Source organism: Lactuca sativa, chromosome 4 (genome assembly GCF_002870075.4).
Source record: "Lactuca sativa cultivar Salinas chromosome 4, Lsat_Salinas_v11, whole genome shotgun sequence".
Lineage (NCBI taxonomy): Eukaryota > Viridiplantae > Streptophyta > Magnoliopsida > Asterales > Asteraceae > Lactuca > Lactuca sativa.
In genome coordinates this window covers 192,198,270-192,270,358 of record NC_056626.2, presented here as the reverse complement: position 1 = coordinate 192,270,358, position 72,089 = coordinate 192,198,270, and the positions used below count along the sequence as shown (strand labels likewise).

The 72,089-nt window shown below is 37.4% G+C and overlaps 1 protein-coding gene and 1 pseudogene across 1 annotated transcript; both read left to right on the top strand.

Annotated features, from left to right (window-relative positions):
• The first annotated feature begins 31,810 nt into the window (after window positions 1-31,810).
• On the top strand, window positions 31,811-34,574 carry LOC111882153 (uncharacterized). The gene is made up of 3 exons (XM_042901253.2): window positions 31,811-32,072; window positions 32,154-33,216; window positions 33,384-34,574. Exons 2-3 carry the CDS (start codon window positions 32,743-32,745, stop codon window positions 34,476-34,478), a joined length of 1,569 nt encoding a protein of 522 aa, XP_042757187.1. The 5' UTR covers window positions 31,811-32,072; window positions 32,154-32,742; the 3' UTR covers window positions 34,479-34,574.
• Window positions 34,575-37,399: 2,825 nt separating this feature from the next.
• LOC111882154 (uncharacterized) lies at window positions 37,400-60,650 on the top strand (annotated as a pseudogene).
• Window positions 60,651-72,089: the final 11,439 nt, after the last annotated feature.

Sequence of the window (72,089 nt, the reverse complement as noted above, 5' to 3'; positions counted from 1 at the left end):
TTGCTTCTCTTGTGTATCATTATCAAACTTTAAAACTAGTAATCCTCTTACCAGATCTTGAACAACTAGTTTGTTTAAATTTCGAAAATTTAGATGTGAAAGCCTTCGATGCCAAAGCCAACTGATGTCTGATGAAGCTTTTGAAAGTAAACACACAGATGGTTTGCCAGCAATAGGATTGATATCTAGATTAAACATGTCTCCTTTCCTCTTGGATTGAAGCAAGACTCCGTTGGTATGTATATTCGAAATTATGTTTCCTTCTTCATTAAAAACTACTTGATTACCAGTTCCCACAACAAGTTGCAAAACACTTATCAAGTTATGTTGAAGACCTTCGACATACTCCACTTTTTGTACAGTAAACTTGCAATTTGTTATTTTGCCATAACCTTTTACCTGACACCTGTGGTTGCACCAAACTTAACAAATCTTGCATCCTTTAAACTTCGATAGTCACGTAAATTCTCCTTCTTCCCAGTCATGTGACGAGAGCAACCACTATCAATATACCATTTATCATCATATTGCTTGTCACACAAAACCTACAATTAATGAAAGAATTTAGGTACCCAAGGCTATTTGGGTCCTTGGAAATTAGTTTGAAACATAGAACGAAATGAAGAACCTATAACCCAATCACGAACTTTTGGTTTGAAACTATCATTTAAGTCAACATCATTATTTAAAGGAACCGAAACATAAGTTTTCGATGGTTTAAGATTGTCACTAACACATGACTTCTTCTTCTTAGTTTGTGTTTGAATTTTCTTTTCTCTTGAAACTGGTTTCCAAGCTTTTACCGAAACATTCAATTCTTTTGATGATGAACTTTCATTTGACAAAGTATTCACATACTTATCATAAGCTTCTCGAATTTTTTGTTGAGAAAATTTTCATGATTGATACATTTTCCTTTTTCCTTCAAGCCAATGGTCTATGTTTTTCTCACAAGATAAGCCCTTGGTATATGAAACTTTCAAATTTTGTTTCCCAGAAGGATTTGGAAAATTCAGTTTTTTGAGAAATGCAACCAACATTTGATTTAGGATGAAATTGCTCAACGTGTTGACTTTTAACCTTGGTTTCGACATTTGTGTTTTGAGGAATTCGTTTGTGAAAACTATTTGAATGATTTGAGAAAGAAGTGGGTTTGTGGTTTTGATTTTGAGAAAATCTTTGTTTTGAACTGAAAGAAAATCAATTTGTGGAATTTTGATTTTGAAATTTCTTTTTTGAATTTTTGACATTTGTAGAAAATGATTCACTTTTAGTTTTTGAAAAATTTGTTTGTGGATGTGATTCATACATTGATCTATTTCTTTGAGCAGATTTTTCTTATTGTATGAATATGATGAGGACATTGTTTTAACAAATTTGTACTTCATGTTGTCAAATTTTTGTGTTTCTTACAAGACTCAACAGTTTGCCAGAAAAATTTCTTTCGAGCTTGTCTTTTTGAAATTCCATTTTCTTTTGAAAATTTGTCAATTTGATCTTTGAATTCTTGTGAATTTAATTTGACAACTCGTTTATTTTCCACAACAACTGGTTTTGAAACTTCTTTCACAACTTTTTGTTTTTCAACCCATTTTTGTTGATATTTTTGTCTTTGAAATGTGTATGTATTCTTTGTGAGATTGTTTTCGACAGTGCTTTGATTTTAGAAAAATCCTTCATCAGTTGTTCGTTTGTTATCTTCTTCAACTAGTTTGTTAATCTCTGATTTGATGTTTTCAACATTTCATGTTCTTACAAACACTTGATTTGGAAAAACAACATCATTAGTGCATTTGAAATTAGGATACACCACTGAATTGGTTTCGAGATACTGAGCACCCTTTTCAGTCATCACTTTGTCGAATTTTTCTGTATCACCATACACCTGATCAACAACAATTCGTGGAACTTTTGGTTTAGTTGATGAAATGGATTTCTGTAAAACTTCATCATCATTTTCATCATCACTGCTATCAGTCTGACTATCTCTGATATCCACATGATCAAAATTACAAACTTTTGAAGTTGAGGGTTTGTCAGTGTCAATCTTAACCAACGAATCCTCACATTTTTCTTTTCCTTTAGACTTTGATACATCATTAACAATAGACAACTGAGAACAATCAACATCCTCAAGATCAGTAATTTCGCTAATATTATCAGAATTATCTTCGATATCAGCAAAATTAGATTGTGAATCAGATGTCGAATTCTCAGTCTTTTTCAAAATTTTGATTTGTTCATTTTTGGTTAAGGTATCATTTACAATATCAACTAATTCATTTGTATCCAAATATTCATCAATTTTCACAACTCCATAAGCATATCTATCATCAAGAATTTTATCAAACTATGCAATTGTTTTCTCACAATCATACGAAATATTATTATCCTTCTCTCTTTCAAATGCTAGAAAAGGTAATAACTTCCTTTGTTGTTACTTACTAATATCATATGAATGATGCAAAGCACTAAGTTTAGCATACAGTCGTTTAGCAGAATTACAATAAATGTTGCGTTGGGCTAATAACATTTTTACTTCACTACTCAAAGTATGTCTATCACACATTATGTTTGTAATCTGTAACTCTAAACACTCAATTTTTATTTTCTTGGAATCTAACTGCTTTTGAACTTCTATCAACGGAGAAGTTGATTTCTTATCCTCGTTGCTACCAGAGACAACCAGAGTATCGAAATAAGCAATAGTATCATCGAAAGCAATTAATTCAGAATCATATGCACTTAAAGAAATATTAAAAGATTGAAGAATAGAACGTACCTTGATGGTCAGTGGTGATTTATCAGTACTTTTGGTCATGAAACAATGACCTGTCATCGCTTCGTCAGAATCATCCTCATGCTTCGCAAACATGGCTCCATACGTAGGATTAGGCATTTCTTCGTCATCTGATCCTGAAGACCATATCTGATAAGTTCCTTCATTCTCATCATCAATCTCTCCCTTTGCCATCAACTACATTCATTTTGCCTTTTCCCTTACTTCTTCCAGCCTCTCTACATAGTAGGCTTCGTCCTTCACCTTGTTTTTCTTTTCCTCCTTTTTTTGAAGCTGACAGTCACTTGCCATATGATTAGCTCCATGGCAATAGTGACAATCAATTCATGAATCTCCTTTTATCTTCTTCTCAAATTTCGTATCTTCTTTCTCCACTTCCTTTTTTTCACTTTTCTTCTTCTCATCTCCTCCAGCCTTCAACACAAATCTTTCTTTCACATCAACATTTTTCGATTTTGAATTGAATGGTTTCTTGAAAAACTTCTTCACTTTATTATTCGAATAAAAATCAACAGCCTCATCGTCAGAATTAACAATAACCCCTTCTTCATCAGAATCCTCTTCTTCAACCTACTCCTTTTCAGAAACTTTCGAAACTAAAGCTAATGGTCCACCCAAGCTTAATTTCAATTCCTCAACCATCTCATTCACTTCTCCTTCGTGAGTCTTCAGTAGATTATACAGATCACTTAATGTTGATGTGTCTAAACTTTGTTGAGTTTTCACCATCAGAGTAGCATTCCTTCATCCTTACATAGACCCATGATGAATGTCAAATTGAATTCCATAGTTGTCCTTGTAATGCCATGACGATGACACTTGTAGATCAATTCATTCAGCCTATCATAGTAACATTCAATGGATTCACCATCCTTTTGCTTAAAATCTTTCAAATCAATCAAACAGTGCTTAACTAAATTGATTTTCGTCTTCTCACTTCCTTGAAACTTTTCTTTGAGATTATTCCAGAATTTTTTTGTTGTAGTACAACTTCTGACATAGTTTATACACAACTGGTGGCAATGCACCACGTAACTCTCTCATACATCTTTTCTCAATTTTCTTCAGTCTATTAGTTTGATCACCAACACTCGAAGTTCCAGATGAAGATCCAATTGGTTGAACATTTGTCGGAGGAGTAACATTCCCAGAGATACATGACTAAAGCTCCTCATTGAGTCCATTCAAGTAGTCTTGCATACAATCGACCGATTGATCATAGTATTCTGGAATGAGCATATGAATCTTAGTTGAAGATCCTAGCAGATGAGAGTATAAAGTCATTGAGTTTAAGTTGAAGTTTGCCATTGATGTACGGATGAAATTTTCTTAGAAAATAAAGAGAATCTGAAAGCAAATTGCTGAAAATGAACAAAGATTTCAAGTAGAATACTCAATTCAACAAATCAGTTGCAGAATCGAATCACAACTGAAGATCAAGGACAATTTTCACTTCAAAAGGTGTGGAAACTTTTTGAACCAAAATTTGATTCAAAAACCTTTTGATTCAGAATGAAAATCAGATCACAGAAAATGATTCCTGCTCTGATACCAATTGATGATGTATTGAACTGAGGATTATAGAATATATCAGAGTAATTGAGTAAACAAACAACGAGAGTAAATAGAATCTGGTTTCAGCTCATATTATGCTTTCAATGTTTACAGAGAAAGTAGACAAGTCGTATTTGGATCCTAATCTAACTCTAAGTAAAGTCCTTATTCATAGGAGACATGAAAGCATACGAATAATTACAAGGACTAAAACGCTAAGTTTCGACATAAAGTTCCTTGTAAAATAACATTACAGACTTCGACATATTACAACCAAAACTTTGACCCTTACAACTACGATACTACTATGATCAAGAATCAAATCTTATCGTCACGAACAAATACTGTACTTACTATTTTCTTGATCAAATTTCCCTTGCATGGTTTATATATTTCAACGACTTCTTCATGTTCATGATGGCTCACACTCAAACTTTCTTCAACACCTCAAATGTAATATGATTTTCTTGTTTGATCGTACATTTGAAAAGGGAAGAATTTTACTCAAGTAAATTGTTTCTTCAAATTTGTAAGGGATTTCTTGGTCTAAGCGAGTGATAATGATCCAAATTTGTAAGGGATTTCTTGCTTATGTCTTGGATTCAGGAAAACCCATCGAACACTACCAACAAACAACCATTTGAATGGTTTTCCGTTGATCACTCATTCACTCTAGCTGTTGTTGCATACAAGGCCGGCTTTATGCATAGTAAATCAAAGTTAGGGCTTAGGGCCCCCACATCAAGAGGGCCCCACAAACCAATGAGTCCATGTAATATATCCCTAATCCGGCTAAGGCTCTAAACGGCTAAAAAACAATGTTTCTTCTTCCACAGTTCCACTACATACGATTGTTGTGTTTGTGCCCTCATCGCCTGCTCTGCTCGATCTTCTTCTTTTTCTAACTTCTCACTTCTGATTCACAACACAGGTTGTGTCGTACAATTGCATACAGTTTCTTCCTTCTCCACTGCATACGGTTTCTTCCAAACTTCCTTCTCCATTGAAGCCTGCCTTCTCCAAACTCCATAAATGGTAATATACGACTTCTTCCAAGTTTCATGATCCATTTGTTCTTCTTCTAATCTTGTTAACTTGTTTTCATGTCATATGACTGTATTGTAGACTATAGAGTGTAGACTTGTAGTCTTGTAGTCAAATGCCATGAAATTGTTTTCAAAATTCACTGAATTTGCATATTGGATCAAGTCACTTTAGAATTTATATTAGATTGATAAAAATTGTGTACACTAAATTACCAAAATTTAGACAAAAGTTGCAAGACTTTAAACTAGTAAGCAAAGTTTATGCGGAACACCCAAGATCAATAACAATGGCGGAATGGCCACAAAAATGATTCAATGAACCTTGAATTTTAGTTTGTATTATAAGTTATTTTTCATTTTTTTAATTATGAGAAGAGTTAAATAAACATGTTGATAACAATTCATTAGCTAATGGATCATGTTGATGACTAAAGCTAATACTTGAGCCCTTATATATATATATATATATATATATATATATATATATATATATATTTATATATATATATACATACTTTAAAGCTGGTTAGGGTTAATAGCTATTACTTATTAGTTAATACTTTTCAGATTTCAGTTTCTTATTTGTTCGGTTATCTAATTTTTAATTTAATTGTTCATTGATTACAACAGATTACAAAATATACAATCAGTGAATCAAGTTGGAATGAGTTTGAGTTTTCAGTTTTCCAGATTAGAGATTTTCATTATCTCAGGGGCGGTATACTTCTAATCCATATCTTCTATACTTATAGCAGTTGTCTTGGTGATTATTCATTGTTATTATTAATAAAATACTTAATAATAATGTCAAAGAGAAAATACGAATCCGGAGCTTTAAAAAGGAAAAGGAAAATGCAACAAGAAGCTTTTATTGAATCACAAAAAGGATCATTTTTAAAATCAAACAAAAGTGTTAATAATGAACAAGAACAAACTAATGTTGAGAATGAACAAGAACAAACTAATGTTGATAATAATGATCATGAACAAACTAATATCGAGAATGATAATGAACAAATTTATATTGATATTGATAACGACCAAACTAATAGTGAAAATGATAAAGAACAAACTAATATTGATATTGATAACGAACAAACTAATAGTGAAAATGATAATGAAGAAACTAATATTGAAAATGATAACGAACAAACTGGTATTAAAAAGGATAACATGACTTTAAACATATATGATCCAAGTAGATGGAATAATATTAGTACAAATTTAAGTGATTTAATCGTAGAAAAATGTCCTATTAAGATTTATGATTTTAAATTTCCAAAAGATCAACATTTAAGAAGCTTTAGTACATCTCTTTATATGAAGAAATACCAAATGGAGAAAAATACGAACATACATTGTTGGTTTTTTCCATAGATGTAGATAGAGTTTTTTGTTTTTGTTGTAAATTATTTAATGTGAATACATCTACATGTTCATTAACACATAAAGGTAATAATGATTGGAACAGTATTTCTAGTATACTAAAAAGACACGAATCAAGTAACGGACACATTCTTTATGAGAGGTCATAGATTGACATAGAAACTAGATTAACAAATAATAAAACAATTGACAAATAAATCCAAGAACAAATAAATAAAGAAAAAGTACATTGGAAAAATGTTTTAATAAGAATCATTGTTGTAGTAAAAACTTTAGGAAAAAATAATTTAGCATTTCGTGGAACTAATGAAAAGATTTATGAAGAAAATAATGGTAATTTTTTAACTATAATTGAAATGATTACAGAATTTGATGATATTATGCAAGAACATATTAGGAGAATTAATAACAAAGAAATTCATAATTATAATATTGGACACAATATGCAAAATGAACTTATTAGTTTATTAGGAGAAGAAGTTAAAAATAAAATTATTAAAAAAGTAAAAGAGGCTAAATACTTTTCAATAATAGTTGATTGTACTCCCGATACAAGTCATAAAGAACAAATGTCAATTATCTTACGATGTTTAGATCTTTCAACAACTCCAATTGAAGTTAAGGAGTACTTTCTAGGATTTTTAATTATAGATAATACAACCGGTAAAGGCTTATATGATGCTATAGTTGATGAAATTAAAAATATAGGACTAGATATAAATGATGTTAGGGGTCAAGGTTATGACAATGGATCAAATATGAAAGGAAAACATCAAGGTGTACAAAAATGATTGTTAGATATTAACCCTAGAGCATTCTACACTCCTTCTAGTTGTCATAGATTAAATTTAGTAATTTCTGATGTGGCTAATTCATGTGATAAAGCTAGTGAATTTTTTGGAGTTATACAACGTATATATTCGATATTTGCTTCATCAACTCAAAGGTGAAATATATTACAAGATAATATATCAAACCTAACACTTAAATCATTATCGCAAACTCATTGGGAAAGTAGGGGAGAAAGTGTAAAATCAATTAGATTCCAAGCACCACAATTAAGAAACACACTTTTACAATTATCCAAAAATTGTGGAGATCCAAAAATTAAAAGTGAGGCTAAATGTTTAGCAACATATGAACTTGAAAACTACGAATTTTTATTAGTAATGATTATTTGGAATGATGTTTTGTTTGCTATTAACATTTTTAGTAAAAGTTTGCAATCAAATGATATGTGTATCGATGATGCTATAGATAAACTAAATGGACTTGTTTCTTTGAAGAATATAGAGAAAACAGATTTGAAAATGCTTTAGATTATGCAAAAGAATTGGCTTTAGAAATGAACATAAAACCTAAATTTCGTGAAAAACGTATCATTCAAAGAAATAGATGATATGATGAAAATGTTGCTAATGAAACTTGTAACGCCCGCAGATTCGGGCTAGTCAATTTAGAGACAATAAGCATCAAAAATGAGTTATTGATGGAATATTATTTAGAAGGAGTAATCTTAACCAAATGGTAGTCTGTGTTACAAGGGTTCCGTACATATAAAGAACACCGAAATCTGAGTTATAACAAAGACGTTATGGCTCGTCGAAGTTTTACGGCAAAACCGGCACGGCACCGGGAGACGTAAATAGTAAATTTACGATAGAAGAATTTTTTGCCTTAGTTATATAAAAAAAGTTGTAGTAGACGTTACACCAAGAGCATGCATAAAAAGAATGCCCAAATCTGACTTCGTATGAGGAAGTTATGAATTTTCTAAGATTTGGCATAGCAATGCACGACCCGAAACTCGAATTTTAGATCAATCGGTTTTTGGCCAACGCGACCTAAATGAGAGTTGAAGATCTCATTGATAGGAACTCAATGATAAAAAGACAGATGAAAACGGAGTCCGTATTGTCACACCTCGAAAACCGAAGGCAGAAATATTTCCGGGGTTGACTCCACGTTGAGTATCAAATCCAATGTACATAGTAAGTAAAGTAGAAAAACCATTACATTACATATAAGAGTTTTATAATTGTTTTCAAAAGTAAAATTGTACAGTTGTGATACATAGTATATAAAAACAAAATAAAACAGGATCTTCTGAGCACTCCAACTCCGAGCAAAAGGATCTTCGGTACCTGTTCTAACGTTGACCTGAGAACACAAGCGGTTTTGAAAATCAGCATAACGCTGGTGAGTTCATAAGTAGTTTTGTTTTGGTGAAAATGTTCATACTTCCTTTCTGTTTCTGAAAAATGTAACACACGCCAAGAAAATCCCACATTTTCTTAATAGTTGATTGTTGTTTCACAATTACAAAGTATAGTAGGTTTGTACACTAAAAACACATTACTCATGTGAAAAACGTATAGTTTGATTATCCGGTTTGTTAAACTATTATGTTTGAGTTCCAATGTATCCCCAGGAAAATCCCATGCATTCCTGATTGTGAGTTATCATTTGTAAAAGATGTAATGTTAACTGTTTTGTTACACTTTTCTAGTTAAGTATATGATCCCCAGGAAGGCCCCATGCTTTCCTAAATGTTGGTTTTCAATGTAAAAGATGTATAAGTTATTTATTATTACTATGAGTAAATTTCTGTTATCCAAATTGCGAGTTCCATAACCATACTAAAGACTGAACCTGTGGCAATAAGTAGTCCACAAACTTATGACTTTCGTCACCCTTGAACCATTTCGGTTCGGCTGTAGCTAGCAGCCAGGTGTGGGGTAGTCAGCCCCGTATAGATCTATACACTCAAGTCACGCTCTCTAAATCCCAGAGATTCTGGTTACGGGTGTAATCCTCCACTCGCATATCTATGTGGAGTGTTCGCCGAGGACGTGTCTCCAATCATACAGGAATAACAAATTTACTAATAATAATATGATAATCCTCCATTCGCATATCTATGTGGAATGTTACCGAGGACAATACAATGTACAAATTATATTGTTCATGTGTTCTAATGTCATGCTTTTAACTGATAAAATGTGGAAAACTATTTGTGAAATATATAAAACATAACAGTTTATAAAACCTATTTCACAAATAAATGTTACGTGATCTACATGTTCTACTGGTTATCAGTTGTGTATATCAGTATTAAAAGCATATGAAAAGTGGCACACACACACACGAAAATAAGTTTTGAGTACAAGAAAAACCCTTGTACTTTGCTTGTGTTCCCCCCTGGAAATAGTGAAAAACAGTGAAAAAGGGTAGGGGTATGAACTCACCGGACTCGGAAATGCGTCGGTTTTGGATACTAGACGTTGGTTCGGGGATTGTTTACTCACGATGTCCCTATGTAAAATGTAATAATGTCCATATAATACTAATTAGATTTACAATCACTAATCATATGGAATATTACACTCCAACGAGGTTAAACACCTCAAAACGAACGTTTGGAGTGACCCGGGTGACATCTTCGGACGTAATATGGCACTAGGGACTTAGGACTTGTGTTTACTCCCCAAGAGTAAACATATTAGGAAGTTTACAGCCACAAAACACACACACATGAGTTTACGGCCGTAAACTCATGTTGGTGTGATTTTGAGGGTTTAATGGCTTGAATGGACATGGGGATTGTTGGAATGGACTTCTAGAATGCCTTGGTTTAATTTGTTGGGACATATACCATTTAAAAGGGAGTTCACGACTGTAAACTTAGAGTTTACGGCCGTAAACTCTCTTATGGTCATAAGAAATTGATTTAAGGCACTTAGGACAATCACATGTGATTCTAATAAATTTTCCAAGCCTTGTTATGATTTAATGGCATCATTTAACACATGTTTGGGATTTTACGGCCTAAAGGCATGTTCTATGGCCATAAACTCTCATATGTTACATTTTGATGTGTTTAAGACTTCCAAACTATTTTTAGATGGTTCTAGGATTTACCACAAGACTATTGGTTAAGTTTAAAGGCATTTGGACATGTAAAAATGAGTTTACTCTCCATTTTTGAGGGGTTTACGGCCCAAGCATGAACCTTGGCCATAAACTCCTATTTACTTCCCAAAAATTATGTTTATGATGTTCTAGGACAATTACCATTATTCTATAATCCATATCTAAGCCTTGTTTGAGTCTAGGAAGGGTTTAAGGGCTTAAAACCCATTTAATTTAGTGTTTACGGCCTAGGCACCTTCCAGGGCCGTAAACTCTTAAACAAGACTCTAATCCATGGTTCAAGGCATTCTAAGCTCATTCCATAAAGTCATCTAGTCATATCTAAGGTCTAATTGTGGTTTGGAAGGATTTTGTTGCTCCAAAAACCTCATTTATATGAGTTTACGGACTAGGATAGTTCTAGGGCCTTAAACGCATAATAATGGTCCTAATCCATAGATTATACTCGAATTTGAAGGCTAATGAGGTTGTATAGCATGCTAGGGAAGTTACCTCAAAGATTTGAAGCCTTAAACTTGAGATTTGGACCTTTAATTCTAGTTTGAGGAAAGAGGTTGGAAATGATTGTGGAAGAAATGGCCAAAAGCTTCAAATGAAAGCTTTGAATCACTTATATAGTGCTTGGGAATTGGACACGACGGAATACTACCCGATACCGGCGTTAAGTGGGGCTTTTGGTCATACCCGACCAAATTGTCATGACCCGATATGGTCGATTCTAGAATTTTTCTGATAGCTATAATGGGGTGGTAGAATGATTCCTAATGGCATTAAGAACCCATTAAGTCATTTTAGATCGATATAAGTTAATGACTTAAATAAATGGCGAAATCGGAAACGAATTTGGAAATGACGTTTGGTTGATCGAATTGGATTACAATTTGAGTTACAAGAAGTGACATGAAATTTCGGGTTGTTACATTATCCCCCCGTTAGAGGGAATTTCGTCCCAAAATTCAAGACAAGATACAAGATAAAATACAAATCATGGATCTAGAAAAAGTTGTGGATACTTCTGTTTCATCGAGTCTTCCCGCTCCCAAGTGAACTCCGGTCCCCGCTTGGCATTCCAGCGAACCTTCACTAACGGGATGCGACTTTGTTTCGTACATTTGACTTCTCGATCCATGATTTCGATCGGTTCCTCCACGAAGTTGAGGTTTTCATCGATCTCGATCTCGTCTAACGGAATCACTAGGGTTTGATCAGATAGGCACTTCTTGAGATTTGAAACATGGAAGACAGGATGGATGTTACTGAGCTCGTGAGGTAAACGAAGTTTATAGGGTACCGGACCAATCCTGGTGAGGATCTCAAAAGGTCCAATGTACCTCGGATTAAGTTTCCCACGCTTACCAAATCATACAGTACCTTTCCAGGGCGAGACCTTCAACAGGACATGGTCTCCAACCTGGAATTCCAGTGGTTTCCGACGGTTATCAGCGTAACTCTTCTGGCGATCACGTGAAGCTTTCAGTCGTTCTCGTATTTGGATGATCTTCTCGGTGGTTTCACGGATGATCTCAGGACCAGTGAGAGCACTGTCGGGGACTCGACTCTTGGCTAGCTGTGTATCTCCCACCTCAGCCCAGCACAAAGGGGATCTGCACTTACGAGCGTATAGGGCTTCGAACGGGGCAGCCCTAATGCTGGTGTGATAACTGTTGTTGTACGAGAATTCGATCAAAGGTAGATGTGCGTCCCACGACTTTCCAAAGTCAATGACACATGCCCTAAGCATGTCTTCCAGAGTTTGGATCGTTCTCTCACTCTGTCCATCGGTCTGAGGATGATACGCCGTGCTCATATCTAGTTTGGTTCCAAGAGCTTTCTGGAGAGACTGCCAAAATCGGGAGGTAAACCTGCTATCTCGATCAGAAATAATGTACGCAGGTACTCCGTACAGTCGGACTACCTCCTGGATATAAATTCGCGCGAATCTTTCCATCTTGTATGATTCTTTGATTGGAACGAAGTGAGCTGACTTTGTCAAACGATCGACAATCACCCAAATGGTATCGTACCCACTCGAGCACTTGGGTAGTTTGGTGATGAAATCCATGGTGATCATCTCCCATTTCCATTCAGGTATCTCGGGTTGCTGAAGTAGACCCGAGGGTTTCTGGTGCTCAACTTTTACTTTGGCGCAAGTCAGACACTTGCCCACGAACGTAGCTATCTCAGCCTTCATGCTTGGCCACCAGTATTGTTTCTTGAGATCTAAGTACATCTTGTCAGAGCCCAGGTGAATAGAGTATTTGGTTCTGTGTGCTTCCTCCATGACTAACTCTCTGAATCCTCCGGACTTGGGAATCCAGATTCGATCCATGAAGCAATGGACTCCGCCACCTCGGATCTCAAGTTTCTTTTCCATTCCTCTTAAGGTTTCGGTCAACACATTCTCGGGTTTGAGGGCTTCTAATTGAGCTTCTCGGATTTGTATAGGTAGGTTGGAATGGATAGTCATCGTCGGGTTCTTCACCTTGCGGCCTGCATTCTCCTTTCTGCTAAGGGCATCTGCTACCACATTGGCCTTGCCGGGATGGTAACGGATTCACTGAGTAGTTCTACCCATCGCCTTTGTCTCATGTTCAAGTCTTTCTGATCAAAGATGTGTTGCAGGCTCTTGTGATCAGTGAAGATCGTGCACTTGGTTCCGTAGAGATAATGTCTCCAAATCTTCAACGCAAAAACCACGGCTCCTAGCTCCAAGTCGTGTGTGGTATAGTTGACCTCGTGCGTTTTCAACTATCTAGAAGCATAGGCAATTACTTTTCCCCTTTGCATAAGCACATAGCCTAAGCCTTGATTAGACGCATCGCAGTAGACAACGAAATCTTCTGTCCCTTCGGGTAGGGATAGAACAGGCGCGCTGGACAAGGCTCTTTTCAGCGTCTGGAATGCGGTTTCTTGCTTATCATTCCAACAAAAGGGTACACCTTTCTGTGTTAGAGTGGTTAGAGGTTTGGCGATTCTGGAAAAGTTCTGGATGAAACTTCGATAATAGCCAGCGAGACCCAAAAATTGTCGGATTTCTGTGGGTGTCTTCGGTGCTGACCAATTCTCTATCGCCTTTATCTTGGAAGGATCTACATGAATACCCTCCTCGCTTACCACATGACCGAGGAAAGTTACCTTCCGAATCCAGAACTCGCATTTGGAAAATTTTGTGTACAACTTCTCGGATCGTAGGGTCTCCAACACTAGTCTCAAGTGTTGTTTGTGGTCTTCTTCGCTTCGGGAATAGACGAGTATGTCATCAATGAACACAATGAAAAACTTATCCAGATAAGGACGACACACCCGGTTCATCAGGTCCATGAACACCGCCGGTGCGTTGGTTAGACCAAAGGGCATCACTACGAACTCGTAGTGTCCATATCGAGTCCTGAAAGCTGTTTTGGACACATCACTTTCATGAACTCGTAGTTGATGGTACCCTGATCGAAGGTCTATCTTGGAGAAGTAACTGGCTCCCTGAAGTTGATCGAAGAGGTCATCTATTCGCGGAAGAGGATATCGATTTTTGACAGTCAACTTGTTCAGCTCACGATAATCGATACACATCCGAAAGGATCCATCTTTCTTCTTGACAAACAGAATCGGAGCTCCCCAGGGCAAGGAACTCGGTCTAATGAATCCTTTACTGAGCAATTCATTGAGTTGACTGGATAATTCCTGCATCTCTGCTGGAGCTAAGCGATACGGAGACTTCGCTACGGGAGTAGCTCCAGGAATTAGGTCTATACGGAAATCGACCTGACGCTCGGGAGGGATTCCTGGAAGCTCTTCGGGAAACACATCAGGAAAGTTACAGACTTCGGGGATGCTCGCAAGGTCTTTAACTTCCTATTTCTCGTTGATTACATGGGCCAAGAATACAATACACTCCTTTCGCAGGAGTTTCTGAGCTTTGATGCAGGAAATGATACGAAGGTTGGAACCGAGTTTATCGCCATAGATTACTAGAGTTTGACCCGAAGGAAGGTTGAGACGGATGGCTTTTTCAAAACAAAGGATATCTGCATGATTGGGACTCAACCAATCCATGCCAATGATGACATCAAAGCTCTTTATGGATACTGGCATAAGATCGATAGGAAATGAATGGTCGTTCAGGGTAAGGGTACAACCTACGAACACCTCACTAGCACTTTCCTTCTCTCCGTTCGCCATCTCGATGGTAAATATTTTGGTTAAAGGTTGGGAATTATGTTTTAGGTTATGTTTGAATGCATGACTAATAAAGCTCCTCTCAGCACCCGAATCGAAAAGAATATTAGCATATGAGTTGTCGAGAAGGAACGTACCCGAGACAACAGTGGGATCGGCGACCGCTTCCTCCCGTCCCATGGCGAGGACTCTTCCGATGTTATCAGCAGTAGACTTTTTGGGCCAGTTTCTTTTGAAGTGCCCAGCCTCACCACAGTTGTAGCAGGCTTGACCAACGCCTACTCCCGAAGATTGATTGGCCGAATGGGCCGGAGCTTTGCAGAATCGGACTGTGTGCCCCTTCTTACCACAATTGGTACAGGAAAGTTCTCGACAGGGGCCAGGATTGTGGTGATACTTGCACTTTTCACAGAGAGGGAGATTACCAGCATACCGGCTGGTAGGAGTTGGAGCTGTGGATCCCACAACAGAAGCAGCAGCAACGGGGGTAGTAGCAGCATGGACTGCTACTGTTTGCTGTCTTTTGGAGGATCCTTGAGAAGATTGACCCTTCTTCTTCTTCCAGAATTTTCTTTTCTCACCACTGCTTTTAGCCGACTCAGGGGCAGTGGTGGCTTCCTCGACATCATCACTGTGATCAATTATGGCTTGGGCTAAAGTCTTAGCACTATCATCTGTGTCCGGGCGAGCAGCTAAGACATGACCTTTTGTTGGATTGGTTAGCCCCCAAATAAACCTCTCGATCTTTTTACTTTCAGGAGTGACCAAACCAGGGCAGAGAAGGGCAAGATCATCAAATCGGGAAGTGTATGCAGCAATGTCGGAACCTTTCATCTTCAGGTTCCAGAGCTCGTGCTCTAGCTTCTGCATTTCACCACGGGGACAGTATTCGGCAAGGAGGAGTTCTTTCATGGCGTTCCAGCCCATGGCATTGGCTACGGGTAGGGTTAAGGATTTGACTCGGCTATTCCACCAAGTCAAGGCTTTATTACTGAAGGTACAGGCTGCAAATTTGACCTTATCGGACTCAGCACAGGCACAGATTTCGAAAATGGATTCGATTTTCTCGAACCATCGGGATAGGGAAATGACACCTCCAGTGCCATCAAAGGATGTTGGTTTTGCATTGATGAAGTCCTTATAGGAACTTCGATGTCCCTGATTGCCTTCATGATCTTGAGTACCACCTCCTGAACCACCGGAACTACCGGTGTTCAATTGGGACATGGCAGCTGCCACCGCGGCGGTAACAGCTATCTGGAATAACACGGGATCAATTTCAGGAGGAGGTGGTGGTGGAGGGTTGTTGGTCTTTGAGTTGGGTCTCTTTCTGGGAGGCATCTTGATCTAATAATATCAAGAAAAAGAGGATGATAAGTCCTCTGAATTGAATCGAGAGATATGACAGATATTTATTCCAAATAAGCGATAAAGCAGGAAAGAGTTATTGAAGCAGGTAAACTATCGCTAATGGAATGATCGAGGATCTATACATGAACGAGGATTTCTATAAAGGATTGATTCGAGAAATACTCCCATAGTATTTCATGATTCGTTACGACACTGGCTCGATGTTTGTGGTATTAGGGTAAGTTTTAGGCATGCCGCATACCACAGTCACTCCCAACCACATGTTGGCCGTGTCTCGAATGAATATAGTTAGCCAGGCTATATTGATCCTAGACACGACTACATAACTGTCCAGGTTTAACCGCAGTACATAACACGCATTTACTTATGTTTTGTTCTACTTATAGTTACGGATCTCGACGGCTCGGTATACTTATATACTTTTGAAAATACTTATAGTTTGAAGATACTTTTATTTCAGAGCACTTAGGCCCTTTAGTGTTTATAGTTTTATACCATGTAAGGTTTGGTATACTTTATTCACTATAAACAAAGGCTCTGATACCAATCTGTCACACCCCGAAAACCGAAGGCGGAAACATTTTCGGGGTTGACTCCACGTTGAGTATCAAATCCAATGTACATAGTAAATAAAGTAGAACAACCATTACATTACATATAAGAGTTTTACAATTGTTTTCAAAAGTAAAGTTGTACAGTTGTCATACATAGTATATATAAACAAAATAAAACAGGATCTTTTGAGCACTCCAACTCCAAGCAAAAGGATCTTCGGTACCTGTTCTAATGTTGACCTGAGAACACAAGTGGTTTTGAAAATCAGCATAACGCTGGTGAGTTCATAAGTAGTTTTGCTTTGGTGAAAATGTTCATACTTCCTTTCTGTTTCTGAAAAATGTAACACACGCCAAGAAAATCCCACATTTTCTTAATAGTTGACTGTTGTGTCACAATTACAAAGTATAGTAGGTTTGTACACTGAAAACACATTACTCATGTAAAAAACGTATAGTTTGATTATCCGGTTTGTTAAACTATTATGTTTGAGTTCCAATGTATCCCCAGGAAAATCCCATGCTTTCCTGATTGTGAGTTATCATTTGTAAAAGATGTAATGTTATCTGTTTTGTTACACTTTTCTAGTTAAGTATATGATCCCCAGGAAGGCCCCATGCTTTCCTAAATGTTGGTTTTCAATGTAAAAGATGTATAAGTTATTTATTATTACTATGAGTAAATTTATGTTATCCTAATTGCGAGTTCCATAACCATACTAAAGACTGAACCTGTGGCAATAAGTAGTCCACAACCTTATGACTTTCGTCACCCTTGAACCATTTCGGTTCGGCTGTAGCTAGCAGCCAGGTGTGGGGTAGTCAGCCCCGTATAGATCTATACACTCAAGTCACGCTCTCTAAATCCCAGAGATTCTGGTTACGGGTGTAGTCCTCCACTCGTGTATCTCTGTGGAGTGTTCGCCGAGGACGTGTCTCCAATCATACAGGAATAACAAATTTACTATTAATAATATGATAATCCTCCATTCGCGTATCTATGTGGAATGTTACCGAGGACAATACAATGTACAAATTATATTGTTCATGTGTTCTAATGTCATGCTTTTAACTGATAAACTGTGGAAAACTATTTGTGAAATATATAAAACATAACAGTTTATAAAACCTATTTCACAAATAAATGTTACGTGATCTGCATGCTCTACTGGTTATCAGTTGTGTATATCAGTATTAAAAGCATATAAAATGTGGCACACACACATGAAAATAAGTTTTGAGTACAAGAAAAACCCTTGTACTTTGCTTGTGTTCCCCCCCCCCCTGGAAACAGTGAAAAACAATGAAAAAGGGTATGGGTATGAACTCACCGGACTCGGAAATGCGTCGGTTTTGGATACTAGACGTTGGTTCGGGGATTGTTTACTCGCGATGTCCCTATGTAAAATGTAATAATGTCCATATAATACTAATTAGATTTACAATCACTAATCATATGGAATATTAAACTCCAACGAGGTTAAACACCTCAAAACGAGCGTTTGGAGTGACCCGGGTGACATCTTCGGACGTAATATGGCACTAGGGACTTAGGACTTGTGTTTACTCCCCAAGAGTAAATATATTAGGAAGTTTACAGCCACAATACACACACACACATGATTTTACGGCCGTAAACTCATGTTGGTGTGATTTTGAGGGTTTAATGGCTTGAATGGACATGGGGATTGTTGGAATGGACTTCTAGAATGCCTTGGTTTAATTTGTTGGGACATATACCATTTAAAAGGGAGTTCACGACTGTAAACTTAGAGTTTACGGCCGTAAACTCTCTTATGGTCATAAGAAATTGATTTAAGGCACTTAGGACAATCACATGTGATTCTAATAAATTTTCCAAGCCTTGTTATGATTTAATGGCATCATTTAACACATGTTTGGGAGTTTACGGCCTAAAGGCATGTTCTATGGCCGTAAACTCTCATATGTTACATTTTGATGTGGTTAAGACTTCCAAACTATTTTTAGATTGTTCTAGGATTTACCACAAGGCTATTGGTTAAGTTTAAAGGCATTTGGACATGTAAAAATGAGTTTACTCTCCATTTTTGAGGGGTTTACGGCCCAAGCATGAACCTTGACCGTAAACTCCTATTTACTTCCCAAAAATTATGTTTATGATGTTCTAGGACAATTACCATTATTCTATAATCCATATCTAAGCCTTGTTTGAGTCTAGGAAGGGTTTAAGGGCTTAAAACCCATTTAATTTAGTGTTTACGGCCTAGGCACCTTCCAGGGCCGTAAACTCTTAAACAAGACTCTAATCCATGGTTCAAGGCATTCTAAGCTCATTCCATAAAGTCATCTAGTCATATCTAAGGTCTAATTGTGGTTTGGAAGGATTTTGTTGCTCCAAAAACCTCATTTATATGAGTTTACGGCCTAGGATAGTTCTAGGGCCGTAAACACATAATAATGGTCCTAATCCATAGATTATACTCGAATTTGAAGGCTAAAGAGATTGTATAGCATGCTAGGGAAGTTACCTCAAAGATTTAAAGCCTTAAACTTGAGATTTGGACCTTTAATTCTAGTTTGAGGAGAGAGGTTGGAAATGATTGTGGAAGAAATGTCCAAAAGCTTCAAATGAAAGCTTTGAATCACTTATATAGTGCTCGGGAATTGGATACGACGGAATTCTACCCGATACCGGCGTTAAGTGGGGCTTTTGGTCATACCCGACCAAATTGTCGTGACCCGATATGGTCGATTCTAGAATTTTTCCGATAGCTATAATGGGGTGTTAGAATGATTCCTAATGGCATTAAGACACCCATTAAGTCATTTTATATCGATATAAGTTAATGACTTAAATAAATGGCGAAATCGGAAACGAATTTGGAAATGACGTTTGGTTGATCGAATTGGATTACATTTTGAGTTACAAGAAGTGACATGAAATTTCGGGTTGTTACACGTATGAAGAAGTTATGAATTTTACGCGGTCATTTAACAGTATAATCTCCTCCTACTGTTAAATTTAAGATTGGTCGAGAATTAGCCAATGGAGTCAAAATGAAAGTTGTAGATTTTATTTTTACCTATGCGTAGATATAAAGAACGTCAAAACGGAGCTCGTATGCGAAAGTTACGGATTTTAGAAGTCGAAAGTGTGTTGTGCGAAAATGGGTGACATGGCACAATCCTGGCCATTGCTATCTCCCCAAGGCTTGCCACCAGATGGTGACATGTGGCACCAAAATGAGCCATATTTCACCCTATAAATACAAACCCTTCCACCCTCATTTCTTCACACATTTCCCATTCTTTCTTCTCTCTAAACCTCCCAAAACTCCCCTAGCCCTAGAAGAAAGCCCCGGAGCGCTTGACGGCTCCGAGAAGAAAAGCTTTCGGCTCGGAAGTTCTGCCCCTACAGAGCCCGACTTCTAGCCAAACCTCCTCGTAGGTAAGATATGCCTACGCTATTTTAAATATAGTTTTTTATTTAAATATAGTAATGTTATTAGGACCTTATAATTAATATTTGGGCTATTATTATGAGTTATATAAGTGTCGTTATAATATCTTTTTAACCACTCGCAGTACGGAGAATCTAGTTTGGAGGGCCGCTTGGATTCCTTGATTTCAGAAGTGCTATATGCCAAAATGATCATGCCCTCAGGTTTTCCATGTTTGGCCCCTGTCTGTACATAGTGGGTGAAAAGTATTGTGTTAACGCTTATATAATAGTAATAATAGTTAGACTATTAATTAGTCTCGTCGAGCATTAGACTAAACTCTAGTGGTAATGATACTAGGTTTTGTCAAAGTAGTTGTTTAAAGTAAACGAAGTGTCGTCCGAGTACCGAGTCACCACCTTATCAGGTGAGTGCATAGTCCCTATCATGAACATGATTTTAATATAAGTATTAATTATAGTATTAAATATATGTTAAAGAGTTAAATATTTCTTAAAGAGTTTATGTGTCAATGCATAATCCCTTTCATTAACATGATTTTAATACAAGTATTAATTAATGTATTAAGTATTTGTTAAGGAGTTTATATGTGAGTGCATAGTCCCTTTCATGAACATGATTTTAATACAAGTATTGATTGAAGTATTAATTATATATTTATGTGCGAGTTAATTGATGTGGCCTGAAATACGTGTTAAAGAACATACCTGATTATATATGATTATTTAGGATAAAGAGTAAACCTAAATTAATTATGAGGAATATTGGGTAGTATTTTCTTACGAGTAACGGTGAGTTATACTCAGATAATAGAACTTTAGTATATGTCATTGATCCGGGAGCATGGATTAGACATAGTCATTGTCCCTAGTCCGAGAGTATGGATTGGACATAGTCAATTGTCATTAATCTGGGAGTATGGATTAAGATATAGTCAGTCGTCCTTAGTTCGAGAGTATGGATTAAGACATAGTCAATAATCCTCAGTCCGAGAGTATGGATAGGACATAGTCATTCGTCGTTAATCCGGGAGAATGGATTTACACATAGACACTTGTCCCTAATCCAAGAGTATGGAATGGGCACAATTATTGATCTGAGAGTATGAATTAGATCCGAGAGTATGGGTTAAGTAAGAGGTAAAATTTAAGGTCCAAGTGTATGGATAGTCTCGTTGTAAGGATTAACGTGTTGGGGTAAGATTTGCTTATATATATATATATATATATATATATATATATATATATATATATATATATGTATATGTGTGTGTGTGGTGAAATTGTATATTTTGTGAGTTCTAAATTATATATATGATATAACATTGTGGGATTGAAATCCCTATGTACTCACCAGGTTTCCCAACCTGATCCACTCAAGCTTATTTGTATCACAGGTGTCGATACGGAGTTACATTACACTGAGAGATTAAAGAGATGTAGATCACTAGTGTAAATGAATTTAAGTTCTGTTTATACTTATGTTTCTGTATTGACGATGACATCCCAATTGTTTTAAAATGAATAAAAATACATTTCTTCGAAAATGCTTTGATAACGTATTTATCATGTTTTACTGGGAACAAATTCCGCAACACTTTTATTTAAAATGTTACTCTGATTTTTAAACAAAGCATAAACAAAATTGATCTTTTCTGACCGTGAAAATGGGGATGTCACGGTTGGTATCAGAGCATTAGTTTAAGCGAACTAGGAATAAGTATTTATTTCTAGACTTAAACTTAGAATGTTAAGCGAAGATCGTAAGGAGTGTGTCTAATATATTTTAGGAAGTACACCTGAATAGCCACGAGCACTAGCTCATTTAGGGAAGATGCCTAAATTGCTTTTATGTGCTAAATGATTTGCGATGCTTTATGATGCTATCGTTTGATCCGATATATGGTCTGTTGCCGGCCGAATCTAGAAACTTTATGTGTTCAGATTTCTAAACGTTTAATTATGATATTTGAACTGGCATGTAATCTTTCGAAGTAATTAGGAGGATTACACATCTAAACCTTCTTTTTCTATATTATCGTTTCGATACACCAAACGTTTGCTTGGGTGTATAGAATGTCATGATAAGGACTCATAGCAGAGTAAGCAAATGGAGGAAATGAGAAGGATTACGATAGTGAATGACACCTGTCGGAAGATATCGTAAGAGTGATATCTTGCCTTTAGAATGTATCTAATAAATAATACGTCTAGTATAGGAGAAGTACACTTTCGATTAGCAGAAAGAAAGATTTTTGGTATAATCCATGAAGTTATCCCATCGTCTGATAATTCCATCAACAACCGAGTTGAATCAGAATTGATGACTAAAGATACGCATGGAAGAAGTCCTGATAAAGTCTAGGGAGACTTATATGATTTTTGGACACATTTCTATGTGTTAAAATTGTTTTTATAACTTGGAGACCTACGAGACAATACTTGGGACAAGTATGAGTAGGTGTGAAAGGTAGTAGAGGCCTATACTACCGGAAGCACAGGACTCACGCTTGGATAAGGGAAAGTCGCAAGGTTACCAAGGAACTAGTAATTGATTCTGTTTTGTTCATGTCTGTCGTTACCATCGTTTCAGTAATGATTCTGAACAAAGTGACGATAAAGAACAAGTACCCGTTGCCAAGGATCGATGACTTGTTCGACCAGTTGCAAGGTTCGAGCTATTTCTCGAAGATCGATCTTAGGTCGGGATACCATCAACTAAAGGTGAGAGAGCAGGATATCGAAAAGACTGCTTTTAGAACGAGATATGGACACTATGAATTTTTGGTTATGTCGTTCAGACTAACCAATGCCCCAGCAGCTTTCATGGGTTTGTAAACCATTCCTAGATAAATCCGTGATAGTGTTCATAGACGATATCTTGATTTATTCGAAAAGCAAGCAGGAGCATGAAAAGTATCTGCGTGAAGTGCTAAAAGTCCTGAAAAAGGAGAAGCTGTATGCAAAGCTCTCCAAGTGTGAATTTTGGATTCAAGAAGTCCAATTTTTAGGTCATGTGGTTAACCAAGAAGGAATAATGGTTGACCCAGCAAAGATTGAAGTTGTCATGAAGTGGGAACAACCAAAAAGTCCTACGGAGATTTGAAGCTTTTTAGGATTAGTTGGATATTACCGAAGGTTTATCCAAGGCTTTTCTTCGATTGCTACTCCATTAACAGCTTTGACCCACAAAGGAGCTACTTATGCTTGGAATGAGAAGCATAAGGAAGCCTTTGAGAAGTTGAAGAAGAGATTGTGTGAAGCACCGATTCTTTCGTTGCCTGAAGGAGTTGATGACTTCGCAGTTTATAGCGATGCATCTGGAGTTGGGTTAGGTTGTGTTCTGACCCAAAGGGATAAAGTGATAGCGTATGCATCGAGGCAATTGAAGGAGCATGAAAAGAACTACCCCACTCATGATTTGGAGTTGGCAGCGGTAGTATTTGCCTTGAAGATATGGAGGCATTATCTTTATGGCACAAAGTGTAAACTTTTCACTGATCATAAGAGTCTCCAATATCTCTTTAATCAAAAGGAATTGAATATGAGGCAACGACGTTGGCTAGAGTTACTCAAGGACTACGACTGTGAAATACTTTACCACCCTGGTAAAGCAAATGTGGTTGCTGATGCTCTCAGTCGGAAGGTAAACCTTGAAAAGAAAAGGCCAAGAGCGTTGAGAATTGAAGTTGTCTCGACAATTGTGGAAAGTATAAAGAAAGCTCAAGAGGAAGCTTTAGAGAAAAATGACCGAAAGGAAGAACATTTGGGCAAAACGTTAGTGTTCGGTACAAACAACCAAGGGTTGAAGGTATTTTAAGATAGAATTTGGGTACCTAAGACGGGCGGAAAAAGAGATCTTCTGATGGAAGAAGCTCACAAGACCATGTACTCAATTCATCCCGGCAGTACGAAAATGTATAGGGATCTAAAACCCTATTATTGGTGGCCGACGATGAAGCTTGATGTTGCTAAGTATGTGGCCGAGTGTGTAACTTGTGCTAGGGTTAAGGCACAACATCAGAAACCGTATGGGAGTTTAGAACCTTTACCCATACCCATGGGTAAATGGGAAGACATCACCATGGATTTTGTGACTAAACTACCCAGAACAAGGAACGGTCACGACATGATTTGGGTGGTCGTTGATCTCTTCACTAAGAGTGCGCATTTCATAGCGGCCAAAGAGAAATGGTCTATGGATAAACTTGTGAATTCTTACGTGAAGGAAATTGTGAGGCTTCACGGTGTTCTGTTAACGATTGTGTCCGATCGTGATAGCCATTTTACCTCTCAAGGTTTTGGAGGAGTCTACAAGAGGAATTGGGTACCAAGTTGTGTTTGAGTACAGCTTACCATCCGCAAACCGATGGTCAGAGCGAGTGAACGATTCAAACATTGGAGGATATGCTGAGAGCATGTACCCTAGAATTCCAAGGTAACTGTGATGAACACTTACCTCTAGTAGAATTCTCCTATAATAATAGTTTCCACTCAAGTATTAAGATGGCACCTTATCACGCTTTGTAAGGGGAAAAGTGTTGAACGCCATCATGTTGGCTGGAAGCTGGGGAAAAGCAGTTTATGGGACCTGAAATAGTCCATCAGACTGCCGAAAAGTTGAAAGTGATAAGGGAAAGGATATTAGCTGCTCAAGATCGACAAAAGAGTTATGCTGACAAGAAAAGACAACCGATAACCTTTGAAGTTGGAGATTCGGTTTTACTTAAAGTCTCGCCGTGGAAGGGACTTATAAGATTTGGGAAACGAGGAAAGTTGAGTCCAAGGTTTATTGGACCGTTCAAAGTTCTTCAGAAGATCGGGAATCAAGCTTACAAGCTAGAGTTACCAGAAGAACTGGAGGGTATTCATAACACCTTTCATGTGTGTTACTTGAGAAAGTTCACGGGAGATGTGCCCGACATAATTCCGATTTCTGAGTTAAGGCTGGATGAAAACAAGAGGTTGATCGAAGAACCTGAGGCAATCGTTGACCGTAAGACTATGAAGTTGCGACGCAAGATGGTCGATTTAGTGCTTGTGCATTGGAAACATACGAATGGACCAAATCTCACTTGGGAAACGGAGAGTGACATGATGAGTCGCTACCCGCAGTTGTTTGGTGATATGTGATTCCGGGGATGAAATCATCCTAAGGGGGAGAGAATTGTAACACTCGTGTTTCTAGCCTAGGCATTTATATTGAGTTGATAGTCTAGGTTAACCTTTGTAACTCATTTTGAAGAAATGAAAAGGAATTATGTGAATATTATGTGAATTATGTGTTTTATGCTTAATTATTAGGGCTTAATTAATTAGAATAAAAATAAGCGTCAAAATTAAAGTGTGAGATAAGCCCGATATCTTTACATAAAGTTGTAGTGGTCGAAACAAGGATTTCGGGGATATAAAGAATACCAAAATCCGAGTTATAACGAAGAAGTTTTGACTTGTCGAAGTTTCGCGACAAAACCGGCACGGTGCTGAATGTCGTAAAAAGTGAGTTTTTGATAAACTAATTTTTAGCCTTAGTAATCTAAACGAAAGTCGTAGTATTCGTTAAACCGAGAAATTCGATAAAAAGAACGCCCAAATCTGACTTCATATGAAGAAGTTATGATTTTTCGAAGTTTCAGCATAGTAGTAGACAGCTAAAAACTCGAATTTTAGATCGAGCGATTTTTAGCCACACAACCTAAACGAGAATTGAAGGTCTCGTCATTAGGAGCACAACGGTAAAAAGTCTGACGAAAACGGACGTCGGATGAAGAAGTTATGAATTTTTAACGGATTTCCTGTCCCGGTCTGTTAAAAATAATAATATAAAATTTAAATTCAAAATTAGCTGACGAAGTCTAAACAAAAGTTGTAGATCGTAATTCTAGCTACGCGTGCATATAAAGAACGTCAAAAACGGAGCTCGTATGCGAAAGTTATGGATTTTAGAAGATTTGGCGTGAAAACCGAGAAATTTCGCATAGTCACACTTTGCCACATCACCCTCGCTTAGAATGTGACACGTGTCCTGCTGAGTCACCAGGCTGCTGAGTCATGCAAAGCCACGTGTCATCTTCTGATTCAACCGAGGAGGAGGCCCAATCCGAAGTTGCCAGCCTTCTGTCCGAGCCTCGCACCCAGCTCCGAGCCTCGCATAGCCTAGCTCCGAGCCTCGCATGTGCGCCAGTAAGTCGCGGTCCACTTAGAAGCCGCCAGCGAGGCCTCGCATGTGCGAGCCACCCCCCCTGCGAAGCCTCTTAGCCGTCGGATCAGGAGACTTCTCAGCCCTTGGATCAGAACTTCGGACCCTATAAATAGAAGGGTACCTGCGAAGGCTCCCGGGTACTTTTGGAATTTTGCCATTTTTAGCCCCTCTCTTCATATTTTCTTCATCTTAGAATCCCCCAAAGCCCCGGTATCGATTGTAAAGCCCGGAATACCCTACGAAGTGCCCGAGAAGTCCGGAAAATTTATCTTTTTGGTTTCGAAGCCCGACTTTTACAGAGCCCGGTTTCTCAATAAAACTCCCGGTTTTACTAGAAACGATCGTTTTAGGAAACGAATTGCTACCCGATTTTCACCAAAATAAAGTGAGTGTGTAGTTACTTTCAATTTACACATAGATATGAAGTATTTACCTTGAAATACGTGTTATGTGTAAATATGTTAATTGTTTATTCGAGGTGACTGTTGAATTGATGTTTTATACAAGTTTTAAATTGTATATGCTTTTTATCTATAAAATGTGTTGGGTAGAACATGGGTAGATATAATAGTTATTGTGTGATAAAATGAAATAATGAGAGGCCTCGTTATAGATGTTATTGATGATCTAGTCATCTAGCGGAGTATAAATGACGACCACGGACTATTCTAGACAGTCCAGTGGAACACTAGCAGGCTAGCAACCTGTAGGTGTTTATTGGAACTGTGTGTTTATTTGAACTGTGTGCTCACCAGATGTACTCCATCCCCCACATGGTTGCCTTTAGGACATTTATTGCTGAGGAATCCCCTTAGCAGTAGTGTCCATCCCGATGATAATCCTTAGGCTAGGTCCCTTGTGATAGGTGTTTAGGGACGTAAAGTGAGGACAACAGGAATGGGTAATCAGGGTTATTGTTGATTGGTGAACTTAATAAGTATATTATTATTGTGGGTTGAAAACCCTATATGCTCACCAGGCTCCCAAGCCTGACCCACTCGGTTTTATGATTACAGGTAGTGGACCCCGAGCATAGTCGGAGGACGACGAGAGATTTTTGGATTATAGGCCAGTAGTTGTAAATAACTGTTGAAAGGCTTATAATGTCTTGTTTATGCTTTTGATCTGTATCGGAACATGACATCCTGAGGTTTTGATATGAAATGAAACTATACATTTCTTAAAGAATGTTTTGATAAACTTTTATCATATTTTGTTTGGGGACCAATTCCGCAACATCTTTTAAAAAGATTTCTCTGATTTTATTTTAAAAAGCATAAATTAAATCGGTCTTTTCTGGCCGAGAAATTAGGGGATGTCACACAAAACCCCAAATAAATGCATACCACGAGGACCATTTTTGCAATTTTGTCTATTAATTATAGTATTAAATATCTATTAAAGAGTTAAATATTTGTTAAAGAGTTTATGTGTGAGTGCATAGTCCCTTTCATAAAAATGATTTTAATATAAGTATTAATTAATGTATTAAGTATATGTTGAGGAGTTTATATGTGAGTGCATAGTCCCTTTCATGAACATGATTTGAATACAAGTATTGATTGAAGTATTAATTATATGTTTATGTGGGAGTTAATTGATGTTGCCTGAAATACATGTTAAAGAACATACCTGATTGTATATGATGATTTAGGACATTAGTAAACCTAAATTATTTATAAGGAATATTGGGTAGTATTTTCTTACGAGTACGGGTGAGTTATACTCAGAGAATAGAACTTTAGTATATGTCATTGATCCGGTAGCATGGATTAGACATAGTCATTGTCCCTAGTCCGAGAGTATGGATTGGACATAGTCAACTGTCATTAATTCGAGAGTATAGATTAAGACATAGTCAGTTGTCCTTAGTCCGGGAGTACGGATTAAGACATAGTCAGTCATCCTCAGTCCGGGAGTATGGATAGGACATAGTCATTCATCGTTAATCCGGGAGAATGGATTTACACATATACCATTGTCCCTAATCTGAGAGTATACCCAATTATTGATCCGAGAGCATGAATTACATCCGAGAGTATAGGTTAAGTAAGAGGTAAAATTTAAGGTCCGAGAGTATGGATAGTTTCATTGTAAGGATTAACGGGGTGTGGTAATAGTTGCTTATATATATGGTGAAATTGTATATTTTGTGAGTTCTAAATTATATATATGATATAACATTGTGGGATTGAAATCCCTATGTACTCACCAGGTTTCCCAACCTGACCCACTCAAGCTTATTTATGTCACAGATGTCGATACGAAGTTACATTACACTGACAGATTAAAGAGATGTACATCACTAGTGTAAATGAATGTAAGTTCTGTTTATGTTTGTGTTTCTGTATTGACGATGACATCTCAAATGTTTTAAAATGAATAAAAATACATTTCTTCGGAAATGCTCTGATAACATATTTATCATGTTTTACTGGGAACAAATTCTGCAACAATTTTATTTAAAATGTTACTCTGATTGTTAAACAAAGTATAAACAAAATTAGTCTTTTCTGGACGTGAAAATGGGGATTACACAAAACTATTAAAACTTCTATTCAGTTATTTAAAACTGATTACTTTTTATATATAGTAGATAAAATCATTACTTCAGTTAAAAGTAGATTTGAGCAATGTAACGAGTTCAATAATATTTTTGGTTTTCTATTTAGTAAAGAAAAATTAAAATCATTTGATGAAAATACTTTAAAAGAACATTGTTTAAATCTTGAAAAATATTTAAAGCATGATGATAACTTAGATATTGATAGTTTAGATTTATTTCATAAACTAAAACTTTTAAGACATATTGTACATTTATAACGTGATATAATTATTAATATACTTAATTACATTAAAAAGTTTAGTTCTTTTCCAAATGCATATATTGCCTTTAGGATTATGTTAACTATTCCTGTAACCGTTGCCTCTCCAGAAAAAGTTTTTCTAAATTAAAACTGTTAAAAAGTTATTCAAGATCTACAATATCACAAGAAAAATTAAATGGTTAGCTATTTGGTCAATTGAAAAACATTTAGTAAAAGAAATTGATTATGGAAATTTAATTAAAGAATTTGCATCTAGAAATGCTAGAAAAATTAACTTTATGTCATAAAATATATTCACAAAAAACATATACATAAAAAAAATTTAACTCCGCAATTTGTAAACTTTTTAGTTTATTATTGCGGGTCCCAAGTCTGGATAATGAAAGAGGGTTTATAACATTAAGGGCGTGTTCGGCAAAAGTAGTTGTTAGCTGGAAGCGGGTATCGGTTAGCTGGTAGTGGGTAGCTGGTAGCGTGTAGCAGGTAGCTGGTAGCGTGAAGTTGTGATTATTTGTTATATACATGTTTGGCAAAAGTAACTTGAAGCTTTTGAAATATATAAAATTACATAAAAGGATAATTGATTAAAAAAAAATAAATATATAAATATGTTTTTAAAGGTAATTATGGAAATTTATTTCAAAAGCACAGGAGCGTTTTTTGTTAAACGTTACATGAAATAGCTTTTAGAATCGGAACCTTTTGTTAAAACTAAAAGCTAAACGCTCGTACTGTCAAACAAAGCTTTTTGTTTAAACTAGAGCGTTGTATCAAAAGCAAAAAAGCTAGAAGCTCTCAAACGCTTTCAAAAGCTTTGTGCCAAACACGCCCTAACCTTGTGTTCCCGAGTGGAATTTAAGGAGCAAATTGGAGAGAAAGGGAGGGAACCGGAGAGAAAGTTTATGTGGATTGTGTTCCCGAGTTATTTTTTGGAATGATTCGGAAAGAATGGAAAGGATTTCGGAGAATTAACTTCTCTCCTGATCTTCCTCCCAAATTGGAGTGATTTGGAGAGAAGAGAATCACTGATGAAGATAAATCGAATGTACTCCCAATATACCCTTACACCTTATATAGCGATTTCTTCAAACATACAACACGCATAAGGGGAAGTCTCTTCCACCTCTGTATACACAAGTAACGTCTGCCTGCAAGTCTCTACTGCTATCAGGTTTCACCTTCTTCTCCTTATCACCACAATTTTCACCATTTTTTTCAGCTTCATTGTTGCCATTAGTGGAGTATATTATGTTCACGTTTTTTCTTTTTCTGCTTCAAACAATTTTTCTGCTTCAACAAGTTTATCTGTGAACCAGTTTATCTATTTGCTTATTCCTTAATTTTTTGTTGTTATGTTTACATACTCCTGTGAATGTTTTTATCCTCATGAGCTGACTGCGGAGTGGGGTTCAGTCGGTCATCATTTTTATTTGATAAAATTAAAAAGAATTATGGGTCCATGGGATTTTTACATCATCAAGTAAGTTTCAGTTTGCAATGTTTGGTAAACAATTTTCAATCTATCATCTTTTTGTTGAAACTTCTAATGCAATTTGCAATTTTAGGGGCCACAAATTTGTGGTGGGCATTAATTTAATACACATCTTTACTGTAAACAATAATTGAAATTCCAATTCATCAAAAAATATTGTTTTAACAGGGGCATTTTAAGCATAATATTTACTTTTATTAAATTGATTTTCCTTTGGTATTTAACAGGGACATTTTAGGCATAATATTTACTTTTTGAATATATTATTTTTATACAAGCATTACCCTATACTATGTTGTGTATATTAATTAATAGCAATGTACTTTCGATGTTTATGTTTATTTTGTGTGTTATTGTTTTACAGAAAATCAATTCAACTAAAAGTTAATAAATATCACATCGCCAACAAAGGAGCAGAAAAGCCTAACATATTTTAAGTTATAGAATCCGCTATTGAACACCATCACATACCTATGAAAATATATTTACGGTCTCTTTCTTGAAAATAACTTTTGACATAATATTACCGAATATGTTCATAAATTTTAGTGCATGGTTATTGATTTGAAATCATTCTAACAACTTTGGAGGTATTTTATTATTAAAACAATATATAATAAAATAAGACAATTAGATTAAAATATATATATTTTAGCAAATAAAATTTGAGAAATATGTATAACAACGATGGTAGTTCCATGATTTTCATAAAATAGGTAACATTTTCGGTGGAATTGTGAATAACAATGAATTTTGCACTAATGATTTTTGTATAAATAATCATGTGAAAAAATTAATTAAAGAAATCAAGATGTAGGCAAGAGTTGGCAAAAAAAATAGTTTAGGTATAATTTTGTTTTCAAAAGATTCGTGTGATATATATTTGATATTATGGAAAAAAAATGATAAGAGTATAGTTGTCCACTTTTAGTTTTCATTTCTTTTCCTTCCAACTCGGAAACACAAAAAACAATAATTTTCCTTTCCTATCTATCAAACTCGGGAATAGAAAAATAGATTTTACTTTCCTTTCCATTCTCTTCTTTTCTCTCCACATTTCTCTTCTTTTCTTTTCTTTTCTTTTCTTTCTTTAAATGAAACTCTAGAGGTGTAAGTATAATAATGTCAAAAGCTCCAAATTTTTGGTTCTAGAATCAAATTGGTTGAGCCAACCTGCTGCTTATTGTAGGTTCCGACGAAGACGGAGTCGGTGAAATGAATCTGATGCAAGCGGTGGGAATCGTGAAATTCATGGCTTGCTCACACACAGACTTTCTTCAACACCTCAAATGTAATATGATTTTCTTGTTTGATCATACATTTGAAAAAGGAAGACTTTTACTCAAGTAAAATTTTTCTTCAAATTTGTAAGGGATTTCTTGGTCTAAGCGGAGCGATACTGATCTAAATCTATCAGACGCTATTTGATGGCAAGCCAAGCACCTTCTTGCTATGTTCGATGTGTTTCCAACGGATGTGTCTCTTCTACCAAACACCATTTAAATGGCTTTTAGTTGATCGCTCTAGCCGTTGTTGCATATCTGATGATCATAATTGTCTTTCAAAACATGTTTGCATTCCAATCAGGGGCTCACATCCTTACAACTATTGTTCTTGTGTTCACCTCTTCAAAAAAATTGTAAGATGTGTTTTCGTTGATCGCTCTAGCTGTGGTGGTTTTGTGTCTGATGTGTTTTTACACCCATACGATCATTGTTTATCTTCGCATCAGAGGGTTTTATGCGTTGATTTTGCAAAGACGATCGAAGCAACTTCTATTGTGATTTTTGACATTGCTTCTACTTGATCGATTCAGTTTTACTCGGTATAAATAAAACTTAAAATTTATAAACATATAATATAATAATTATTGAAGAAGAAAAGAAAAATAAATATAATCAGAAACAGATATCACAGAGGCGGAATTGACCGGGGATATTAGAATTCTCTCGCCGGAAAAAATGGCGGTGAATAACAACAAATGGATCGCTACGGTTGCCAGCATATGGATTCAGTGCACAAGTGGCTCACTCTACACTTTCTCCTTCTATTCCCCCGCAATCAAAGCCAGTCAAGGATATGATCAGTCAACCCTAGATATCGTCTCCGTCTTCAAAGACTTCGGCGCCAACTCCGGTGTCCTATCTGGCTTACTCTACTCCGCCATCGCCTCTCCGTCTTCCACCTTCACTTTCCGAGGAAGAAGCTGCGGTGGGCCGTGGATTGTACTCTTGACTGGTGCGATTCAGTGCTTTGTCGGTTACTTTCTGATGTGGCTTTCCGTCACCGGAACGATTCCTCGGCCACCACTACCCTTCATGTGTTTATTCATGCTGTTAGCTGCTCATGGAGTCACCTTCCTCAACACGGCCAATGTTGTCACTGCTGTTCTCAACTTCCCTAATCAGAGTGGCACCATTGTCGGCATCATGAAGGTCCTCCATCCCTCTCTCCCTCTCTCCATCCATCTTCAATTACTTCATATCTTTGCTTTTTAATTCTTAAATTAGATTTCGAGTGAATCGTGGTAACTATTTCACGCACAACAGGTGTTTGATAATTTGTCTAACATAAAGTATCTACCTTTTCGTTATCTGAACAGGGGTTTCTTGGGTTGAGTGGAGCAATACTACTTCAACTATATCAAACAATATTCAAAGACGAACCAACACCATATATTCTCATGTTATCCCTGCTTCCATTGCTAAACACTTTGATCTTCATGTGCAATGTAAAATCCTTCCAAAGAAACGAAATCAACGAAAAGAAACATCTCAACACTTTATCACTCATTTCCCTAATCATTGCAGCCTATCTTTTCTCCATCATAATCATACAACAAACACTTCCCCTAAACTTACCAACACGCATCATCATCTCCCTTGTTCTTCTCATTCTTCTAGCATCACCTCTCTACGTTACACTCAAATCACATTCAACTCAAAACTACCAATCACTAAATACCAATCAAGAAATCTTAGAAGAACATGAACTTGAAAACGAGCATGAATCTGAATCCATCAAACACGACAAGAATCTTTTACAAGCTATATGCACAGTAAACTTCTGGTGTTTATTTCTTACAACAGCAACAGGAATGGGTACAGGGTTAGCAACTGTGAACAACTTAGCCCAAGTGGGTGAGTCTTTAGGCTACAGTAGCCATGAGACTACGACTCTAGCCTCATTATGGAGTATTTGGAACTTTGCGGGCCGGTTTGGTGCTGGATATGTTTCGGACCATGTTCTTTATACTAAAAAATGGGCTAGACCGGTTTTCATAGCAATCACTTTAGGGTTCATGAGTATAGGCCATTGTGTGATTGCTTCTGGGTTTCCTGGGGCTCTTTATGTGGGTTTTGTTTTGGTGGGTGTTTTTTATGGGTCACAGTGGTCGTTAATGCCTACAATTGCTTCTGAAGTTTTTGGGGTTTCACATTTTGGGACGATTTTTAATACTATTACAATTTCGGGTCCGATTGGGTCGTATTTTATTTCTGTGAGGGTGATTGGGTATCTTTATGACAGAGAAGTGGGTCGAGGGGTGACAGAGTATTGCAGTGGAACTCACTGTTTTCGGTTGTCTTTTGTTATTATGGCGTTTGTGACGTTTATGGGGTCTATGGTTGCTATGTGGTTGTTCTTTCGGACTAGAGGGTTGTATGAAAAGATTGTGGTAAAAAGAGAGTTGTTCTAGCTGAAAAAAGTGGGAGGATTATCTTATTGATTAGTCGTTTAAGTGTAAGAATGTGTAGATAAAATCAATAATGAAATTTGTTTGTGTTGAAAGAAATGAAGGGGTTACCCCCTGAATGGTTAGTATCGTGACACTCGTCTTCCTGGAATTCCTTCCTCTTCTTTAACTAGGTGTGCCATTTAATTTTTTGAGGCGCTTCCCGCTTTCAAATTTAGGTGGATGCCTTAGTGGTGCACAAACCGGTTTTTTTTCCAAACCGGTTCGGTTAAGTCAACACAGTCAACACCGGTTCAAGACTAAACCGGTTTGGTTCTAAACTGGTTCTTCAATAAAAATATGTGAATTCTATAAACCGATTATGTTCTTTGGAAACCGGTTTATCAGTAAAATGGTTCAGCAAACCGGTCCAGTGTAAGATCTTTAAATCTGGAGGTAAAGTCAATATCTTTCTGCTTTCTGATCCATCGTACTTACCTTTTTAGAAAAGATACGTCCCTTTCCAAATAGTAGAAGATCTGTACTATAAGGCTGAAAGGAATGGTGTCACCGAAACCGCACTCTTTTTACTGTCACATGTGTGTCACATTATTTTTTATCACACAAGTGTGGTTTCTTGCCACACAATGAGTGGTGCCACACTCTTCCCTTTTTTTTAAATAAATTAATTAAAAAGATAATATTTCATTAATTAAAAATAAAAATGTCATACATTGCATAACTTAAAAAAAACCTAAAAATTTAGAAAAACAAATTAGAAACATAAAACCTCCAACTTAAACACACACACACACACATATACAAATCAAACAATTAAAAACTTGAAAAAAAAACTAGAAATTAGCCACGATTTGCTAGTATGATGTTTTGTTTTTTTGTCATTTCTTGTTATCTTTCACAAAATTCCAAACATCAAGAAACTTGAAAGCCTTCACGTTTTCTTTTTGATACACTTTCAGTGCTTTCTGCTAAATCACATCATCACTTTCTCCACTTTTCCATTGACATTTCATGTTGGTATACAAATCATTAAACAACATGATTTCCTTGTTCATCTTCCCCTATTTCGAGTACACTTGATGTTTGAACGGTATTATCGACGGTTCATTCCTTTATGCAATCTATGTAAAACCTGAATCCAAAAACGGTCATGCTTGTGGTCTTTTCCAATCGTCGCATCTTCTGAAATATCGATTCAAGATTGTGCCAACACTAACGCTTCTAGGGGTTCCCAACCTTTAGCATGTGCCTTCTCTTTTCTTTTAGTTGCTGCTCGAGTGGGCTAAGTTTCTTCAACGAATTCCGGTTCGAAATCAGAAACGACTGTATGCGGTTGTGCTTGTATTTGTTGAACAAACTCGGGTTGAGACAAAAAATCAAATGGATTAAAATTTGTGTCGGGTTGTGGTAGTGGTTGTGTTGGTCATTGTGGAAAATACGGAAACATACTACCATAGTGGTGATACGGATGCGAAAAAATCGGTTCGAATGAAAGTATTGGGGTTGTGGTGTTTCTAGCGGGTGTTTTTTCTTTGGTGAGCCTTTTGGAAGAGGACATTTTGAAGAAAAAAAATGGAAGTAAAGATAGTAAAAAGATAAGGAATTAAAGTGAGAATTTTGTAAGAAATGATAAGTATATATTGGATAAATTTAAAAATAATAATAATAATAATAAATAAAAATAATAATATAATTTATGCACAATGGACCGTTCAACAGTCAAAATATTCCCCATCGAATCAAAACACGCAGCTACAAAGCGCCACACTACAGCCTAAACCGTAGGAGACCGCACCCAAAAGGCGGTGTTCGCGGTACACGTGGCAAACCACAATTTCAAACTGTGGCCACTCCCTGCAGTCTAAGAACCCACTGATCACTTTTGTCCCTTTGATGTAGCTTTGTAGTGTCTCGAACACAAGCACGCATCACATGATATTTTGTCGATTTCTTTCTTTCTTTTCCTGCATGCCACCATAAACATATATTTGAAGCAACCTACAATTTCTTCCTTTCCTGCATACCACCATAAACATATATTTGAAGCAACCTACAATTTCTTCCTTGCTTTCACAATCTAACTACAAAACACTTACAAACCCATTTGTGATTTACATTTGTGTTTTAGTAGTGGGTAGTGATTTCGGTAATAGAGGAAGTGGGTTGTGATGGTCTCCGGTTTGTGGCTGATAACGATGGTTCCTGCTGCTGTGATGGTTCTCGGTGGTACAACCTTGCTAAAGATGGTGGTTTTCGGCTCAGTTTACAAACCGGTTTCACACCGGTTCACTCTAAACCGGTCTCAAACCGGTTATAGTGACAATATATGCGAACTAGTGGTTCGGTTCTACATCAGATCTGTTCTAGCTTGGACCGGTTCAGGGGTGAACCGGTTTTCAGTTCGGACACCGGTTTGGATCGTGAACCGGTTTTTTTGCACACGTCTAGGATGCCTCCCTTTTTCAAAGGACTAGACTTGGTTGTCGGACTTATGGATCAAATTGTTGGCCCAAATTTAAGATACCCATAACAACTTCCATAAAATTGATGCCCCCATTACTGTTGGTGCCTTGGGCGTGGCCCAGCTTGCCCTAGGCTCGGGCCGGCCCTGCATATTCATTTGGTTTTTAACTGATTTCAAATAGATAAATTTGAATAGATTTTTTTTTTTTTTGAAACGGCGATGTGATTTTGAAGATTCAAAACCAAAATGATAGAGAGTAAAATCGGTAGATATCATTCCGCTGAGGAAAGGAATAAAAAATAACACATGGTGTCTATGTGGAATAGAAACATGCTTTTTGAAGGAACGCGATTCCAATGCTTGCTTTTTCATTCTCTCATAACAAGCAATTACATTCGTTACCTGATTCCCACGTACCAAACATGGTTTAAATATCTTGAGGCCTTTTAAATTTTTATTCATTCGTTCATAAGCAATACTAGCTCACTGACGTAGAGGTATTGTCAGTTCAGTTACACCAAATCCACATTGTCAACTCAGTTGAACAAAAAAAAATCTGATTTTCTAGTCATGGTGTCGATCAATTAGGGTTCTAATCAAGAATGGTGTCTTTGTGCAGATGTCCCATCATTCACATCCATCAGCAGGTGTGCGCTCAGGCTTGGCCGCAATTGATGAACATAATCGTTCGTGGCACGAAACTCAATTTCCGGCTGCTTCAGGATCACACTCAAAACCGTGTCAGAATCTACTTCTAGGTAACTTCTGTTAGCCATTTTCCATTCTTTATTTCGTTAGATGCATTGCTCCATTTGTTGAGATCAGAACTTCTACAAAAACTGACTAATAATATCCGCATTTGGAGAAACAAAGAACCTCTCAACACTCTTGAATGTGCTCACAACCTTCCATTTGCTATTTCCACTATCACACCTTGTTGCCACGAGGAAAGAAAAAGAAAAGGAATGAGTATACGGAGGGAAAAGAAAGGAATTGTATTTTCGTGTTCCTAAGTTCGAATTCCAAAGAGAAGAAATGGTAATAAAAAAAATGTGTTCCAAATTTGAAGAGAAAAGAAAAAGAAAACATGCAGCTTTACAATTATACCCTTGTTCGGAACGATTCATGTTGTTTTGCCTAGGGAAAATGACTTATCAAGGTAATTAACTTTTCGGTATGTTCACATTTGGGTAACTATCTTTTTTTTGTACACATCTAGGTAACAAACTTGTTGGAAGTGTTCACATATGACCATTATGACCTGCTGTAGCAGGTTAAATCCTAGATGTGAACACTTTCAACAAATTCGTTACCTAGATGTGTACAAAAAAAGTAGTTACCTAAATATGAACAAAAAAAAGTAAGAGTAAATTACACGAATGGTCCCTATGGTTTGGGGGAATTTGTATTTTTGGTCCCTAACTTATTTTTTTAACTTGGATTGTTTCTAATGTTTATTTTTGTTGCACGTTTGGTCCCTGTCTTACCTAACTTATTTTTTTAACTCGTAGGGTCTATTAATTTTTTTAAATATATAAAGAATAAATACATAAATAAGAAAATTAATTAAAAAAATTATTTAATAAGGGCATAATAGTCTTTTTAGGTAAAACGGAGACCAACACATAACAAAAATAAACAGTATAGATCATCCGAGTTAAAAAATAAATTAATTAGAAAATAAACAATAGAGATCATCCGAGGAGATACAGATATGTGGGGTCTATTATTTTTTTTTAAATATAAAAAATAAATACATAAATAAGAAAACTAATTAAAAATAAATTAATAAGGGCACAATAGTCTTTTTAGGTAAGACAGGGACCAAACGCGCAATAAAAATAAATAGTAGGGACCATCCAAGATAAAAAAAATAAGTTAGGGACCAAAAACACAAATTCCTCCAAACCACAGGGACCATTCGTGTAATTTACTCTTACTTTTCGTTTTGTTCATATTTTGGTAACTATTTTTTTTACACATCTAGGTAACGAACTTGTCAAAAGTGTTCACATCTAGGATGTAACCTGCTACAGCAGGTCATAATGATCATATGCGAACACTTCCAACAAGTTTGTTACCTAAATATATACAAAAAAAAGATAGTTACCCAGATGTGAACATACCGAAAAATTAATCACCTTGATAAGTCATTTTCCCTTTTGCTTACTGTGCCGTATTCATGCCCAGATTATAACAACTTTATGTTTCTTTTTGCAGAATTTTATTATTATTATTATTATTATTATTATTATTATTATTATTATTATTATTACACAATGCATTTATTGTTATGAAAAAAAATACTAGTCTAGCAGGTATACAACTGAACAACGAAGTGGTGATACTGTTTACGTAAATGGCATAGCTATGGTAATTATGAGTGATTGAGAGAACCTATATACTTTTGTTAATTTAAAAATGAAATAATGAAATAAAGTTACGAACTATCTACTTAACATACCATTAATTTAAAACCCATTAACTATTAAATATATCCATATCAAAGTTTAATATGGATATAACTTGATAGGAAGATAATAAGTTTTTTTTCTATATATTTTTTGCTGAACTAAACAAAAGAATTACTAAAATAATAAAAAATAATATGATTCACAAAAGAAAATTACTGAAAAAAATCATATCGATGATTCATTTTATGATGATTTTGTTGTTATTCATTAAAATTGTCATATAAATGATTTTTTTAGATTTACTTAAAAATGAATCATCAAATTTTTTTTTTTAAATTTTTTCTTGTGGATCATCTTACTTTTGAATCATCTAATGATTCATTTTGTTTGTTCGCTAAAAAATATATATATATAAAAAGTTTTTTACATTCCTACCAGAATTAGAAAAGAATACCAATGTTTCTTAACTGTTTTAGAAAACAAACAAAAATCAAGTTTTTTGTTGGGGGAATAACGGAATTCAAGAATAAATATGATAAGTTTGAGGTCAAACGAAAATTACAAATGTACAATTATGCCCCTCGTGCTAAATATACCACCAATATATAATACACAAGTAAAATATCAATGGGCCGAAAATGAACCAAACTAAAAAGAACCATCAACAGGCAAATTAGATGAACTACTTGCATTTGTCTTAATTTCAGAATATGAGTTGGTGAAGATAGGTCAAAAATATCCATTGACAATGTGACATGTTTTATGAAAAAAAACTAGTTTTTAATTAATAATGGCTAATACACAACTCATTAATTTCATATGAATTAGTCTTTTTAACTTATTCAAAGAGTCCTAGTCTTTAGGCTATGTGATTCATGTGTCAATAGTTTGTGATTATATGGATATAGAGTTTAGTTGTAGCTCCATGTTATTTTGTATATAAACCCATGTAAACAAAATGAATATACAGTAAATCAAATAACCAATAACATCCATGAAATTATGAGATGGGTTGAAGTTTAATAATCCAAGAAATATTTAAGGTACTAATCTCAAAATAAATTACAAGCCAAGAAATACACTAGCAACAGAAGTATGAAAATAAAGTAGGGGAAAAATCAACAAAAGCCAAAACTTTAGGATCAGTTCATGGTTGAGGACAAAGCAAATAATAACAGTGAACTAAAATAAGAACATAGAAACATTTTTTTTTTACCTTTGAGGTTGCCGGGACAAAGCTTAAAGACGTTGAATGGTGCAAAATCTTGTACGTAATATGTTTTCTGGTTTACATCATCTTTCTATATAGTGATATGAAAGGGTAATTGTGTAAACTTCAAAAAAAAGGATGAGGATACGATCGACTTCTCTCCAAATCTCTCCAATTTAGGAGGAAGATTAGAAAGGAAGATATTCCCTTATCTTTTCTTCTTTTCTTTCCAAATCGTCCCAAAAAAAACTTGGGAAGAAGATCTTATCATCCTTTCCCTCTATTCCTTTTGCTTGCCTCGCCTTCCCTCCTCAAATGAGACTCAGGAACGAGGTGAGTCTCATCGAACCTTATTTTTCATGGTAACGGGACAACTGAACAAAAAACAAAAATACACTTACTACTTCTTTGATACAAATAGAGAATTAAAACACAATCCATAAACCTAAATCTACCATCTTTCTAGGCCTAGCAATGAAGCGGTTTTTGACCTTGATCCGATCCAAACCCTTAAGAATTATATGGGTTTGGAGCATAGTTTTTGATTCGTTTACCCGTTAACGACCCATACCCGCTAACCCTTTTATTAAAAGGGTCGGGTATGAACCATTACTGATCCGCTCTGATTATAACCCGCCCCGTATAATTTTTGAATTATTGGTTTGTATTTTATATTACTTAAAGTTTAATTTTAATTTCAATTGAAAGTCCAAAGGAAAAATGCCAAAGTCCAAAATGTTTATACATAAGAATCAAGGAGTCAACTTCTAGACTTCCAGTCTTCTACTAAGAATTATGATGTCATTTCATTTATATTTCATCAAGAAATCATCATATTTCATTCATAAATCAATAAATTCATTCACAAAGTGAAAGATAGTTTGTCATTGTTATTCTCTATCACTACAATTGACAGTAAAAAATAAATCAGAAATTACTACACTAGTGATTTTTAATTCCAATCGGAAGTCCTCGAGTACTTAATGTGTTTTCTAAATCAACATTTATTTTATTTAAGAAATATTATTTTATAAATTAAGTAAAATGTGTTTGATAATTCAAAAAGCTTATGGGTTACGGGGCGGGTTTGGATATCCGTTGATTCAGTGGATAAGGGTATGGATTTGTTAATTTAAAACCTTGTGGGTTACGGAGCGGGTTTGAATTGGATTTTCAAATTTGTTAAAAGGATTTGGATCAAGGTCGATTCGCTCCAAAACCGCCCCATTGCCAGGTCTACCTCTTCCTAATCTTACTCTAAAAATTTTAAACAACCCAATTTCCAACCTCTCACTTTAGTTCACTAAGGCTTGTGACTTCCTCTAACTTTTTGTCTATCACATTAGCTCCGTGTTATTTTTCCCTCACCCCTTAATAGATAGGAAATTGTCACTTCTCACTAACTCTCATTTTTTTCCCTTTTTTTTGTTAAATATATTAAAATATAATATAATAATTATATATGATTAATAAAAAAATTATTTCATTAATTTTAAAAAATACTTAATCAAAATAAAAATTATTCCATTAAAATTCAAACGAAACTAAAAATATTAAAATAGTCCATTGTTGCTCATCTTCACTCAAAACATCGTCAAAATCATCATCAGGATCTCCTTCAAACATTCCCGACTCTTCATCTCTATCGTCGAACTAATCGTTGAACTAATCGTTGTACCAATTGTCAACGACTCGATTTATATAAGCATTGAAGACATGTTCCACCAAATCAACATGAAGGTTATGGTGTTTAATGTTATCGTATATTTCGCATATGTTCATTATGTATTATGTGTTAACTTGAAGATGAGCTATGTATCTTGTACACAACAAGAGACACAAAATTATATGTAGAAGAGAGACAATTACATAACACTAACTTGTGTACATTGATGCATAAAAACCAATGTTCTAAATGACGTGAGGTGTGGCGTGGTGGTAAGGTCAAGCCTCAAGCTTAACGAGTCATGGTGAGCCATGACGTTTTTCAAGGCGTGATGTAATGCGGCGATTTTGTATTAATTTAAAATTATATTACTACATAAATATAAATTTATATTAAATATAAGTATATAACTAGTTTTTATAAGTGTTAGATCAATAACTAATAACAAAAAGTTAACAAAAACCACAATACTTGTATCTCCGATTAGAAAAGACATAACAAAGAGCAAAAAATTGTGTCTCAAACGAAAAAACACACGCCATAACATGCCATAATGCGCCATGGCGCGTCATATCACGCCTTGCCACGCGCCACGCCTAACAGCAACGTTATGAGGCTTTTCGTAACGGCGAAGTCACGCCTCACACCATGGCGTGCCTTTTAGAACACTGATAAAAACTAGAGAAGAAAATATGCCATATAGGCTTAAAAACGAGAGCATAAACTGCAAGGAAAAGATGTAACCACTAAGATAGGAAAAATAGAAAAATGTTAACTAGGCAAAGACTTATTTAAACAAAGGAAAGTAAACATAAACTACTAGAGGCATGCTTTGCACATGCATGCATGACACGAAGAATGAGAGGAGAAGAGTAATTGTGTTTCCAATTCAATACTCCCTCTCAACACAAGCTTCCACCATATCCATTTTGTCACAGAATTCAATTAGCTTCTTGTTTGTCAAGCTTTTAGTAATAAATATGTCATACTTCAAATCAATTTCACCTTTTAGAACTTTTTCAAGAACAAAATGATAATGAACTTCAATGTTCTTGGTTCGGGTGTGAAAAGTTGTATTGTCATCAAGATGTATGGAAGACGCATTATCACAAAAAATATGAATGCTATAATCGACCACCTAGTTCAAATCTTGCAGGAGCAGCACAAGACAAATACTCTCTAGGGCTGCTATTGCTGCAACCCACTACTCTACCTATATAGTGGAAATGGAGACTGTGGGTTGACATTTTCTACACCATGAAATTACACTTGAACCCAGCATGAAAACATAACCCATAGTTGAGCGACGGGTGTTTACATCTCATGCGTAATCAGCATCACAATAACCTAATATTGTGCAGTCTTTCTCCCTCTTGAACCTAACTCCATAGTTAAAGGTTGTTTTGATGTACCTCATTACTATATAAATGGCATCAAGGAGAGGCTTCCTAGGATTTTGCATATACCTACTTAAAACACTAACCACAAACGCTATATCGGGTCTTGTTAGACTGAGATAGATGAGACTTCCTATAATCTTTCTATACATTGTGGTATCTTCTAGTTCTCTTCCCATACTGGCACATAGTTTCACATTAGAGTCCATAGGTGTCACAACATCTTTACACTCTAGCATGCTAAATCTCTCTAACAGATCAGTAGCATATTTTCGTTAATGCAACACTATATCATCATCTTCATAGTTTACATCCAACCCTAGAAAGTGTTTCAGCTTGCTAAGGTCCTTCATATGAAAACGAGTGCTCAAGTTCTTTCAATTGTACAATATGTTCATCAAGATCGCATGTAATAATCTAGTCATCAGCGTACACCAGTACCATTGCCACTTTGTTTCCAATTTTCTTCACAAAGAGATTCGCATCAGCCATGGTCATGGAGCGATTTCTTGAGCTTACACACGTTATGCTAGAGAAACTAACCTATCTTGCCAAACCATGCCCTTGATGACTGTTTAAGTCTATAGAGAGATTTCTTGAGCTTACACACGTGATTGAGAAACTTCTTACTTTCAAAACCTCTGGTTGCTCCATGTGTTTTACATGGTCAAGATTGCCATATAAAAATGCACTGATCACATCCATCTACCATAGATTCCAATGCTTATTTGCTGATAGGGCTAAGAGAACAAGTATACTAGTGAGTTTGGCTACTAGACTGAAAGTGTCCTCATAATCCAAGCCATATTGTTGAGAGAATCCACAGGCTACTAGGCGGGATTTGAATCTTTCCCTAGTACCATCTGCTCGATATTTTACTTTGTATACCTTTTTACATGAAACGGATTTCACATCACTGGTCCTTGGAACCAATTCCCAAGTTTCGTTTCTCATTAGGGCTACCACTTCTTCCATCGGTTTGATCCACTCCTGTTTTGTGTGTTCTTGATCAGACGAATCTGGTTCAATAACATTGCTTTCAGCTATTACAGTATTAGCATATCTAGGGTTTGGCCTTCTGAGTCTTGTAGATCTTCTAGGGGTTGTCGCTTCAACGTTCTCATTGATGACATTGGTTTGATTAAACACACTGGTTTGCCATGGTTGCTGGTTTTGTACTTTAATTTCATTATCTTCAACTATAATCTCTTTTTCATCAAAATTGAAGCTAACTTTAGAAGACTCTAACTCCTCCTTAAGTTGTTCAGAATCTGGTGGGATTTCATGGTTTGTTGACCACCATGATGATGTTTCATTAAAGACAACATTTCTTGACACATAACATTTCACAGCGAATGGATCACAACACCACCACTCTTTTCTTTCCTGATGGTACCCTACAAATATGCATTTAATATCTTTTTTTCCATCTTGTGACAAAGATGCCCTGGTATAAACACATAGCATACACGTCCAAAAACTTGGAGATGGCTTACATTTGGCTTGACATTCATCACTCTTTCGAATGGATACACATATTGCATACCTTGCTGAGGAATTATGTTGATAACATAAGCAGTTTTTCTCATAACTTCATCCCATAAACACCCGGGGATGTTTTTGTCATGTATCATACTTCCATATATATCAACAAAATGATGATTTTTTCTTTCAGAGACCTCTTTCTGTTGTGTGGTGCTGGGACAGGTTAACTATTTTCCAATCTTATGTGCCTTTAGGTAGTCAACAAACTCAATTGCAAGATATTCCCCACCATTATCTAAATGAAGGCAGCGTATAATCTTTTTGGCCATTCTTTCAGTTTCACCTTTAAAGTCTTTGAACTTGGAAAAAGTCTCAGACTTCTCTTTCACAAATTAGACCGATACATAATGTGAAAAATCATCTATAAAGGTCACCATATACTTCATACTTTTAATTGATGGTTGTTTGACTGGTCCGAACACATCAGAGTGCACCAATTCCAAAGGAGCTTTAGGTTGATAGCGTGATCTTTCATATAGTTGTTGATGAGCCTTCTAATATTGACAACCAGCACATACAATATCTTTTCTCACTTTTAGTTGTGGTAAACCATTAACCATTTTCTTCTTCATCATTAAATCAAGCTTTTCATAGTTGACATGGCTCAAATGTATATGCCATAAGTCTATATTCTGGTTCTTTTAGTCTTGTCTACATACGCTAACTCGGCAGAGAGAATATAGATGGACTCGCACTGATGTCCCTGTAGGATTGTTGTTGATGGAGTCTGAAATTGCTTGTAAATCTTGACATCATTAGGACCAAGCAATACAAAGTGTTAGGCTAAAGTTAATTGTGATACAGAAATCGAATTATTCTTCATACCAGATTTATGATTCTTCTCTCCCGATGACCCTTCCTTGACAAATTCACGAGACTTCTTTTCCGAATCTTGACTTTTATGTCTTTCCGAGTAACGTTTTTGGACATAGCTTTAGTTTGACCTGAATTTTCCTTTTGATTGGTTTTGAGCAATACATCAATCTTATGGTGTACATGCAAACCCTAATAGCTTTTCGATCTAGTTTGTCTAATGAATATGCAATTGAATATCCAAAGCTATAAACCCTAGATCTATCATATAAGAATTGAAATAAGGGTTTAGCAATCACCTTTGATTGTTATATTGTAATAACAATCAATTCCTTGCTTTGATTGGCTTCAGAAAGCTTAGTGCCTCGAGTGTTGCACCTCTAATGGAGTCACAAACACCACTAAGCAACTAGATGAAGAAGGAGAAGAGAGGAGGCTGCCCAAAAACGTCTAGAACCCCTAAGGATTCAGTTCACCATGTTTTTGGTGCACAGGGTCCTTTATATACATGTAGGCTATTAGGGTTTACAACTAAGAAATCCTAATCTGTCTGCTTAAGCCCTAAGCAGCCAATGGACTCCTTTAACATATCCCTTGGACGAATTCTTAATGGGCTTCCCATAGAATTTGTCCAACCTATATTATTTAGGTAATCCATAGCCCAATTGCAATTATCTTATAATTATAAATCCAGTCCCCTAAGTTTAATTAATCTCTTTTAGCCACAAAATTAATTATCAATTAATTCTTGGCTAATATTAATTAAACAATATGATTTCTCCTTTAATATATTATTCTCATAATATATTAATAAATCATAAATAAACATTTATCTCCTTAATTCATCCTACATATTTCTATGGTGAAGGCAACCCAAAAGGACCATGCTCATAATCGGGTCAAGTACATACCAAAATGGTTATGGACTTAGACACTAATCCAACACCTTTCCTCTTCCCTCTTTCCACATACAAGGCTTTTTCTTCTATTTTTACAAATACAATTATACAACGTGCATTTCTTTCGCTAAAGCTTCTTGTCCTGCTAATAGATTCTCGAACTCAGTAAGAGATGGTTGTGTTGGCCATCCTTGGATCGTGTGACATCCCCATTTTCACGGCTAGAAAAAGACCGGTTTTGTTTATGCTTTATAAAAATCAAAGTACCTCTTTTAATAAAAATGTTGCGGAATTTCTTCCCAGTAAAACATGATAAATACGTTTTCAAAACATATCCGAAGAAAAGTATTTTTATTCATTTTAAAACATTTGGGATGTCATCGTCAATACAGAAACATAAGCATAAACAGAACTTACATTCATTATCACTAGTGATTTATATTTCCTTAATCTCTCAGTGTAATGTGACTTCATATCAACACCTGTGATATAAATAAACTGAGTGGGTCAGGTTGAGAAACCTGGTGAGTATATAGGGTTTTCAACCCACAATAAATAAGTTTATTAACTTTATCAAACCAAACAAACCCGATTACCCGTTCCCGTTATCCTCTCTTTACGTCCCTAAAACATCTAACACAAGGGACCTAGTCTAAGGACTTTCATCGGGATGGACACTACTGCTAAGGGGATTCCTCAGCAATAAATGTCCTTAAGGCAACCATGTGGGGGATGGAGTACACCTGGTGAGCACACAGTTCAAATAAACACACAGTTCAAATAAACACCTACAGGTTGCGAGCCTGCTAGCGTTCCACTGGACTGTCTAGAATAGTTTGTGGTTGTCATCTATACTCCACTAGATGACTGGATCATCAATAACATCTATAACGAGGTCTCTCATTATTTTATTTTGTCACACAGCAAGTATTACATCTACCCATGTTTTACCCAACACATTTTGTAGATATAAAATACATATACAGTTTATATCATTTTAAAAAAAAATTTATAAAATCGTTCATCCAGCATAGATAGCAAGTATACAGATAATATGCACACACAACACATAATTTATATAAAATACTTCATATCTATGTGTAAGCTGAAAGTAACTATGCACTCACTTGAAAAGGTGGTGATTCCGAACTCAGACAACGCTTCACTTCTTGAAAAAAAAATTCCTTCGACGAAACCTAGTATTATTACCACTAGAGTTTAGTCTATTATTCGCCGAGACTAATTAATAGTCTAGCTATTATTACTATTATATAAACGTTAAATAATACTTATATAACCCATAATAATAGCCCAATTACCTACTATATGTTCTTAATAACGTTACTATAATTAAATAAAAGCTATATTAAAAATAGCGTAGGCGTTAGCTCACTTACAACGGGTTTGAAACGACCCAAAAATCACGACTAAAAATTTCTTTTAAAAAATTACTAAAAATGGATTTATAAACAACGTGTCATAAGTCAAACATAACTTTTGAGTATTAAATTCAAAACATAATAGCATTATCAGAGTCAAAAATTCCCAGGCTAACTGACTATGGTGGGTGCTCTGCAATCTTCCCGAGCTCCTCTTTTGAAAACCGAGTACCTGAAACCAAAACTGAAAACCGTAAGCACGAAGCTTAGTGAGCTCCCCCAATCTACCCCATATCGCACAAAAAAAACATATAAAGCACATATTGGGCCTTGCCCACTGCATCGGACCGAAGTCCGGACTAACGGGGCCTTGCCCCCTACATCGGACCGAAGTCCGAAGCTGACATCGGACCGAAGTCCGAAGCTAACTGACTGGGGCCTTGCCCCCTCCATCAGACCGAAGTCCGAAGCTGACTGTCTGGGACCTTGTCCCCTCCATCGGACCGAAGTCCGAAGCTGACATCGGACCGAAGTCCCAAGCTAACTGTCTGGGACCTTGTCCCCTCCATCAGACCGAAGTCCGAAGCTGACATCGGACCGAAGTCCGAAGCTAACTGTCTGGGACCTTGTCCCCTCCATCGGACCGAAGTCCGAAGCTAACTGAACACAGCATATCATAACATATCAACTGGCATAAACTCACATATACTGCATACTACATCGGGCCGTAGCCCGGAACACATAACACATAAATCCTGTTTGAGCCACGAAGGCATCAAACCTACTAACTACTGTATCAGGTCAACATCCGAAACTACTGCTAGCTAAATGGGCCGGCATTGTGGCCTTAGACCCGTTCCTACTGGAAGGAAACTCACCTGAACTACTGAGCCCTGCTGATAAACCTCTGGCTGCTACTCGACAATCCCCTGAACCGCTACTCCTTTAGCTCTCCGAGCTATCAATATACATATAACACTTAGTCTGACAGTCAACTAAGTCAACTCTGGTCAAATTCAACCTTCCAGGTCAACCCTACTCGCCGAGTCTTCCTAAAGACTCGCCGAGTTCATAAGCTCAGGGTCTTTCTTATTCGCGACCCGACTCGCCGAGTCAGTCCATGACTCGCCGAGTCCAACTAGTTCCAAGTCCTGTCCTGTCCAACTCGCTGAGTCACCACCCAACTCACTGATTCGAGTCTCAACTCAAAGGGTTTAGGGTTTCGCGATCTGACTCGCCGAGTCCTAGACAATCTTCAACCAACTCGTCGAGTTGTTCATCCAACTCGCCGAGTCCATGCCTAACTTCATCCGACTCGACGAGCTGTTCATCCTACTCGTCGAGTTCCTCCTCATCTTCAAGTTACTCGCCGAGTCCACTCGAAGGACTCGCCGAGTCTATCCAGTCCTCAAACCATGCAGTGGCTTTTCGAGCCAAACAGAACTTCCAACTCATAGATCCATACTTCTAGGGCCTATTCCCCACGTAAAGTGGCAAACTTTACGTGTAGATTGAGAGATCTATGCTCAAAACACACTAAACTAGGGTTTATGGAAAACATGCTTCTTCTACATACCAAGGGCTGATACTTTAGGGGGATTCAAGACCAAAACCAACATGGATCTGAGGTAGCAACCTCAGATCTGAACCTCCAACTCGAATTGGTTACATATCATACCAACAATGACCAAAACTCACACATAAGAATAGATCTAGATGCAAAGGGAGTCCAAGCAACAGCTTATTACCTCCAATTGGTCTGAAATGACTCCACAATCCCAGATCTACAGTCCCTTCTTGCACCTCCAATGTCTTTCTCCCTCCTCCAAGCTTTAGTGCATTCTTCAAGGCAAGATCTAGCTCAAAAACGGATATGGCGGCTAGGGTTTGGTGTTCTGGGGTAGAGAGGCAGTAAAGGAACCTTAGGAAAGAGAATGAGACGCTTAAATAGGCTCCAAGTCCCGGATTTAGGGTTTTCCTCGATCAGACCCAACTCGTCGAGTCTCCTTGGCCGACTCGCCGAGTCGGTCGCTTCCACCACAACCCGGATCCCGCTCGGACTCGCCGAGTCCCTCCATGGACTCGCCGAGTCTCCCCTAAACTTGAGGTTTTCTTTCTTTTCTTGGCTTTCCAAACTTTGGGGTGTTACAGGGTTTTATAGAAAACCAAGCTTTGCTTGGAGCAGCATTCCCGTGCGGAAAAGCTCTTCTTCTCGGAGCCGTTGAGCACTCCGGGGCTTCCACCTCGTGCTAGGGAGGTTCCCTAGGCTTTTCGGGGGGTTTCGGGGCTAGAGAGAGGTTCTAGATAGAGAGTAAAAAGAAGAAAGAATGGGAAAGGTGTGAAGAATATGTGGGTGGGAGAGGTTCTATTTTATAGGGTGAAAATGGCTGAACTTGGTGCCACATGTCACCATCTAGTGGCAAGACTTGGGGAGAAAGTAATGGCCAAGATTGTGCCACATCACACATTTTCGCATAGCACACTTCCGTCTTCTAAAATTCGTAACTTTCACATACGACCTCCGTTTTTGACGTTCTTTATATCTACATGTAGGTAAAAATAATATCTACAACTTTCATTTTGACTCTGTCAGCTAATTCTCGACCAATCTTAAATTTAACAGTACGAGGAGATTATACTGTTAAATGTCCGCGTAAAATTCATAACTTCTACATACGGACTCTGTTTTCGTCCATCTTTTTACCGTTGAGTTCCTATTAATAAGATCTACAATTCTCATTTAGGTCGCGTAGGCCAAAAACCGCTCGATCTAAAATTCGAGTTTCGAGATGTGCACTGCTAAGCCAAATCTTAGAAAGTTCATAACTTCCTCATACGAAGTCAGATTTGGGCGTTCTTTTTATAGACACTCTCAGGTTAACATATTCTACTACTTTTGTTTAGATTACTAAGTCCAAAAAGTCCTCTATCGTAAATTCACTATTTATGTCTCCCGGTGCCGTGTCGGTTTTGCCGTTAAACTTCGACGAGCCATAACTTCTTCATTATAACTCGGATTTTGGCATTCTTTATATGTACAAAATCCTTGAGAAATATTCTACATCTTTGTTAAGATTATTTATTGTAAATAATATTTTGTCGAAAAGTCGTTTTCGACCCCTATTATCTCTAAATTGATTAGCCCGGATCTACGGGCGTTACAGATCGTTACAATAAAACTTCTAAATTCTAGTTTTAGGCCATGAATTAGGATACGTTTCATCCTTGTTTCACCAATTCGTGCCTCTAATCAAGTTTCATAATTTCTATGCATATAGTTTTGACTTTGTGGAAAATTTATGGAATAGTCATGTCATGCTGTGATACCAAAAGAAGTTCGTTCTCTAGAAGTTTGGGTTTAGTGTCATTCTTCTTTGAGAATAATACAAACAATGTATCCCTTGCTTCCTTTGGGTTCACCACATCTCTGATATGTTCGATCAAATCTTCTTCTACCGTTGTCTTCAAAATGAACATAACTTTGCCCGCCTTGATCTTCCATTTTTGTAAAAACATCATTGTTGTCTTCCACTTTATGTTGAATTGTCTCATCACCTTTTTCAACCTCCCACAGATCTTGACCTTGCAAATACGATGTGATGCAAGCAGTGTTCTAAAAGGCGCGCCATGGCGTGAGGCGTGGCTTCGCCGTTACGAAAAGCTTCATAACGTTGCTGTTAGGCGTAACGCGTGGCAAGGCGAGATATGGCGCGTTATGGCGTGTTATGACGCGTGTTTTTTCGTCAGTTTTTTTCTCTTTGTTATGTTTTTTCAAACCGGAGATACAAGTATTGTGGTTTTTGTTAACTTTTTGTTATTAGTTATTGATTTAACACTTCTAAAAAGTAGTTATATTTAATATAAATTTATATTTATGTGGTAATATAATTTTAAATTAATACAAAATCGCCGCCTTACATCACGCCTTGAAAAACGTCGTAGCTCGCCATGGCTCGTTAAGCTTGAGGCTTGGCCTTGCCGCCACGCCACGCCTCACGCCATTTAGAACCTTGGATGCAAGTAGATCGCGTATTGTAATTTTGATTATTGAGTCTCTTCACACCACCAACAACTTAGAGTTCAACAATAGATTGGCTTTAATACTAGTTTTTTAACTTAAAGATAAGCTATGTATCTTGTACACAACAAGAGACACAAAATTATATGTAGAAGAGAGATAATTACACAACATTAAGGTATTGTTTGTTTTTCCGAAGTGAAACTATCTGAAATCTGCGGACCACCTCTGCAGCCATCTGCAGCAGAAAAGGTGGACCAAAGTGTTGTAGATTGTAATGAGAAGCATGTTTGTTTTTTTAACGTCTGCAGACTGCTGCAGATATTAAAAAATTTAAAATAAAGTAATTTAATAAACCGAAAATAGTTTTTTTAATATCAAAAATTTAATAATTGTAGTCTTAAAACATTGAAATAAAGTTCAAACAACCAAGTTAGTCTTACAATAACATTTTTAAATAAAAATCATACAACCAAACTTTAATAATTCTCATTCCATATTTTGCATCAATTGTTCGGCAATTTCATTATGTACGTAATTGGGTCATATATTCACGGTCCACTGCAGTACCATTTGTTGGAATCTCATCTTCATCATTATCAACGACTGCATTGTTATTCCGAACCGAGACATTTGCTTCATCATATCGTGCAAAATACTCATCACGTAGTCCCTCTCTTCTTATAAAATTATGAAGCGCAAACCATGCTAGGGTAATGTTTTGTTGTGTAACCAACGAGAATGGTGTCATCCTCTTTAATACAGGGAATCGTGCTTTCAAGACACCAAAAGCACGCTCAATGACATTCTGAAGTTTTGCGTGTGCATGGTTAAATTTTTCTTCATTTGTTAATGCATGTCTTCGACGGAAATCTCCAATCCAATACCTTACATTACGGTACGGTTCCATAAAACCTCGAATGTTTGCATAGGCAGCATCACAAAGATGATATTTTCTGTAAAAAAAAAAAACAAAAAAAAAGTCATTTATTTTTCAAACTAAGATAAAACTATTTAAATAACCATAAATGTACCTTATGGTGGAAGCGGGAATGGTGCATGTGGATTTGCTAATGCTTATGATAAAATTCTAGAATCGTGTGTTATCCCTTCTGAACCGGCCACAACAAATGTAAACATCATGTTGAAGTCACATATTGCCAATACATTTTGGTAATAATTGCCTTTTCCCCTACTTCTATATAACTCTCATTTGTTTGCAGGGACAACAACATGTATCAAAGTGTCCTCAAGTGCACCAACTGTTCCCTTGAACACCCGTCGTAGCCTCTATTATGTCCCGGAATGTTTGGATTTGGATTAAAAGAAGTTGGTACTATAATGTATGTGCGAAAAGCAACATTTTGTCCAACGCATCATGAAAAAACTTATGAATTATTTGCTTTGAGTGGTGAAATCTCCGCTTGATAATCACATAATGTTGGTTATGACCGATCGTTATAAAACATAGCCATCTTCTCCTCAACCGACACCTGTTTGCTATCCTTTAACGCGTAGTTTACTCTAAAATGAGCACATAGCCGGACAAATGATTCACGTGACATGCGTAGAACTTCAAGACATTATAGAGGATTACGGTGAAGTAACTCTAACGTAAATTCATGTCCCGTCATTTCCGAATCGTTATCCCGCACTCGTTTGACACCCCTCTTCCAAAAGTAGCGGACGTACAAGTACATTAGAATTATGAGTAGTATCTTTTTATCGTGATCCATTACGAACCTATTAATCAACAAAACATAACATAACATAAGATTCAAGTACCAAAAAAAAACATAAATCTCCAATACCAAAAACATAACATAAAACTCAAATATCAAATAACATAAGATTCAAGTACCAAATAACATACGATTCAAGTACCAAAAAACATAAAATTCAAGTACCAAATACTACAAATAACATCCAAGTAGCAAATAACCAAAAAACATAACCATATAGTTCCAAAAAAAGCAAATAAAACCTAAACAACTCAAACACATAAACTTAACGAACAATCTTTCCATCCTTTAGAACTCCTAAACTTGTAGCTGTGATCTCGATCCATCATCTTAGTATTTTTGGATCATTGGGCAAATTACCCATATCTCTTTTATATTCATGGTCCCTCCAAAAATGTGATACACAACAAATCGTAGAGGGTCTACTGGGCCTAACTCGAGCAACTCAAGCTTCTCTAAATCATCAGCAGTAATAGAAGCTTTAGGCGAGGCACACAAAGGTGGATCAGGTGAGGCACTATGAGCTCGAGGTCTAGGAGTTGAGGGTTTAGCTCTTTTGTTAGGGTTACCAGAAGGTGAATCAGCAGAAGGAGAAACAACAAAAGGTGGTTGCTGAGTAAAATGCTCAGTAGTATGATTGGAAAAATAATCACCTTCATCTATGTTAATGGAAGGGGCGTCCATAATCTTTAGTGGTGCGACATGGAAAGAAGATGATCCCTGTCCCGATGGTGTTTGGGATGTGGCATAACTGAGATTACCAGATGCACTGTTTCCATCATAGAGTTCTGCACAAAGCTATGGAAACAACAATGGGACGGTTTTCAAAGAAGCGGTTTTCGGATGTGCTTAAATCAAATCAATATAACAAAAGTAATATAAGAATTAATGGCAACTATATAAACAATATACATATAAAAATGTGTGTGTGTGTGTGTGTATATATATATATATATATATATATATATATATATATATATATATATATATATACTTTTTTAAAGTCCTCCCATTCCTCATTTGTTAAGTTAAAAGTATTTGTTTGTGGATTGTAAAGGTTTTCAGTTTTGCTTTTTAAGTATAACCATCCTGTGTATTTGGCTTTAACGTTATCATAGGCGTTTTTTAATTGTCGTTGATTCAAATCCATGCCATACTTCTCCTTAATGGTTGTTCCTAACTTGTGGTCATGATTGTTTGTGAAAACTCAAACCTTTTCTAACCAAGGTTTGTACTTCTTCAATACAAGTGAGCAATAAGCATTTTGTTTGCTCATTGGTCCATGTATTTTTATATTCCATTGCTAATAACATATATATATATATATATATATATATATATATATATATATATATATATATATATATATATAGAATACATACTTTAGCAACAAAGATTAATCATATTTCAACATAATCAACAAATAAGTTTAACATATTCAACAACAATGCATCATGAACGAACAAAAAAAACCATATAACCAAAGATTATACAGCACAATCAACAAAAAAGTTTGGAAATATGACTTATTAAGGTAATTAACTTTTCGGTATGTTCACATCTGGGTAATTATCTTTTTTTTGTACACATCTAGGTAACAAACTTGTTGGAAGTGTTCACATATGACCATTATGACCTGCTATAGCAGGTTAAATCCTAGATGTGAACCCTTTCAACAAGTTCGTTACCTAGATGTGTACAAAAAAAATAGTTACCCAAATATGAACAAAACGAAAAGTAAAAATTAAATTACACGAATGGTCCCTGTGGTTTGGGGGAATTCTTTTTTTTTTTGGTCCCTAACTTATTTTTTTAACTTGGATGGTCCCTACTGTTTATTTTTGTTGCGTGTTTGGTCCTTTGTCACCTAAAAATACTATTGTGCCCTTATTAATTTATTTTTTATTTAATTTTCTTATTTATGTATTTATTTTTTACATATTTAAAAAAAATTAATATACCACACAGATTTGTGTGGTCTATTAATTTTTTTAAATATGTAAAAATTAAATACATAAATAAGAAAATTAATTAAAAAATAAATTAATAAGGGCACAATAGTCTTTTTAGGTAAGACAGGGACCAAACGCACAACAAAAATAAACAATAGAGACCATCCAAGTTAAAAAAATAAGTTAGGGACTAAAAACACAAATTCCTCCAAACCATAGGGACCATTCGTGTAATTTAATTTTTACTTTTTGTTTTGTTCATATTTGGGTAACTATTTTTTTGTACACATCTAGGTAACGAACTTGTTGAAAGCGTTCACATCTAGGATTTAACATGCTATAGTAGGTCATAATGGTCATATGTGAACACTTCCAACAAATTTGTTACCTAGATGTGTACAAAAAAAAGATAGTTTCCCAGATGCAAACATACCGAAAAATATTACCTTAATAAGTCTTATTCCCAAAAACTTTAGCATATTCAACATATTTAAGCACAAACTTTCATATAAGCATAAACTTGATTTCCATTCAACAAATACAGGTGATAACAATTGAGCAAATAAGTTAAAAAAAATCCATTTCAACAAAGATTTTACCAATGATTATTCTAATCTCATCAACAAATTTTTTCTGATGAAAGAATGAAAACTGTATTGCATTAAGAAATTAAATCAATCAAATAGCAAATAATAATTTCTTAAAAAATCTTTCATATTTATACATGGTAAACAGACATGTTTTCATTAAATCAAAGATGGTTCATTCAATTCAGCCCATCATTAGTCATTACTTCATCATAGAAGCTAGCTTTGAAACAAACGAATATGCTTTTTCATTGCCTTGTGATGATTCATTCCATTCTTGCATAACAAAGTGGAAAGATGATAATAGGCAGACCAAATCGTCCAATTTCACCATTTTCACCAAATAGAATATCAATTACCATTTTCACCCAATAGAATATCAATTACCATAGAATTGGTACCCTATAAGAAATCAAAAAAAAAAAAAAAAAAAAAAAAAAAAAAAAAACCTAACCTGATGCAAAGGGTGCTAAGAAATTGCACTTGGCAGCAGCATTGGCGACCGGCGAGGGAGGGGCAGTGGCGACCAATCTTGGAGCTGAGAACGAAGAAGAAGAAGGGGGCTGGAGCGGCGTTTTTTTGTGTAGCGTGTTTTTTTAGATGAGGTTATAAGTGGTTAGAAGAGCCAAGCCTAATGTTGTGTGGGGAAGAGGACGGGAAGAGGTTTTTGAGCCCGAAGTCTACGGAAAAACAAACTGCTGCGAACTTAAAAGTGTTGCGCGTGTGCTGCGCCATGCAGCACTAAGAGGTTAGAAGAGCTTTTTTTTTAAAAAAAAACACAACCTAACTTGTGTATATTGATGCATAAAAATAGAGAAGATAATCTGCCATATAGGCTTACAAACGAGAGCATAAACTGCAAGGAAAATAATTAACCACTAAGCTAGGAAAAATAGGAAACCACTGTCAACTAGGCAAAGACTTATTCAAACAAAGGAAAGTAAACATAAACTGCTAGAGGCATGCTTTGCATATGCATGTATGACACGAAGAATGAGAGGAGAAGAGTAATTGTGTTGCCAAGTCAATATTATGGTGTACCAATAACTACTCTTTCAAATATTGTTAAATTCTTAGTTTCATTACAGTGACAAATTGCTTTTCCTTCATCCTCTATGATCATATTATTCAATATGATGTATGGACTAGTATTAATGTTTAATGTTGGTAAAGAGTTTAAAGAATATATATTTCAATTGTCCCGGATGAATGTGGTACTAATTTTGCATTGTAACTATACTTCATAGGGAGTAGAAAAAATTACATCAAAACTGTCGTCCCTCTATATGAAGCATCGATTAAAGGTGATTGGAAAGCTGCTAAAGCCATTCTTGATGAAAGGAGAGAGTTGGTAAGGTATAGTATCACTGAAAATGATGAAACTGCACTTCATGTTGCGGCATCCGCAAAAAGAAGCAAACAGGTTGAAGAGTTTGTGGAACATCTACTCACATACATGGATGGAAAAGACCTCGAACTTCGAAATAACAGTTCCAACACTGCTCTCTGTTTAGCAGCTGCAGCTAGAAACCTTAAAATAGTTGAAATTATGGTGAAAAAAATAGGGCTTTGGTGGGAATGATTTGTGGTAACGGAATGACACCACTGTATATGGCTGTCCTGTTTGGACATCATGATGTGGCCAAGTATTTGTATGAAAGTTCGCACAAGTTGGGTCATACTTGTTGGACACCTCAAAATCGTAAGTGGCTTCTTCACAAATGTGCCGAGAGTAATATGTTCGGTAAGCGATTTAGCTTTTAGTTATTGATCTATCAAGGGTATTTCTGTAATTATCCTTTACAAAGGGTAAATTAGTAATAAAATGTTGTAACTAGTTACAATCTGTTATTACGAATTTGCCTTTTATAAAAGATAATTACAGGAAATACCCTGGGTCATACTCCTTCATTGTTGTATTTTTCTCTGCTCCTTCATTGTTGGCTTTTGTTGCTTTTGTCAAATAGATTAATTTTCCCCTCACAAAGAGATTGTCAAATATTTTTCTTTAGATATCGCACTACAGATAGTAAAAGATCGCCAGGAACTTGGTAGTACTGGAAGTGTGCTTCAAGTTTTGGCTCGAAAGACCGATGCATTTGCTGAAACGGAATCTAATATCATCATGAGAACCATCAATTGGCGTAAGCTTCTCTACTCCTTGATTTTTGAAGATCCAAACCTAGTATTTTTCAAATTAATGTCATCCTTGTAAATATCTAGTATATATTATGAATGTGGCTTCTTTTCTGGCTGTTGCTTTTAGTTTTTAGGGTCATGCATCCAAAGATGGGAGTTTCTGAGAAGGAAAATAAAGCGAAAGCATTAGAATTACTAAAAATCGTTTGGCAAAATATTGCGGAGAAGCCTAAGGTGGAAATTGATGGCATACTTAGAGGGCCGCCTGATAATCCCATCAATCAAGATGATAAGCCAGCTGCTGACAAGGACAATCAAACTCTGCAACTACTAAAACTCATTGCTGATAATGTCGTCAAAATGCAGAAAAACAAAGAACCTGTTGCTACAGCTTCAGAAGGTCTGAATGCAGTATCGGAGCATAATGTAAAAACAAAATACTCTTCTCGAATATTATTTGTTGCTGCAGAGATGGGTAATACTAGATTTCTGGTTGAGCTCATCCGTAAATATCCTGATCTGATATGGAAACTAAACGATGATGGCCAAAGTATATTTCACATTGCTGTCAAACATCGTCACGAGGGGATCTACAATATATTATATGAGATAGGCTCAATGAAGGATCTGATAACTCCTCTCAAGGATAAAAATGACAACAATATGTTGCATTTAGTTGGGAAGATAGCTAAGAAAAAGCAACTTGAGGATGTATCTGGAGTTGCATTGCAGATGCAACGCGAACTATTGTGGTTCAAAGTATGTACTAATTCTCCCTACGTTATCTTCCTTTTTCTTTAACGCCTCATTTTCATCCTTGAATATCTAATATTTGTGTAATATACATTGTTAACTATTTAAAATGCAACCCACTTATGTTTATGCAACCATGTGCGGATCTATATCTATAGACTAAGCGGAGGGGGGATGCCCCTATGAAATTTCTTCTTTTTTATGTATAATTTTACTTTTTTTGTTTTGTATCAATGAAACTTTCATGTGTCCACAGTTTACTGAGCTTCTCATAGTATGTAAATCCCAAATTTGTTATGCATGACATGATAACATCTGGTGTGCATTTGCTAGGACTGAGACCAGTGACAACTTAAATAAATACGTGTTCTTTATAATTGAATTGCATAGTTGACTTAAATCGATCTACTCGGTTTTATGTTGTAGGAAGTAGAAGAGATGATCCCTCCTTCTTATCGGGAAATGAAGAACAAAGATGGTCTAACACCACACGATTTATTTACTAAGGAACACAAAGATTTAGTCAAACAAGGTGAGGAATGGATGAAAGGAACGGCTAGTCAGTGTATGGTGGTTGCGACGCTTATTGCCACCATTGTATTCGCGGCAGCTTTTACAGTTCCAGGTGGATACAATCAAGACGAAGGTATCCCTTTCTTCTATCGAAAAAGAACATTTATAATTTTCGTGTTGGCATATGCTCTATCTTTGTTCTCAGCATCAACATCAATACTCATGTTCTTATCTATCCTTACTTCTCGTTATGCGGAACGTGATTTCTTGGAGTCATTACCCAAAAAGCTAATGTTAGGTCTAGCAACACTTTTCCTCTCGATAACAACCATGATGGTTGCTTTTAGTGTTAGCTTTTTTGTGCTATACCATAAAGATCTGAAATGGATACCGATTCTTATCACCCTCTTTGCTACAATGCCGGTTCTTTTATTTGCTACATTGCAATTTCCTTTGTTGAAAGACGTATTTCAGTCGACATATGGTTCTAGGTACCTCTTTCTGCCCAGGAAACATGTTCTCTACTATGAAAACTCCTTTAAACATAGGTGGTTTCCATTTACAGTACCTTTCATTTCAAGATGTACTTCGAAAATATGGAAATTGTTGCAAGTTCAATAATTCTAATTGTAATATAATTCAATAATTGTTATAATAATTTTGTTTGATTCCATACGACTATACATGAAAATGTGACATTTAATGATATCGGGTTTCAGAAGGTAGTTGTATGGCTCAGCATCTTAGTCTACAAAACTCGCTAATAATATCGCGTTAAACTGAAGCATATAATGTGATGCATTTAAAAGAAGTAAAAGAGGACTATGAGTGAACGATATTTAATTCTTTATTGCTTACTACAAGAAACGGGACCTATAGGGACGACAAATGTTGTCTCTATAGGTTCAAAAGTCGTCCCTATAGGTTTCTGGAACGACATGTCGTTCCTATAGCTCTCGTCACCATAGCCCCTTCGCAATAGATCTTTTTGTGGTTGCTATAAATACCGTCGCAATAGGTAGTCTTTAGAGACGACATGCCGTCCTTTTTTGGTTCGGCGCTATACGATATTAGTCTTCATAGATAAAGCTATAGAGATGACATGTCGTCTCTATAGGTGTGTCTATAGACACAACAAGTCGTCTCCATAAATACAGTTATAAAGACAAAATGTCGTCTCCGTAGATAGAGATATATAGTAAATACATTTCATCCCAAAGCAACAATGTATCGTCCTGGTGGATGTACATGTAGAGATGACATGTCGTCTCTATAGATGCACCTATAGTAATGACATGTCATCTCTATAGGTATGCCCATAGTGCTATTTTTTATGTATAATTTCCCGGTTTTAACGTCATAAAATTTCTAAAGTAGTAAATTTACAAAAAAAACTAAAACAATAAATTTAATTGCGAAACATTAAAATATGTGACAATCACATAACATTTAAAGTGTTATACAAGTTAACGAAAACATTCTAGCTGTCTGAAAATGTTTAAAATTACACTAGCCAAGCATTCTAACTGTTTGACGTTTGATTCATTACCACCAACCTCCTCCAACGTTTTCTTATACTCATCTTCAATTTTGCTTGAAGCCTTGACTGAAAATATTCAAGAATAATAGTTGGAATCACCAAATCCTCCTTTCCATCCTCTAAAGTATTAAATCATAAGTTAAATAAAAAAAAATATGGTATTACCTTGACAGCTACCAAGGGGTATGTTGTCACAGTTGCTCCAAGTTTCACAATTGCGCACCTACTAAAAATACATGTTCACACACCAAAATAGAATAATTTGAAACAATATTAATTAGTATAATCAATTAATTAAATAAGATTGTTGTTTTACCTAGAGAGCAGAAACTTTGAGGATTTATTTAATGATTAATTAACCTAACCATGACTAAAGTCGAGATGATGCCTTTCCAAAATCCTCTTATCTCAGCTTCGTTATAAACCTCATATGCCTAGAAATGGCAGAAAGTCCAACCTTGACTTAAAAAGACATGATGTTAAAGACATTAAACACGGATATGTTAAGATTAGGCTTCACAGAATCAAGTTTACGGAACTTATCATGCAATGATAAGCTTATTTCTTTACATTGAAAGGTTAGCTGTGTATTGATTCTTAATAGGAATTAATGTATAATCTCAATAAATTCTAAACTATAACATTTGAGTAAGTTGTTGTTTTGAACAAGTACATGCGTACGTGTCACAAGAACCCATATTGGGTTTGTAAACAATACATTTAATGCCCTAAAATAAAAGGAATTTGTTATCATACAAACTAAAATCAGCTGCACATAAACAACTTTAAAGTTAAACAAAATACCAAACACTGATATAACATTTGTATAAAATGATTTTGTAAAATGATTTGGTGTAATTAACCTGCTAATACTACCACAACAAGCAAGAACAACATGCTAATAATAATACATCCCCTGCAAAGAAACAAAAGAAGATTGTTATGTTCATATAACAAGTGGCATTCATGAGAAATCACAAGTATTAAACACTTGCTAAGTAGTTTATGGGTTTTTTAAATAAAATGAACTGAATCGTATTTGAATCCATGCCAAATGAATTAAGTGTAACCTGTGATGTAGCAGTTCCAAGAAGAGAAGGCTGAAGGGCACTCTATAGTCCTCCAAGACCTTCACTTCTTATAAAATAGTTGTCATACAATCATCGTTGTTGTTGAAGAATAAGTCAATTCAACAATTCAAAGTTAGGGGCAGAGGTTTATGTAAAAAAACTAGAATCTTTTGAAGTCTTTGGAGAAAGAGAAAACAACTTTTTTTCATTTGAATGGGTTTAAAAGAAGCCCTGATGAGCCAACATTTATGTGAAAAAACAAGGGATTGAAACTATTATGTTAATAAGTTTGAATGTAGAGGACATGATCCAGATCTACATAATCAATACAACTTATCTCTGAATTCAAGGTTGTTGTGATGGATAAGTGTGAATGTAAAGGAGGCATATATAGTTGGTCTTGTATTAAAGTTCATGCAATTGTTTAAGTAAACAACACTTCATAGCAACAAAGAGGATCCTTTCAGAAATCACTTGAACATCTTATGAAATTTTGTATTCAAGGCAAGAAAAAAATTGAATTTCTAGGCTACTCTGATAGTAATTGGGGAGCTGCATAAGGAGATAAGAAGATTACAAATGAAAATTACTTCATTATTGGATTGTGATCATAGAAGGCAAAACAGGTTTATGATGAAAAGCAGAAGATAAACATGAGGCATTTGAATAAGTGTACCACCTGACGATTTCTGATGCGACTCTCTCTGTTTGTTGGCGCATGTTGACCTCGAAATTACAAGCTGTGATTATTGGTTACTAGTGTCTATCGAATAGGAAGTAGAGAGAGAGAGAGAAAGAGAGTAAAAGGGAAGGAATAAGTACCGATTGGAGAGGATACGTGATGATTTGAGCAATGATACCTCCGCCAGCTCCGGCAAGGCCATTCACGACGGTGTTCAACATTCATCTTCGTCGATGATTTTTATGAGAGTAGAAAAATAAAAATAGCTTCTTTTCGGTTCCAGGTGCAGTTTTTAGAAGGAAATTCCATAGAAAGATCATTGATGCAGCTACAATTTATCAATATTCCATCTTCAAAACGAGAAGCTATGAAACCATAGAAAATCACAATTCCAGTTTCAAACACATAATTACTAACATAAACACCAATTCCAGTTTCTAACTGAGAATTAGTAACCTATGTCGTTGGAGTGGGGCTTGTAATCGTTAAAATTCTTAGCCGGAGGTGAAAAGGAAGTCGGTAGTAAGAATCGTCGGTGTTGAAGCTAATCGCCGGTGGTCTTCGGCAACTAACATGAGGATCTGTAGAGAGAGGAAGAAGATTTGCCAGGAGTGGGAGGTGTGGAAGTCGCCAGGGGAGAATCTTTGATAGATCGATAGAGAGAGACCGATGATTGATGACTAAGCGTGTGTGAATGAAACAAGGGGGTTGTTCTAATTTTGGGCATAAAGAGTTATGAGTAGGGTTGACCTGGAAGGTTGACTTTGACCAGGACTTTCACTTTGACCAGAGTTAACTTGGTTGTCTTTTGGGGGTCAGTTAGACTCAGTGTTGCATTGATATTGGTAGCTCGGGGAGCGAGTGGAACAGGAGTTCAGAGGGTTGCCGGGCAGCGGCTGGTGGGATCATCAGCAAGTTCAGCCAGTGCAGGTGAGTTTCCCTTTTGTGTGAATGGGTCTAAGGCCACAATGCCGGCCCATGTAGTTATGAGTAGAAGACCCGCGGGTTAGCCCTAGGCATAGTATGCTAGTATGATATTCAGGACGAGGTCCAATGATAGCGGGCGGGTGCCCAAGGAATGGTTTATGTGATTGTTAATATTTGTTGTCTGTGTGATACTTGTATGTTCCTGGTAGGGAGGTGAGTGTGGGCAAGGACCCGTAACTCACCAATAGCAGAGTGTGGATGGTGTTCCACATCTCATTAGCAGCAGATCAGGGGCAAGGCCCAAGTTAGGGAAGGAGTGAGAGTGGGATGGGCTCGTACCTCACTATCAGCAGGAGTATGGACAGGGTTCCATGACTCATCAGTAGCAGGGCAAGGGCGAGGCCCAAAGACAGGCAAGGCCTTAGGACAAGATTCGTTGGTATGTGTTTAGCTTATGTGATGTGATATGTTTATGTGCTTTTATGCGTTAGCGGGCCAGGCCCTGTGACAGGCGAGGCCTAAGTGAAACAGGTATGTATCCGAGCGGGGCTCGAAGCTAGGCGGGGCCTGGAGCGGTGGGGCCGTTGTATCGGGCGAGGCCCGAGGTAGCGGGCAAGGCCCGAGGTAGGGGGCGAGGCCTAGGTTAGCGGGCGTGGCCCAGTATGTGCAGTATGTGGTCATGCATGGTATGTGGTAGGGTGGGGAACTCACTAAGCTTCGTGCTTACGGTTTTCAGTTTTGGTTTCAGGTACTTCCGGTAGCGGAGGGAAGAGCTCGGGGTGATCGCATGGCACACACCAGAGATTAGACAGTCTGGGAATGTTTACTCTGATAACGAACATGTGTTTTGGAAATTAATACTCTGTTTATGTTTTGGAATGATGAATTTGCTTAAAGTAATGTTTTATTAAAAGAAATTTTTAGTCTTGAATTTTGGGACGTTACAAGTTGGTATCAGAGCCTTGGTTTGAGGGATTCGCACATACCCTCGGGTGTGTCTGAACTCAAACTAAGGGATTGGGATAAAAGTTTTCAAAATGAAAAGACAAGTTTTGTAAAAAGAGTTTTAGAAATGAAACAGTTTTTCAAAAAGCGAAAAGAATTCAGAAAGAAAAGAATTTTGGTAAGAGACAAGGGTGTGGTGCATGCAATCAGCCGAGCTCAAGTAAGTACCCCAAAATACCCATACAAGTTTATGTTATGATTATCAGGTAATAGAACAACATGCTAGATTAGGACTAAGGATCTAGGGATGATGCCTTATGTGCCTACTATATGTTTTTTGAGCTGCATGATAGTGTTGATTAGACAGTAGTAGGATAGCCTGGTTAGGTTATGCCTGAGTTTATGAGTTTGTGTGAGTTTATGAGTTTGTGTGAGTTTATGAGTTTGTGTTGCATGCTAGTTCAGATTCTTGCTATGTGGATATGATTGCTTGAGTATGTTATGGTTAGATTTTCCCTTGTCTGAATGTTGCTTGCTTTGTGCATTGTGGGATTCTGAGTGATGGGAGTTAGACATTAGGTGGATACGACACGTCACATGTGATCAGGGTTGAATAATCTCAGAGTGTTGGATTTGGTCCTATTGCGCAGCTCTTGTTTGAGTCCAACCGTTGTAGGGACGAGTCTTTAACTTGAAGGATTATCTGAACCTCGTCACATGTGATGGTATCCACGTGATGGCTAATTGGCATCACAAGGAGACCTTCAGCAGCTGAGGACTGGTTTGGTTTGAGTCAGAGGTTTCCCTAGGGTAAGCCTAGGATGAGATAGTGATGAGAGCATTAGTAGTGGATAAGGGACCTGGTGGAGTCGAAGCAATTCCTGAGGAAAGTACGGATAGATGTGGAAGGTAGTATGGGCCCGTACTACTGAAAGCAGAGGATCCGTACTCGATTCGGGAAAGGCCGAGACAAGACCGGGAACCTGTTAGGGTGTGTTTGGTCTTGCATCAGTGATCAGTATTCTGATAGTGGTTGTGGTATATTTTCAGCATGGTGACGTTGCGAGAGAGACCAGCGGGCGGATCAGGCGCCGGAGAGGGATCAGGCTCGGGTTCAGGGGCCGAGCAGCTCGAGGAACGAATGAGGGAGTTGATATCCGCCGAGGTTACACGCAGTCATACTGTAGACTCAGAGAGTGGACCAGGTGGGTTGAAGGCCCGGTGTGGGCGGACCAACCACACTGCAGACTCGAAGGACATGACTAGACACGGAGGGTGGACTGAAGGCCGATACGGCGGGCCAGTCACACAGTAGACCCGATATGCATGGCTGTTCTATGTTCTGTTATGTTATGTGTGTTATTTATGTTATGGGCTGGAAGGCAATATGTTCTGGACCGGAAGGTCGTAGCCTGGAAGGGCGTATATATGGTTGGTATTTTGGGGGTATCTCACTAAGCTTTCGGGCTTACAGTTGCGGTTTAAATTTTTTTCAGGTTCTTCAGGAGACCGTGGCAAGGCGAAGGCATGATCGTACCGCTCCTCGTGTTTATGTTTATGACATGGTTCTGGGAATACTCTGATAATAAATGTATTGAAAACCTTTTTGTAATAACATTATTAAAATGGTTTGTTTTTGAAAAGTTTAAATTGTGCTGAAATTTTTGGTCGTTGCAAGTTGGTATCAGAGCCTTGGTTTGAGTGAATTGGAGGAACACTCGTGTGACTCTAGTCTCAAATCGAGGAGAGTTTTTTTTTAAAAGAGAATTTAAAATGGTTTTCAAAATGAGTAAAGGAGGACGCGGAGGTACGATCAGCCGGAGCCAGTAAGTAACCCCAAAATACCATACATGATATTTGTTTTTGAGCTTTGTTAGAACAGCATGCTAGTGCTAGGCTAGGGATCTTCTAAATTTCATGATAATGTTGCCAGATTTGTGATGCCTGTAGCCTAGGGTTTCCTTGTGGGAGATTTCCAGTGTTCCTCTAGTGGTGAGGGTTGAGCGTTTGTTTGTTTGTTTTCTCTAGGGCGTTGTGGTAGTACTTCATACAAATATGGGTAGGTGTGGAAGGTAGTATGGACCCGTACTATTGAAAGCACAGGACCCATACGCGTATCAGGGAAACCATGACCTCTAGGGTTGGGTTGAGAGTTGGTTCCCGGGTTGTGGGAAGTGTCTGAGATTTTGTGGTGTTTTTCAATATGGAGATTCCGAGGCATGTTGGGAGTGGATCTGGGTCAGGATCGGGAGCAGGAGAGGGAGTTCAAGGCGTGTCTGTGCCGCCCGAGGTTATTGGTCAGATGAGTACGCGCGAGTTGGATGCGAGGATTCGTGAGATCCTGCATGATGAGGTTGCTGCATTGTTCCGGGCCAAGCTGCCGGAACTGTTTGGGTCTATCAAGACCGCCATGTGGAGTATTTTGATGAGCGCTATGCGGCTCTCACTGAGACGGCTGCCGCGGCGGCTACAGCGGTTGTAGCAGCGGCAGAGGGAGGAGCTAGTAGAGGTTTTCAGTATCGGAACTTCGATAATACGAAGCCTCCCACCTTTGATGGAGTTCAGGATCCGATCGTTGCTATGAGATGGTTATCAGATGTGGAGGGGTGTTTCTTCACGTGTTCATGCCCTGCTGATCAGAGGATGAGGTGTGCTCTGAACCTGTTAAGGCTCGGGGCAAAGGATTGGTGGAAATTGACCACGGGGTCATACTCGGATGCGCAGAGGGCTGCGGTTTCATGGGATCAGTTCAGAGAGATGTTCAGCACTCGTTATGTTCCGCAGGTCGAGAGGGAGAGGTTGGCTCAGGAGTTCCTTGAGCTTAAGCAGGATTCGGAGTCGGTGACGAAAATCACCAGGATGTTTACTGAGAGGGCGATGTTTTGCCCTGAGTTCGCTTCGGAGCAGGCTCAGATGTCCCGATATCTGAGTATGCTGAAGAGAGATATCAGACAGTTTGTGTCCGCGCAGAGGTGCGAGACTTTGTTGGAGTTGCAGGAGGCCGCCAGGCGGCGTGAGTTAGAGATTGAGTTGCAGTTGCGTGGGTTGAGGCAAGCTCCGGTGCAGTCGCAGTCGGCGACAAAACGGTCTAAGACCGTTGATTCCAGGACGGGAGATTAGGGCAGCCACGTTTGTGGAAAGTGTGGGAGGGGTCACACTGGAGTTTGTCGGTCCGGTGGTGCATGCCGCAAGTGCGGAAGGGAGGGGCACTATGCGAGGGATTGTCGGCAGTTAGTGCTGGTTCGGGATTTGAGAATTTGTTATCATTGTCATCAAGTTAGGCACTTGAGGGTCAACTGCCCACAGCTTGTTGCAGGACCGGTGCAGGCTCCAGCACCGGCCACTTTGAGGATCACAGGTGGAGGTTAGGGTGGAGCGGAGCCCCCAAGGGCTTAGGGTCGTGCTTTTCAGCTTTCAGCAGAGGAGGTCAGAGCAGTGCCGGATGCAGCTGCGGGTACGTTCCTTTCTTGATATCTTGTTATCTTGTGATTATTTTGGAAGTATTATTATCTGCTAGTCTCGTTGTGTGGGTTTTTCGTTTTGGTATCCGTTGTTCCTTGAGGGTTTGGTATGGTTATGGGTTTGTGTTTTGGGTTTTCGTTGGCTATCATTTGTGAGGTTTATTATTGGAATAATGGAGTTGGTTTGAATGTCGAATAGCATCTGCAGTCTGAGGAGGGGATGGTTGAAGATTGAGTTTCTTTCGAGCGGGATGATCAGTGTGGGAATGTATTTTTGCGAAGGTTGCTAGAGCTAGTGGGAATCAGTCCGCGTGTAAGTGTTGGGTTTTGTGCAAGGTTGTTTTGGGAGGTCGGTGATAGCGACTGGTGGTTGATAGTTAGTGCCCTAAGTTGGGGAGAATTGGAAATTCTCCGGATGGTCGATAGGCTTGAGAGATTGTTTACCTGCTTGTGATTCAGTGGTATTACTGTCAGCCGAGAGCAGGCTGGTGTGGCTGAGTAGCAGGCATGCGGGGCAGGATACAGACCTATGGCATTGATTGTGGAAGGTCGGGGATCAGGCTGGGATCGAGTATGTATGATGGATATAGGGTTCGGAACCCCTAGAGGGCTAGAATAGTATGCATGGGAGGATTTCCGGAGAGATAACTCAGAATGTTGGATGCTAGTCGAGCGGTACGGATAGACTAAAGGCCGGTAGGCGTACCAGTCATGCCGAAGGCTCGAGGGACGGTCCAGCCAGACTGAAGGTCCTGAAGGGCGGTCCAGATTGGCTGAAGGTTTGAGAGTGGCCCAGATTGGCTGAAGGCCTGGTAAGGCGGACCAGTCATGCTGAAGACTCTGCAGGTATTATTGGATCGGTTCGAGGAAATGGGTTGGGTATGTGGTGATGTGTTAGCATTAGAAGGTCTGGCCCTGGGTATTGATTATGATTAGTGGAGATGGTGCATGGACTCGAGAGTCCTTGCGAGCAGGTTCAGGACATGTGTGTTGCATGGGTAGCGGTCATGCTAAGGGAATGTAAATCCACGGAAGTGGAAGTAGCAGCGCAGGGATTATGATGGGAGTGGTCCAATTATGGTCATTGAGCAGCGAGATTGCGGCAGTGGTATGGGAGCACATCCGGGTTGGATGGTTGCTGAGGCTCGGCAGGAATGCATGGATGGAATTTCAGAATTCCAGATAGATTTGTTTATGTGGTGAAAATGCATCCAGAAGGATGTTTGGAAGTGTCAGCAGTGTATCGGGGTTTTCCTAACCCGAGGACACTAGAACCAATTCGGTGCGGTTATGAGATTGCGGTGGAGAACTCATGGGAGTTGCTCTAGGGATGAAGCTTGTGTCATCTTGTCAGCAAGAAAGATAAAGTTGGGTTTCGGATTTCGATGGTTGAGTCTTGGTTAGCCTGGTTCGGTGAATGCCAGGCGGTGCATTGCATGGACAGTTTCGGAGTAGAGTTGTCACAGGCTTCGAGGACGAAGCCTAATTTAAGCGGGGGAGAATTATAACACCCCGTTCTTTAAGTGTTTAATTATGAGTCCCTGAGATTTAAGAGGAAGGTTAATTCTGGTCCTTTTACGAGAAATGAGTTTCATCCGAGAAGGTTTCGGGCTGGCGTATGTGTTAGAAGCATTGGGCTTCTCGTCACCCCGTATGAATGTAAAGTTATTTGGGAGCGGGTTTAGATTAGAGGAGTTGCGGTGTTTTGAAGTTGATCATTGTTTATAGCTCGTTGTGGTATAAGTGGAAAAAGGGTCCCATGCATGCATGCCATGCATGCAATTATTGGTGAAGTCTGGCTAGGTACGCCCAGCGTAAAGGGGCGAGAAGTTTGCGGGTGGTCGGGTGAGTACGCCCAGCGTACTCTCAGAAACTCCAAACCCTAATTTAGGGTCAGCCACTATATAAAGAACATTTTGGTTCACCCCTTAGCCTCCTTATGCTCATCCTCAACCTCAGAGAAACCCTAGATCTCGTGTTCTCTCCATTATTGGGTGTGTTTGACCTTGGAAAGCTTATTTTGGCAAAAGAAAGGCTTGAAGAAGAAAAGAGAAGTTGTCAAAGAAGAAGAAGAACGTGTGGAGCTTGTAGATCTAAAGAGATACCATCCTTTAGAGCTTGTTTGAGGTATAAAGCTTCTTGCTTGACCTTCATATTGTGTAGATCTATGCATCTTGAAGCTTTGTCACCATTCTTGTCCCAAAAGTCCTCACCTTGTTGCATGTATCGAATTGGTCAAGATTATCTGTCCTTTTAGACCTTTGGAGAGGTCTTGAGTGAGAAAAATGAGGTCCCAAGGGCTGTAGTTGTTCCATGTGTGAGATATATAGGTCTTAATGGATTAAGACCTTGGATTAAGAGCTTATGGACGTCCCAAGTGATAAAGTCTGAGACTTTATGAATTCTAATCATATTTGGCCTAGGGATCTGAAGTTTAGGCTTAAGAGCTTAAGCCATTAAGAGGTTAGAAGGACTTATTGAGTATCGCAGTTACGCCCCGCGTAACCCTTGATTACTCCCCGCGTAGCGGGCCAATGCCCCGATCCTCATTCGCGTTTCATTGCAGTACGCCTAGCGTACCAAGGAGGGTACACCCAGCATACTCCTCCTGTTGGACTTTCATTTTTGGGCTTTGAGTTTGGGCCGTTGGTGGACAGTTGGTTATTGGGCCAAGTCTGGGAATTTATGGATAGAGTGTTTTGGGCCCGATTATTGTTATGGACATTGGTTCTAGGCCCATTTGGTGAAGTGGGCCCAATTTGGTAAATTGGGCCAATGTTGGACTTTGTATGAGATTTGGACTTTGGTCTTGGTCCGATATGTGGAAGTATGATTGACCTAATGTTTATTTTTGTTATGATGGTTAGTTCGGGATTTACGGTGAGTTGGTAATTCGAGAGTCTGCTTCTTCAGTTCAGAGTATCGGCATTCGCGAGGTGAGTTACCCTCACTATATCGACAGGGTCTAAGGCACCAAGGCTGGCCCTTTATTGGATTGAGATTCGGATATTGTTGTTATGTTATTGTTTTGATATGTCTGCATCCTGGTAAGCTAGGATGGTATATGCTAGAGACCTGGTTAAGGTCGGTTTCCCGATGTGTAGAGTGATGCTATGCTAGTGACCGGTTAGGTCGGTATCCTGGTTAGGGTAATGATATGTTATGTGATCTGCTTGATCGGTTTGTTGACTATGAACTGTTATATGATTGTATGTTATGTGCACATGGTTGTTTGGACTGGAGTTGGGTTGAGGCGGGTCCTGCTTTGTGTTGTAGGCCAAGATACTCAGGGCGGACCGGTTGTTCCGAAGGCCCAGCGAGCGGTCCGGATAGGCTGTAGGCCCCACGAGGGCGGACCAGACGTGCCGAGGCTCGGAGAGTGGACCAGGCCGACTGAAGACCCGATGCGGCCGGACCAGTCATACTGTAGACTCAGAGAGTGGACCAGGTGGGTTGAAGGCCCGGTGCGGGCGGACCAACCACACTGCAGACTCGAAG

Excerpts from the sequence above, each read along its gene's own strand:
- LOC111882153 (XM_042901253.2), top strand. The coding sequence starts at position 32,743 with ATGGCGGTGAATAACAACAAATGGATCGCTACGGTTGCCAGCATATGG. Across the intron at positions 33,217-33,383 it reads CCATTGTCGGCATCATGAAG|GGGTTTCTTGGGTTGAGTGG; the intron begins GTCCTCCATCCC and ends TTATCTGAACAG.